Raw genomic sequence first — 72089 nt, forward strand, 5'->3', positions numbered from 1 at the left:
GAGCCAGACTCTATTTTGAAGTTTTCAATGAAATTGTCTTTTTAACGTACCCAAAATTCGGGGCGTTACAACTTGGTATCAGAGCTTTAGGTTCAAAACCTCGGCCATGGGTAGAATGGGTAGAACCATGATATAAGTTTGACTGTTGCATAAACGTGAATTGAGTTTAAGTTTACCGTCCCAAATTAGGTGGAATTCTGTCAAAACAATCTTCGGATTGAAGTAAGGCACGGAAATTGGCAGTACGGCCGAGCTGGGAATTCCCGAACAATTGGATGATGACTTAAATCAAGAATCGAAAGTGGAACATAGATTCAAATCTTCTTAAGTGATTACCCTGTCGTAGGATATTCCTAATTGAGGTTGAAACTTTTTCTTGTAGATGAACCACCTAGTTAACCTATTGGTTGGAGCTCGCCAACTCAAGGACGCCATAGAGGTTATAACAACTCAACTAGGGGAGAATCCCGACTTTATTACCGCTGTACTCACTGAAAAACGAGATTTCATGAGGGTGCAGCAGTATACCCCTATTCCCGTGGAGGAGGACCCTTGGTTTTTGGAAATGTTTCCGATCCTGTCTGCTTTCCATGAGCATTTCGGTATCTTACCCCCGATGGAGAACTTTGAGGTTGGAGTTACAGAGGAAGAAGTCGAAGGTGATAAGGACGCCAATGAGGTGACCGAGGAGGAAAACCTGTTAGGTGAAAAGAATCTCGAAGAGGACGAGACCCCAAAAGCAGAGGACACCAATTAGGCATATCTGAGGCCGAGCAATTGTAATCCTTCGGGATGTAGGATGTTAAGGATTAGGATCGTTTTCAACTTGTGTTAGGAAAAATCTCGTGTCTCTACTTGCCTTATAGTAGAACTCTATGCCTATGATTGTATCTTTCTGCTTATCTATGGAGAATTTTGCTTATGTTGTATGATGTTCTTATCTATGAAAAACCTGCTTTATTTTTAAAAGAGTACCATTACATACTATTTGTCAAACTACTTTTGACCCTTAGTAGGAAGCGCCTTTTACAAAAGGGAAATCGATTCGGTAGACTAAACCTTTCCCTTCCGATTATTACTTGTAGATGGTGAGCCGACGCGGTGGACTAGGACACGATAACGGAGAACCCTCAAACGCAAACCCTGACCTAACCCAAGTCATGCAAGCGTTCATAGCTGCCTTGAACGCCAACCGCCAAAACCAAAACCATGACGATGGACCTATGATCCGAACCCGAGCGATGAACGAGTTCTGCAAACGTCGACCCCCGACTTTCAATGGAGATACCAACCCCACCGTGGCTGAAGCCTGGCTGAAAGAAACCAAGGTGATCCTGGACACCTTGGAGATTACCTGAAACGGAGACCGTGTGGCCTTAGCCACTTACCAGCTGAAGGGAGAAGCCCGTTACTAGTGGGAGTTAATGGAGGCCACCCATACCATAGCCACCATGACATTTGCCGAGTTTGAAACCCTATTCCTCGACAAATACTTCCCTACACCCTTTCGCCTAGCTAAGGAGCAGGAATTTATGAACCTGAAACAAGGAACGATGACCGTGACCCAGTACGCGGCCAAATTTGAAGAGCTATCCCCGTTACGCCCCAACCGCTGTTGCAACCGAAGACAAGAAGGCAAGAAGATTCGAGTGGGGGATGACTACCGCTCGAAGGGCCGTAGTGGCACAAGCCTTTACCACCTATAATGGTGTGGTTCAGTGTGCTCTCCGCCTGGAAAGCGAGGAGGCTGACTTCAAAACTCGATGGAGGAAGGCAACAGGCAATGCCGGTGGACCAATCCGCACCCAAACCCTCAGCGATAACCGTGGACCCTACTCCACCAAATCCTTTACCCCATCTCAGAACAATCGACCCTAGAGAACTGCTAACCCTGAAGGTGGCAAACCAAAGAGAGGTGGTAGAGACATAGCGACAGTTCAGTGTTTCAACTGCCAGGCTATGGGTCACTATAAGTGCGACTGCCCGCAACTTCAAAGGAATGGGAGCTTTGGAAATCAGGAAGCCCAACAACCTGGACAGGCCAGTTTTGTGAAGCAAAACCCTGGAGGCCCGTCGCAGCAGCAGAATGGGCAAAACAAGGGAAATCAGCCCATGGGAATCCAGCAAGGCACTGGAGGGCGTATCTTTGCGCTGCGGACTGAGGAACGAGAGCAGGATTCCTTTGTAATCCAAGGTACGCTAATATTGTATAGTACCTGCGTACAAGCTTTAGCATCACATTCTTTTATCGCTACTGCCTGCGTAACTGCTCTAGCACTAGAAACAGAACCCCTAAGTGCGTGTTTTATAGATAACATCGCCGTTGGGGGGAGTATAGCTGTTAGTCTAGTGTGTAGAGAATGTGAACTAGAAGTAGCTGACTTGCGTCTGATCTGCGATCTTAGAGTGATCAACATGGCGGATTTCGACGTGATCCGGGAGATGGACTGGCGATCAGCACATCAAGCGGTCATAGACTGCCATCAGAAGTTAGTGACAGCTTATACCCTAGGAAGGACTCGTTTCTTTTTAAGAGGGATAGACAAACGACGAGTGTGGTGACGAAAAGATCGAAGTGGCAGGATTAACCTTTCGGATGGCTCGCTAGTCTCCAATTGGAAGAAGCCAATAGAATGGAAGTGGGATTACCACACATCGTTATGAATACGCCGATATTTTCCTGAAGAACTTCCTGGCTTATCGCCTTAAGGAGAAATAGACTTCTCTATAGAACTTTAATCGGGAATCGCACCAATCGCTATGGCGCTGTATCAAATGGCCCCTGCCAAACTAATAGAGCTCAAGACCCAATTGAAGGAACTTTTGGAAACAGGTTTAATATCGTTAGGTGAGGAAGCAAGCTGATTCGACAAGGACGTGCTAAGGAAACATCTGTAGGTTATGAGTCCGCATGATGATTTGGTAGAAGTTTTGCATTTGGCGTTGGTAATTACGGTGGAGACCTTACCAAAGGCATACGACGAGGCAAGCTGTTCGATGGCAGAAGCAACTTCAACCCCATCTCGTTAAGCAAGTGATGAGGCTTAATTCGATTGATGGTGACCTACTCCAATTTTTAAGGGGGATAGTCGATGATTCCGAGACCGGTTTAGCGACCTAGTCTAATCTGTAGTCGAGCGCCAATTTCGGGGACAAAATTGTTTTAAGGGGGATAGATTGTAACGCCCCTGAATTTTGGTCAGTAAAAATTTCGTTAAATATTTGAATTTTATTTGAATTACTTATTTTCTCTTTGAGTGGCTATATGATTTCTTGATTTTCGTTATAGTTAGATTTTGGTCATTTGTTAAACTCTCGACTAGAAACCCTACTTGAACAATTTAGTTAGCTTCTAACCAATTAGTTGGAGGAACCGAGCAACCAACTCACCTAGTTACTAGATGAACCTTTTGGACCTTTTGAACCTTTTGCCTTTACCCATTGGTCCATAATGATTAGGGTAATTTTTGTCCATTGGACAATAAACTTTTTATTATATTTGACTAAAAGTACATGTAGTCTTTTCAAAATCTTATTTTAAGTACAAAAGTACTTGTACTTCTTTTATCCGTTGGTCTTTACATGCTAGGAAAATTATTATCCATTGGGTAATAGCCCAAATCTTCCAACAAAGTACAAAGTTTGTTTAAAATAATCGAGTATGGATTTCTAATGTGATTTTATGCATTAAAATTTTGGGGTATATCTAAACCCTAGTTTTCCAAAGTACTTTATTTATTAAACTAGTATTTGTACTTTATTATTATTTTAATGGGGAGAAACCTAGCCTTTTTATTTAATTGGAGTACTTGGTACCACACCTATATTTAAATATAGGGCTTTTGTCACATGCTTTAAAGGACAACTTTTGATTATTTTAAAAGTTCCCTAGTTACTATTGTCCATTGGACAATAAAAGTTAGGGGATTTATTATCCATTGGGTAAAAAGGTTAGTGTTCCATCTAGTACAAAGATTGAATAATCTAGTCTTTTTCCTAATTGCCCATGTGATAAAGTACATGTTATTATAAAAAGTACTAGTAGCCTTTAAAGCCTAAGATTCTCCTAAGTACTCTTATATTATTTTAGATTGGGGTTTTGTACCCAATTGGATTAAAATATTGGGGAGTTGATCTTTCTAGAGTACATTAGTACACTAGTTTATTTATTTAAAGGGACATGTGCCAAAATGGTTTTTCTTTAATGGGATTTTTGATTTAGAAAATCTTGTACCTTGGTACTTTCTTATTATTTCTTGTTATTATATGTGTATATATATAAGTGTACTTGTGAGAGAGAGAGAGAGGGAGAGAGAGAGAGGAGGAGGAAAGAAAGAAGAAAGATTGGGTTGTACTCACCAAGATCTTCTTCATCCTTCCAATCCTTGACAAATCTAATCTCCATTGACCTTCCATTATTGTTTTAGACCAAATCTTGTACCCCTTGTCTCCTTTCCTTCCAACAAATTTCCCATAGTCCAATCCAAGGACTAACCTAGCCATGCAAGCTACCTTATTAGGCCTAAGTCTATTTTGCCTAATGACAACCTATGATGGGCCATTATCCTAGCCTTTATTAGCCTAAGATTTTGACTACAAGCTAGACCTAGATTATAATTACCTAAAAAGCCTAAGATCTTACTTGATTCTATAGCCTTACACCTAGGATATGATTGGACAGGGCATGGCTTGACATGTGAGGTGATTTGATGACTTAATGGAGCAAATCCATGGAGGATTTGGAGAGAGAGAGGGCCGACCATGAGAGGAAAAGGAGAGCCCAAGATTTTGCCTATAAATAGCAAGCCATTTCAAGCTTTGAATTCACACCTTTCCAATCCTCAACTTCTCTCTCTAGAAATTCCTTTGTTCTTTCTTTGTTCTTCATGTTCTTGAGTTGTTCTTGAGTTCTTCAAGAAACTCAACCTAAGCCGCCACTAAACCGCCACCCGACCACCCTTCGATCCACAAAGTAGAGTAGTGTTAGTCAAGAAGAAGTTTCGAGAGAAACTATTCTCTTTCGAAGCTCCCGAAGGCATACCTTAGGAAGTTATTCCGTCCGACCGCCAACTAACCATCCGTAAGCCGTTACTACCGCCTAGAAGAATGGTAAGGAAATCCTTACTTACTTCCTATTTATTTACTTACTCAAGTATAACGTTGTTATTTTGAACTGCTAAGAAAGAATGGTAGATTCTCCCTATCTACTACTCCGAATTATATGAAGTGTATCTTTACCTATTTACTTTAAGTATTTGTATTTTGATCTTTAAGATGGTTATGAGTATGCGTATATGAGTTGCTTGTATTACTTGTGGTATGTGATAAAGCATAAGTGATTTCACTCCAAAGACGTCTGTATATGTGGTGTTGTGCTTTGAATAAAGCATAAGTGATACACTCCAAGGGCGTCCGTACATGTGGCATTATGCTATAAGTGATGATTGAGCATGATAAGTAATATAGAATTGGATGATCTTGTTATAATGATTCCTGCTTACTTTTGTCCTACCGCGGAGTTGTTAATTGAATGTAACGAGACACGAGAATCGAGAAAGTAGAAACATGACACCTAGGGCGTGATTAATGAAAGGAAATGTTTTCCGAGGAAGAAAATATTTTGAAACTACATAATGACCGATTTTTGGGTGGCATTATGTGAGTTGTGTGCGTGTGTAAAAGTAAGATTTGTGAAAAAACCCAATGAGAACCCGGAGCGGCGGAATCATTGTGGGATACTCGGGAACCCGGAGCGGTGGAACCGAGGGTTTTGAAATGTGTGCGTTCCCATGGGAACCCGGAGCGGCGGAACCATGGTAAGGTATGGCTTGGTTATCCGCGGTACGGAGCCAATGCAATGTGTGCCAATGGGAACCCGGAACGGCGGAACCATTGTAAGGATACTCGGGAACCCGGAACGGCGGAACCGAGGTTGGGTGTGTTAAAAACAAATTTTGGTTTGAAAAAGGTGAAATGTTTTGGAAACCGCAATGTGGACGGACATGGTAGCCCATTGTGTGGTGTGTGTTTGTGTGCCAATGGGAACCCGGAACGGCAGAACCATTGTGAGGATACTCGAGAGACCGAAACGGCGGAACCGAGGTTGGGTGTGTAGCTTGGTTATCCGCGGTACAGAGCCAATGCAAATTGTGTGAGTTAAACAAATGATTTTTGAAAGGTTGGTTTGAAATGTGAAAATGTTGACACAGTCTACGATGAGTCGCGTAGGAGAAACACAGAAAATCTTGGACACCAACGGTAGTTGATTAACGAATGTGGATGTGTCATTGTTAGCTGTGTATACATGTATCATGTGGAAATCGATGATTATATAACCTGTTGTTTGTAAGTTATGGGTTAGTGGGTATGGGATTGTTCTGCTGAGCTTTGTAGCTCACGGTGTTGCCTTTTTGGTGACCTTGACATATTATATTGGTGGCGACGCCGGTATAATGTGTCAGACCTTGTAGATGATCAAGATGAACAGTACACCTTGGAGGCTTTTGGAGCTGAGGAGCTGGTTAGGATGGAGGAACAGGTGGAGCTGTAGTTAGGAACCCTAGAACCCTTTTTATTTGTGTAATTATTGAACTCCTGTGGGAGTTTTGTTGTAATAAGAGTCAGACTCTATTTTGAGGTTTTCAATGAAATTGTCTTTTTAACGTACCCAAAATTCGGGGCGTTATACAACTATAATACAAACTCATTTGGTGGTTCAATGGTAAAGTGTTTGTTCTTTCACATAAGATGCCTAGGTTCAAATCCTAGGAGGGTATTTTTTTGTAGTGTCTTTTTGCTAAAAAAAAAAATTCCTCTTATCACACAAATTGGGGCTGTTGTGATTCAAACTGAGTCCACTGAATATTATTGCAACCGTACAAACCATTAAGGCTGAAAAATTTACGATGTTGAATAGTATGAATGAAAATTATATATAGAAAAGTATTTTTGTTTATTGTTTTTAAATTAGAAAATTTATGTAGGGCACTATTCTACCACTTGGCCTAGGGCATCTAAATACCTTGGGTTGGCCCTGAATTCAAGTTGGGAAAGAGAAAAAAGACAATGAAAACCACCAACGATAGAAAATGATGTCAAGGAAAGAGAGAGGGTAGTCATAATTCCATGGACTCTTTTTACTCTACCACGACATTTTATCTAATATGACAACTTTGCCCTCAACCATCAAAGCAATGGATATTTTCCCTTTCTCAACACCAGCTTCTAGTTGTGGATGCCTCTTTAGAGGGGCATCGCCACACAATGATCATGCTACATGTTTCATTAGTGTACACACTGTGGATACTTTCATGGCTAGAAGCATCACCACATAGTAACAGCTACGTTCGAATGGAATTGTCACTTAGTTTTAAGAAAATAAAGAAAACAAGTAGATATTCTGGAATCAGAAGCCAAAAGTACGGTTAGGGGAAGGTGTTGGCACCCTTCTCCATCTAGCCGCGAGCCTGGCCCATAATCGTTCAACATAGAATTAATGATTGCTTTATTCAATTCCAAAAAATAACTGATTGTTTAGCCTTTAAACAATTAATAGGTGAGTCAGGACAGTAAATAAATCACACGGGATAAGGGGAGGGATATCATGCAGAAAATACAAAAAGCAGCAGAAAACTAATATGTCCCAACAAATGAATTTGCCGGCCGAAGAATAGATCTTTCTGCCAGCAAATCATACTGGTTTAATGTACCGGCCGAGGAATCAAAGTCTCGGCCGATGTTCTTCCTCATGCTAAAAAATGGAATTTAAAGAGGCAGCAGAAAACTTAGATTAAAGTGTAAATATAGATATTGAACTAAACAGTAGGACGATTGGCTTCACCACCTTGATCCCTCAGTAGCTTGATTGCTCAGATTGAGGGTGATTGATTGTGCTTGCTTCACTAACCCTAAGAACTATGTGGGTTCTACGGGGATTGATCGTTCGAATTGTGGCTGCTCATGAGAGTAAGGGCTTTTGTAGTGGAGATATGGGAGATGATTTTTACAGAGTTTGTAGGTAGGAGACAATATATTGAATCTGTATTTTGGAGCCCTAAAGGCCTTGTATTTATAGGCATGGGATAACTCACTCCAGCCAATCAAATGACGTGAATCAATAAGGAAGTTTAAGGCTACAAGAACTCTACATGGAAACCATTTTCATAGACCCGAAGCCTAGCTAAATGGCTGCTAGTGTTTGAGCTCGAACCAAATTGTGACAGAATTTTCTAGAATTCTGGATAAATCGATCTGGCGGCCGTAGAAAAGATCTGGCAGCCGAGGAAACTATCTCATTGGGAGGTTCAACTACAAAGATTCCATGAATGAATGAAAGAAGTAGTGGTCGTGAGAACAATCTAGCGGCCAGCAGATCTATTTTACTGAAAAATTGTATTTTTGTGTAAAAGGACTTTTTGGCTCTGGATCGGGCTCTTTAAGTAACTAAAAGAACTCATAAAATCCCTCGGGCTTACAAGAAGCCAATCACAACAATCACTAACCTGCTCATCATTGGGATGGTCCCCAAGGAGGGACCCGAAATATCTATTGAGCCAAATTAGGAGTCAAAGCCGTAAAGAAATTTGAACTTGGTGAAACAAATATCTCGAGAGTTTTTGAAAACATTTTTATGTATGGCGCGTTGGGAGGCTGCCTACATATTCCTCAGGGGAAAATCAGACCCAATTGTACTTCGGGGTGATCAAACGACATAAAAGTGCTTTAAAGAAAAAATTTTGCCATCAGGCCTTACCAAGCCATCAAGCGGTATACTTGGGATCAAGGATTTGTAAAGCGTAAAGCTTTAGGCGGGAGAATACCTTTGATGGTTCAAGGTAAGTCACTACATGGTAGGTTAATCTTACTTAGGAAGTAGACACAGCCAGTTGCCTTTCTTGACCATCCTTACTTGGACTGAAAGAATTCCAATTGAGTTGATGTAATATAATTAAATGCCTTAGGCCATACCGAGCCGTCGGGTGGGTTACCTCTTTGAGAGATGAGCAGGGAGCTGATGATTGATAATTAGAGGGCGGAGTTGCATAGAGGTTCTTTGAGAAGATGAATTTATAAAATTGGAGCATGGAACTACGTGAATGATCTGAATCACAAAGTTGGAGTGCAGAGCTGTGTAAATGCTTTTTGGAAGCAAGAGTATAGGCTTAGAGCTAAGATTTGGAGCACGGAGCTGCATAAACATCTTTTGGAAGCAAAATGGTGGGTTATGTGAACTGTCTATGAGAACTATCAATGAGAACTGGAAAATACACACTTAACATAGCCTCACCATACACTAAAATACACAGTTCATATAGCCCCAATACGCATAGTTCACATAGCCCATGACATATCACAAAGTTGGAGTTCGGAGCTTTGTAAATGCTTTTTGGAAGCAAGAGTACAGGCATAGAGCTAAGAATTGAAGCCCAGAGCTACATAAATGTCTTTTGGAAGCAGAAGGGCGCGGAGCCAAGAACCACTTTAGGGCCTTCTTTGTATCGAGACTCTTGTACTTGTCCTAATGGGCAAGCTAACCTTAAGTGTTTTCACGGAGAGAACACTTTCTCTGGTTTGACAAAACATCGTTTTCAGAAGTTGGAGTTTGTTTCCACTTACTCTTCACCGAAATATTATGAATTCGACCTTCGATTTTCCTTATTTGGCAAAGAGACCACAGTATGGAGCAATTCATAGCATAATATTTGAAATAAAACGAAGCTTCATTCAACATAAAAGAGAAATAATATGCCCAAAACACATCATGTCTTTAACATTGGGAACAAAAGTTAATGTTTATTGTCACTATTGTACGCCGTGCTATAGTACTGCAACTATTATGTCACCTCAGAGCTCGCATCCTACTTCTCATCATCTTTCATGGTTTCATACTCTTCTTGACCCTCTTCTTTACCAAACAGAATTCCCAGATCAACCTCATCTAGCACCTCAATCCAATCCACGGTCATAGGGGAATTGTATGGTGTTTTGTGGGCTTCTCGCCCCTGAGAGCGTCGTCTATTTCTTTTCTAGCAAAAAATGCAACGGTGCACTTCTATTTAGAGCCACCATCCGGATTTTAGTGGTTTGCCACCCGAGGAACCGAACTTGAATGACGTCTGTGCTTTTTGTTTGGAAAAGGCTTTTCTTTTCTTTTTTTGCTGGCCCATCATAACCAGAGACAACGTTGGATCAGGAATCAGGTTACAAGAGGGGAAGGGTTTTACGGCACCCCTCTCTCCCAACCCGAGGGTCGGTCTTTACTTAGTGCTCAAGGGATTTTGAAATCATTTTGCAACTTAGCTTTAATCAAGAAAGGAGGGGGAATAATAAAAGGGGATAAAAACTGTAAACACGTCGCGTGTATGCATATGAATAGTGTACAGTTATGATAATAGGCATGAGGTCACATAATATGCAACAAAATTGAAGATTGTTGCTGCTAAAACCTATGAGTGCTCAACAATGTACCTTAGCGCTCAAGAACTGGTCCTAAGCACCCACCTTCTGCTTCCTTGCATACTCTAAAATAACTATTCTGGACTCTGGGAGGGACCAATGCACACTTAAAAGCTATAACAAACTCTACTCAAGTATTTACAATGAACAAAATAGAAGTTGGTATTGAAACCACTTTGAGCGCTTTAACAACTCTCCTAAGCACTCAAGAACTGGTCTTGAGTGCTCATATGCGAGCCTCACAATTATCACGAAAAATGATCAGAAGATGCAACTGATGAAATAAACTAGGGATTTGAGTTGAGAAAGCAAATAATTATTGAGATTAGAGGAAATGGGAGGTTTTAGAGTGTTTCCAGAAACTAGATAGAATGTTTTTTTTTTTTGGTAAATCAACTTGAAATAGAGAAAAAGCTAACCGAATATACATCATACAAAGAGCATACCCCAGGAGGAAAACAAAAAAAAAGAGAAAAGAAAGAAAGAAAGAAAGAAAAGTACCCAAGCCAAATGGCTACAATAAGCTAAATATACCGCTACCAATTGTTTCCAACCCATCTAAGAAGAGGAACAGGAAACAACTAGAAAGATAACAAAATTAGCCTATGCTAAACCCCTACTACATTAAGCTAATGTAGGGAGGTATTCCCAAACAGGTACAAATAGGACCCGAACACCTGGTACGTGGGACCATGGTTAGATTAAAACAGGATAAGTCGCCGTGCAATACGATGGTCGGCAATGAGGACCGGCGACATGAGAAGTCATTGGTCCAAGAAGTCTGTATGGGGTCAAGGTCCAGCAAACATGAGAAGTTGTTGGACCAAGAGATTGATATAGGTACAGTGACATGTGAAGTCACTGGTCCAAATAGTCTGTTTGGCAATGAGAAGGCCGAACAGGAGAACTTTGGGGAAAGCAACTCCAAATGCAAGGAATGCTCTAGAAGGTTCCAGAATAGTGTAATTCCATAAAGGAATAGGATCTCGAGAATATAGGATGATACCCAACAGGAATGGGATGTTTGGCCAGCTATGGAAAGGAGTCCTAAAAGGACTCCTTAATGAGTTGATAAGGGAACGAGAATCCAAGATATCCTGTGTTTCCTGTACGAGGTAGGAAACCTAGGGCAACAGGGATGCTTAGGTAGCAAGCATACGTATGCCTATATAAACAAGGTTAACCTAGAGGTAAAAGGTACATAATACTTTGCATTCATATCGTTTTCCTACTAATTAGGGTTTCCAGCTAGTACGTGATACTAACTTAGGCATCGGAGGGCCTTTGCCACGAGAGGCAAAGGTGCACTCACCTGTTGTCTATTTTGCAGATTAGAGTTCAGACGGTGTGCTAGGGTTTCGGTGAAGAGGCACGAGAAGCCGTTACACTCTTGTGCTATTCAAAGCCTCTTTTTGTTTTTCTCCACTTACAATTGGTACCGTCTGTGGGACACGAAGGAGTTCTCTTTGAAAAACAACCATGGTGGAAGAAAATCCAACAACGCCGCTCAACCCAAAGAATCTACTAGGTGGGGGAGATGATAAATCCCCACTAGGGGCTCTAAGAAAGCCCGAAGGCGGACATGGGAGGAAGGTGACAAGCAAGGGTAACCTTCTAACTGTCCTGGATAGCTCCAAGAATAGGGAGGGCAGGACAGCCACGGAGTCCACACGGAGGAGTAGATCCCGTCGTGAAAGGGAATTAATTGCACACTCAAGAAGCATGCACAACAATGAAGATATCCTCGACAAAAAGAGGTAGAAAATCGAGGAGTTTGCTAGTTTGATCAAGAAACGAGAGCACGAGATTCGAGAGTTAGAACGGATCTGAGAACATCCTGAGGACTCTAGACTTTCACGAAGAAATTCCAGGGGAGACAGACATGCTATGGTGGAGTACAAGAAGGCACCTTCACAAAGAAGAAGGAGGAGGAGTCCTACTCCAAGGTGGAATAGGGTTTCTCCACAAAAAAGGAGGAGCAGAAGTAAAAGCCAAACACTAGAGTGGCAGAGGACTACTTCACGAAAAAGGAGCAGGAGCCGAAATCCCTCTCCCAAGGAAGAAGGGACCAGAAAACATCACAGGGATAGGTACAAAAGACCTGATTCCGATTGGGAAAGGAGTACTCGCAATAAAATGAAGGAACGCGAGGAGGGGACCATGTCTGCACGAGAAGCAGCACGAAAGGCCCTTAGCAATATAGTATCCTCCCCTTTTGCAAAGAGGTTGCTAGAGGCGAGACTGCCGAGCAGGGTGAAGCACGGTGTGTTCATCCTCTATGAAACAAACACAGATCCTGTGGCACACATACAGCATTACTAGCGTGCAATGTTTATGCACAATGGGGATGATGCAATCATGTGCAAAATGTTCCCATCGAGTTTGGGAAAGGTAGCCTTATCCTGGTTCCATAAGCTAGGCCCGCACTCCATATGAGGATGGAGGCAACTGGTTGAGGAATTCACTGCTCGGTTCTTGACAAGTAGAAAAGCACCCAAAACTTTTGAGAGCCTCTCCTTTATGAAGCAGAGAGAGAATGAGCCGATCAGAGATTATGCAAAGAAGTACTGGGAGACTTTCAATGAGATTGAAAGTTGCAGGGAGGAGTATGCAATAGCTACGTTCAAGATTGGGTTACCTGTTCGGGGGGAGCTGCGAAAATCATTAAACATGAGTCCAGTAGGAACACTGGCAAAATTAATGGAAAGGATTGAGCAGCATGCCAGGAACGACGATGACATACTCAAGGAAGATGGCAAGGTGGTTGCCGAGCAGGCCAAGGCACCTGTGAAGAAAGTAGATAAGCCAGAACCTAAAACTTGTAGGGAAAGGAAGGACTATGGGTAGGCTAAGAAAGAGCCATACAATGAGAAGCATGCCCCAGAGCCCAAGTCATTCTTTTCAGTTACCACAGTTTGGAAAGAACCAATCTATAGGATTCTTCATCGAATAAAGAACCGCCCATATTTTAAGTGGCCCCCAAGGCTAGAGGGGGATAAAGATGCAAAGAGAGCTACGAGTCAGCATTGCAGTTATCACAAAGATTGGGGTCACATGACAAAAGTTTGTGAGATGTTCAAGCAGCACCTCGATGACTTAGTTTCATGAGGTTATCTGAAAGAGTTCATTTAGGAAGAGCTAAAAGGTGCAGAGAAAGCAATGGAGTTGGATTACGAGCAGAATCCAAGGAGCGTAATCCATATGATACATGGATTAGCCGCACCTTATACGAGATATGAGGTGAGGTTGCTCCAGAGGCAAGTAAAGCACGACCAACACGTGATGCAGTTGGGGAAGAAATGAGGACGTGAAGAAGAAACATGCAACGAGGGCATAGTTTTCACGAATGAGGACCAAGGAGGAGTCCAGGTGCCACATAATGATGCCTTGGTCATAGCCCTACGAATTGGGGAATATGACATAGAGAGGATTTTGGTGGACTCGGGAAGTTGCACCGAGGTCCTATATTATGATGCATTTAAGAAATTAAGTCTGACACAAGCGGACTTGGTGCAGTCAATAACTCCATTGGTTGGATTTAGTGCAGGAGCAGTCTGGCCATTGGGCAAAGTAACTCTGCCTGTTCAGGCAGGAACAGTGGTGCTGCGAATCAATTTCTTGGTGGTAGATGTTCCGTCTTCTTATAACGCGATTATAGGAAGAACATGGTTACACAAGATGAGGGCAGTTTCTTCCACTTACCATCAGATGGTAAAGTTTCCCGGATCAAACGACATTGAAAGGATCAGGGGAAATCAGAAGGTTGCCCAGTAATGCTTGATTTCTATAATCAAGAAGGCACTTAAAGCAAAGTTGGTCCAAGCCATCAAAGCCCCAGACCAGCCGACCATCAAGGATGTCAGAGGGAACCCTATTGAGAAGGTAGTCGAAGGTTTGAAGAAGATTCAGATCAATGAGATTGATCCAGAAAGGTATTTCATGATTGGGGAACACTTGAATAAATAAGAAGAAAAAGAGTTGGTGGGATTCCTCAAGGAGCACGTTGATGTGTTCGCTTGGGTACCCGAAGAAATGCTCGGGATGGATGCAAACGTGATTTGCCACCACTTGAATGTGGATCCACAACATAAGCCTGTAATGCAGAAGAAGAGGAGGCCAGCCATATAGCACGTAGACGCTGTTATTAAGGAGGTTGACTGTTTGCTGGAAGCAAAGGCAATATGAGAAGTTTAGTATCCAGAGTGGTTGTCTAACACTGTGGTAGTAAAGAAGAAGAACAAGAAGTGGCCTGTCTGTGTCGACTTCACTAATTTGAACAACGCCTATCCTAAGGATAGTTTCCCTCTCCCAAGAATAGATCAGTTGGTGGATGCAACAGCTGGGTATGGACGCATGAGTTTCCTTGATGCATATCGAGGATATCACCAAATTGCTATGTACGGGCCCGATCAAGAGAAGACTTCCTTTATTATGCTAAAAGGGCTGTATTGTTATAATGTCATGCCCTTTGGCTTGAGGAATGCCGAGGCAACTTACCAAAGGCTGGCAACAATTATGCTGAAAAAGTTGCTCGGTAAGACTATGGAGGTTTACATAGACGACATGGTGATCAAAAGCAAGGAGAAGCAGGACCACATAGCTGATTTGAAGGAAGCCTTCAAGATTCTGAGAGAGTACAAGCTGAAACTCAACACCTCGAAGTGTGCGTTCGGAGTAAGTTCGGGGAAGTTCTTGGGCCACCTTGTGACCATATGAGGGATAGAGGCAAATCCCGATCAAATAACGGCCTTGTAGAGGCTCCAAAGTCCTAGGACCGTGAAGGAGGTCCAAAGACTGACGGGGATAGCAACAGCCCTAAACAGATTCATCAGCCGGTCTAGCGATAAGTGTAGGCCCTTCTTTCAATTGTTGAAGAAGAGAGAAGGATACGAATGGGGAGCAAAATGCGAACAGACGTTCCAAGACTTGAAGAAGTACTTGGCAGCAGCTCTGCTCTTGCCTACTCCTGAACCGGGTGAGTCTTTAACTTTGTACTTTGTAGTGTCTGAACATGCTGTTAGTGCAGTACTATAAAGGGATAAGGAATCCGAGCAAATCCCTGTCTACTATGTGAGCAAGACATTGCTAGATGCAGAAACGAGATATCTGCCCCTTGAGAAATTGGTCCTGGAACTAAGGACAACGGCAAGAAAGTTGCCTCATTATTTCCAAAGTCATAGAATTGTGGTTTACACAGAGTTTCTGTTGAAATCATTGCTACAAAAAGCAGATTTCTCGAGACAAATATCGACTTGGTCGGTGGAGCTTAGTCAGTACAATATTGACTATCAGCCGCGCAAAACAATTAAAGGACAGGTGTTGGCAAACTTCGTGGTAGAATTCTCACCAACAGTAGCTCTTCGACCTCCTACAAGAAAGGAGCAGGGACCTGGGTCTCTGGCCATGAAAGGAAAGGAGCCAGCCGAGCAAGATCCCTTGGAATAGAAACTGTTCGTTGACGGATCAGCATGCAATACTGGTTCGGGGATTGGAGTTGTGCTCTTTCCTCCTGAGGGAATAATGTTGGAGTTGTCAGTTCGGTTGAGTTTCAGTGCATCAAACAATGTGGTAGAGTACGAGGCACTCCTAGTAGGTTTGAGGAGTGCAAAGACCCTAAAAGTTAAAAGGATAAGGGTGTATAGTGATTCACAACTTGTGGTGAACTAGCTGTCTAGGGAAAATGAGGCCCGGAATGAGAAAATGGCAGCCTCCAAGGATCTGCTCGATACTTTTGAGAAGGTGTACATTGAGCAGATAAGTTCTGGGCAGAACGCACATGTAGATTCACTGGCTTGGTTGGCTGCAGCTGTGCCAACAGAGTTCAAGAGAAGAGTGGCGGTAGATTATCTTGTTGAGCCGAGCATTGGAAGGAGCGTGGAATTGGTCTTGGACGTGACCCTAGGACCAAGTTGGATGGATCCAATAGTGGAGTTCTTACGAGATGGAACACTCCCCATGGATAAAATGGACGCTCGCAAGATAATGACAAAATCTGCACGGTTTTGGCTGTCACTTGAAGGAAAGTTGCACAGAAAGTCCTTCACTGGACCATACTTACTTTGTGTGCATCCCGCGATGGTGCAGAAGTTCCTCCACGAGATTCATGAAGGAACATGTAGAAGTCATGCTAAGGGCAGGTCCATTGCCCACCGAGCAATCACCCAAGGTTATTGGTGGCCACACATGCAAGAAGATGCAAAGGTGTATGTGAAAATCTGTGAGGAGTGTTAGAAATTCTCACCAATGATTCGAACACCAGCTGAAGATTTGGTGCCATTAACAAGTCCTTGGCCATTTGCATAATGGGGGATGGACATCGTGGGTCCACTCCACAAGGTAACTGGAAATAGAAAAATTTTGTTGGTAGCAACATATTACTTTACTAAGTGGATTGAGGCAGAGCCATTGGCCAAAATCACTGAGCCTATGATAGAAAGGTTCGTATGGAAGAGCATTATTACTTGATTTGGGGTCCCTTATTCGTTGATTACGGATAATGGGTCCCAATTTCAAAAGAAGTTTAAGGCTTTCTGTGCCCAATATGGCATAAGAAATTATTACTCAACCCCAGCCTACCCTCAGAGTAATGGGCAGGCAGAGGGATCCAACAAAACCATCCTTGACGGGATCAAGAAGAGGTTGGACAAAGCAAAGGGGAAATGGCCCGACAAATTGCCACTGGTCCTGTGGGCGCACCGAACAACTCCTAAGAGGTCTACGGGAGAGACCCCTACTCATTAGCATATGGAATAGAGGTTGTTATTCCATTAGAAGTTGGCTTGCCGACCAACAGGACCACTTTGGTTGAAAATGGAGGCAATGACAGAGCCCTAAAGATCGAGCTGGATCTGGCCAAGGAACAGAGAAAGAGAGAGCTCTAGCTCATTTGGCCTCATATCAGGAGCAGCTGATGAAAAGCTACAATAAGCATGTCCACCCACGAGAATTTGGTGTTGAAGACCTTGTGCTTCGTAAGGTGCTCGGTAATACCAAGGTGGCCAATGAGGGCAAGCTGGGAGCCAATTGGGAAGGCCCATATCGAGTAACTGAGATAGTGGGCATTGAGGCTTATCATTTGGTGGACCTGGACGGGTACCCGGTGCCAAGGCCTTGGAATGTCCATAATTTGAGGAAGTTCTTTGTGTGAAAGACTTCAGTTTATTTTTTCATTCTGTTTTAGGATGCACATCGTGATTGTGTGGGAATTACGAATAAAATTCCCTTGTCTTTTATTCTTTGTTGGTTGCAAGGGGTACAAATAACGCCCCTTGAGTTATCAGATCATGAATAAGGAATTTGATTATGAGTTTTTTCAAATTTTATGGTCTTTTATGGTTATGGATTTTCACTCCACTCCTTTGTTTGAATACGGAGTTAGAAAGTTGTAACCCGTCTTTCCTTGCTTCGTATTGGGGAGCAGAGGGGTGTAGTGTAGTGCAAAACTACAAGAGCAATTATTCAATACAATTTGCAAGTACGAATATACTTGGATATTTGTACAGGTATGAATAAACCTAGAATGCATACGTCAACATGCACAATTCTGCCAAATATGAATACATTTGGGCTTCTAAGTATGAGAAACTTAAAAACTTTTCCCAGTACGAGTATACTTGGGGTGCATACGAGGACATGCAAATCATCCAAGTACGATTACTTGAGCATATGAGAGTATGCAAATTTATCTAAGTATGAATACACTTAGGAATATTTCCAAGTACGTGAACACTTGGGTTGCATATGCGGACATGCCAAATAGCTAAGTACGAATAGACTTAGTATATTTTTCGAGTATGTGAGACTTGGGATGCATACGATAACATGCATATTATTGCCAAATACAAATACATTTGGGCACCTAACTAAGAATGGGAAACTTAAAAGCAAAACCCCTAAGTACGAAAAACTTAGGGAGCGTACGAACATATGCAAGTACGAATAAACTTAGGACTTGACCAAGTATAAAAATACTTGGGTACATACGAGTATATGAAACATACCTAGCCAAGAATGAGAATAGTTGGGCTTCTGTCTAAAGTATGAGAAACTTAGTGACATATGAGCAATTGTTTCCTAAGTATGAAACACTTAGCTGCAAACAATGAAATCCTAGTACGATTAAACTTAGGAATTATAATTGAAAGGTTATGGCTATGAAGGCCACGAAGGGTCAAGCAAAATCAAGTGTTATGCCACAAAGGGCCGAATACCTATGTTAAGTTTAAATTGAAAAAGTACTAGCACCACGCAGGGCAAAGATTTACGGCCTGCAAACTGTCTTACACAATAGAAAATGTTTGAGGGAGATTGTGTCATACCTATTCATTAGTTGTCAGGTCTTAGACTGGAGTAACTTGAGCCATTGTGTTACACAGCTGTGTTTTCATCAGTTGGACCACCACTGGCTTCCTTCTGGCCAAGGTTGGTCGCTTCTTCAATTTGCTCGGCTTCGACACTATGCTGCTTGGTGATATGGGCATTTTTCAACCTAGAGAGATGATGATTTAGCTATTCTAGCCATTCTGAGGCATGCAGCCCATGCAGCGGCCCGGATTTCATCTTGAATTATAGGCATCTGGGTCTTGTAACTCTCAGTAGCTACGTTGATTCCTTCATTGTAGCCCTGTTGGTATGCAGCCTTGGATTCATTCTTGCTTGTCTCAAGTTCCATGAGGGTTTGGTTTAGACTGTCCTCAGCTCTGTCCAATTTGACCTTCAGCTCATCCACCATGCCACGTGCCTGATCCCTCTCTCTCTAATCTGATAATTGATCTTTGCAACTTGGCAAGTTTTACTGACATGAGAAGTTAGGAAGGGGAGCAAACCTTGACACTATTAACCATGAAGGAACTGAGGAGTTTGTCAGGAGCATTCTCCACTTCCTTCTGCACGTCACCAGGAAGTAAGAAAGCTTGAGAGAGGGCCAGAGCAGTCTCCTTGGATTCTACACTATCCCGTACGCTTACGGGGTGATTTCTATGGGTAAGACGAGGAGCCCAAGCTGGAATTGAGACAGTGGATCTTCGTGTAATAAGGGTCCCTTCGGGTGGAGTGGTCCCAGTTGTTGAAGACTCAATGTGTTGACGCTTGTCTCTGTGAGCCTCAACAACCTCACTGGGTGAAAACCCTGGTGGTGCATCGGTTTGGATAGAGGCCCCATGGTCGTGGCCCTGAAAACCACTGTGGCCATGAGTAGTGCCATGTCCCCGACCAACACCATGAATGGTAAGTAGGCTGTTGAGGTTGATTGGTTGGTTCATCTCTTGAGGTGGAAGAGAAGGGGAATAACCACTGGAGGTAAAAATCGAGGTTTCCTCGGCAAGTTCAATAGGTTCGTTGGGAATGGGAGGAGTTTGAAAACAACTGCTTCTTCCTTGATCGAGATTTGAGGAAGAAGGGGCTGTGAGGTTTGGATTATCTACTACTCGGGTGTGACGGTCGATAAATCTGTCGTATGAAGCTCTATAACTGAGGAGCACCTGTGTAGCTCTTGCTCGGCCTACAAGATGTGTACATTGGTCGTTGAAGGCAAGTGCCCGGTTGATATCTGTCACGTGGACTTGTGAGGTAATGATGTCATGACCTTGGTTGACATTAGTGGCTGCAAAGAGAATGCAACAGAGTGAATTAGCAAAGTACGAGTAAACTTTGAGCAATAAAGGATGCATCAAATGAAAGAAACTATAACATGGTTGCCCAAATCTGTGAGGGGCATGGAAACTTATCACTTGACCATCCTCATCTCTGGGCTCGAAGTTCCTCGTGATGATAAGAAAATCGTCATCATCTCCTCGAGCAGAATCAAGAAGTTCGAGGACAAGTTTCTTTCTAGGATCCCTACACTTCAGATAATAGGTTAGGGCATCCTTGGTTCTAGAAATGCTGTACAGATGATGAATATCATGTAAACCTAGGGATGGTGCCTAGCATTTGATTTATGGCATTTATGCCCATAACGACACGAAAGAAGTTGGCAGAGACTTGCATAGGGGAAAGCCTATAATGGGCTAGAACCTGGCGGTGCAATGGGGCCAAGAGGAACCTGACCCCGCCTTCTACAACGACAGCTATAGGGATGTGGAGGGTGTCGTTATCAGGACTTTGGTCTCAGGGGCCAGTTCAGTGGCGACATTATCTAGAATATTGTATCGAGTCCTAAAATTGGCCATGGCCTGAGGAGTATTACAGTGCCTCCTAAATCTCCCCATTGATGCAAACTAAAGATTGCAAATGAAAATAAGGGAACGAAGAAACCGTAGAAGAAACCAAAACCCTAATCGACGAGAGAAATAGGGCGAGATAGGGAACGATGACTTACGGTCTGACGATCGGATTTCCTAAAATGCAGAAAATAGGGGGCCTTGAGATGATGAGCAGTATTCCAATGGCGGGTGAATGAAAACTTTATGTCTGCAGAGGGAGTCTTAGAAAGAGAGAATGAGTTTCAAAATGGGACGAAAACCCAAATATACCTTGATGAGTGGGGTAGTGTATGTGAAACGTCACCCCAGACGCCGTTTGGGTGTTCCATTCCCTAAAGGCGTCTGTCCGCATTTAATGTGAGCAGTACAATGAACGCCACATGTAAAGGTAAAGGAAAAGGTAGGAAAAGCCTGTCCAGCCCAAATGATGAGATGTTTTTCTTGGACTAGATGATAAGAATTGCACCAATTTTGTGAAACAAAATGTAGAAGCAGAATGAATTTGCTCGGTCTTGGAAGCTTTGCTCGTCATTTGAGTAAAAATAATGAGTAAAGCTGGGGAGCAATTGTAGGGAGGTATTCCTAAACAGGTACAAATAGGACCCAAACACATGGTACGTGGGACCATGGTTAGATTAAGACATGATAAGTCATCGTGCAATACGGTGGTCGGCAATGAGGATCGGCGTCATGAGAAGTCATTGGTCCAGGAAGTCTGTACGGGGTCAAGGTCCAGCAAACATGAGAAGTTGTTGGACCAATAGATTGATATAGGTACAGTGACATGTGAAGTCACTGGTCGAAGTAGTCTGTTCGGCAACGAGAAGTCCGAACAGGAGTAGACTCTGGGGAAAGTAGCCCTAGATGCAAGGAACGCTTTGGAAGGTTCAAGAATAGTGTAATTCCATAAAGGAATAGGATCCCGAGAATATAGGATCTGGGGAAGATACCCAACGGGAATGGGATGTTTGGCTAGCTATGGAAAGGAGTCCTTTTAGGACTCCTTAATGAGTTGATAAGGGAACGAGAATCCAAGATATCCTGGGTTTCCTGTACGAGGTAGGAAACCTAGGGCAACAGGGATGCTTGGGCAGCAAGCATACGTATGCCTATATAAACAAGGTTAACCTAGAGGTAAAAGGTACGCAATACGTTGCATTCATATCATGTTCTTGATAGTTAGGGTTTCCAGCTAGTACATGATACTAACTTAGGCATCGGAGGGCCTTTGCCACGAGAGGCAAAGGTGCACTCACCTCTTGTCTGTTTTGCAGATTAGAGTTCAGACGGTGTGCTAGGGTTCTGGTGAAGAGGCACGAGAAGCCGTTACACTCTTGTGCTGTTCAAAGCCTCTTTCGTTTTTCTCCACTTACAGCTAACATTGGGTTACATGACTTATATAAAGGAAAGTGCCTAATCTTGGACTAAGGGCACGTTTGGATGCAAGAAAAGAATTGGGGATATTAGTTAAGAATGGGGGATAAGATAGTAGGGGGTATTGGTTAATAAGGGATGACCCACATTAATGTGATGTTTATGGAGTGGGTATTAAATAATACTTGATTTGGATGAGGTATTAGAAATGGGGGATAAAATAGTACTTGGTTTGGATGGAGGATAAATTGGGGGTATAAGGAAGGGTGGATGATGTAAAAAGCTGTTAAATGACTCTTTTACCCTTGTGCAGTGTTAGATTAGATTATTCATTAGATTAAATATATAATTACGAAATCAAATTTTAAATAATTTTCTTCACAGTAATTATATAAAATACTAATTATAACAATCAATTTTAGATGTTAATACTAATACTCCAAGTTATACCCGATGAATCAGCTTTGTCGTCAGCTTCGACCTGATCCTGTAAAACAAAGCAAGAGCTCAAGTCACCGGTGTGGTGGCTTGCCAACCACCCTCCGATGCCTAAGTCAGTAGAGTATTTGCTATATGGTGAGAGAATTGAGATTCTCGATTATGGGTTGCGTACCTTTTGTTGGAGTTCTACCATCATATTTATAGGCATTTTGATTTGTAGGACTGTATCTCGTAGATTTCGGATTTACCTCTTTGAGGAATGTTGAGTCTTGCCTTAGCTAAGAATAAATGTGCATCCCGCTTTAGCTAGGGATCCTTATCCGTCTTTGATTATCCATATCACTAGCGCTTTATGCTTATGCTGTCGACGACATTCCTTTATCCCTTAGGATTTCGGTTTATCAGTGTGGTCTTTTTATTGGAATAAGTATATTCCATGGATAATATTACAAATATTATCCTCTCTGCCTTAGCTAGGGGCTAGAGCTGGTCCTTGGACCTTATGACAGCTTCGTTTAAAGAGCGCAGCTGGCACGCCCTAACTTTATTCCAGGTAGATTTCTAAAGAGGTTCAGATGAGGCTGGTTTATACTCCCCAGATCTGTAATTCTCGTAGCGCTAACCTCCTTAGGTCTACCATACTTATCAGGTACTCCCTTGTTTCCAAGATCTAGCTTTTCCCTGGAGGTTGGGAACATAGATTAGACCTAAGTGGCGATTATCGCTCTTTTTCCTTTATTGAAGATTTTAAACGTGTGGGTCACATCATGGGACAGGTGGCAAAATTCTTACTATCCCGGTGTTTTGAGACGGACAACGAAGATTAAGGAGGGTTTCTCGGGATTATTGTTCAGCCCTTAAGCTTCCTTTGGTTCTAATTGCTCCCAACCAGAGAGACGTTCTAATCTACCTAGACGATTCCCTACGTGAGGTCCTTCTTCATCAATCTTCTTCGTCGTTCTCTTAGAGCCCGTTTCCCTTAGGTACGTTCTCCTTTCTTAGCTGTTTGTTTCTATTATTTTTAAGCTGGATTGTCCCCCTAGCGTAGAGATTTTGGGCCCAACGTGGGCCTTTCCAAGGGAGTTCATTTGTGCTAGGTTGGTCGGCTTCGTTTCCGTCAACCTTTACTCTCCTATCATAGAAGATTTTGCCCCTTATTTCATCGTTCTTCAAAATAGGGTCTTTCGGGACCTCTTCTTTCTGTCTGCTAACTTGTACCGTAGGAACCCTAATATCAAAAGGATTTATCAATTTTTCCTCTATTTTGAACGTCGAGGAGTCGTATGAAGAGGAGAGGAGGTGTTGTTGCACCGTAGCAGTAATATTAGGGTTCTATCTGACAAAGGTCAGTCGAGCAATGTCAAACCCTCGTCGCCTCTTACTTCTTCGTTGAGGGGTTCCCGTAGGATTCCTATTTTTTTTGCTTCTAATATCCCTTCTACGATTACTTATGAAGAATTGGCCGTTCTTAGAGTTAGATACTCAATCCCGGTGTTCGCCTCCTTTAGGAAACCTTCTGGGTCTGAATGAGCTTATTCCCTTGTCGAGAATGAGACTTGTCTTAACACCGGTGCCTTAGAAGGAGGTCTGCGCCTGCCATTTCCCACCGTGGTGAGGGATGTCTTGAGTTTTCTTGGTTTCCCCAATTCTTGGCGCCTTCTGATAGGCTGTGCGGTGCTTTAGGGCGCAATGTCGGATGGGCAGACTCTTCTGACGAAGGGACCCTTTCTCAACCAATTTTCTGTTAAGGACGCCCAGGAGGTGTTGGGTGGTATTAGTTTACAAAAAGGCATGGCGAGGGGGAGCTTGTAACGCCCCGAATTTTGGGAACGTTAAATAAACATTTTTATTGAAAACCTAAATGGAGTCTGGCTCATTATTACAGCATAATTCTCACAAAAGTACATTTATTCAACAAGGGAGGGAAACTAGGGTTCCTATCTACTGCTCTGCTTGCTCCTCCATCCCAGCTAGCTCCTCAACTCCGAAAGCCTCCAAGGTGTAGAGTTCACCCTGTTCATCTACATAGTCTGACACATTATACATGCGTTGCACCCAGTATAATATGTCAGGGTTACAATAGTAACACCGTGAGCTACAAAAGCTCAGAAGAATAATCTCATACCCACTAACCCATAATTTTAAACAATAAGGTATACTAGCCCACGTAAATTTAGCGATTTCTAAATAGTACATGCATATTCAATAACTTCCGGACAAGCAATTAACAATAACACATGCACATTCACTACTCAACTGGAGTTAGTGTCTGTATAATCAGAGTTTCTCTGATGCAACGTTTTCGTAGACCGTCTCATCATTTTTACTTTTCATTTTCCAAATTAACATTTCCAAAATCGTTTTTACACACCCAACCTCGGTTCCGCCACTCTAGGTTCCCAAGTACCCTCACAATGGTTACGCCATTCCGGGTTCCCATTGGCACACAATTTGCATTGGCTCCTCTCTGCGGATAACCAAGCTACACACCCAACCTCGGTTCTGCTGTTTCGGGTTCCCGAGTATCCTAACAATGGTTCCGCCGCTCCGGGTTCCCATTGGCGCACACACACCCACCCACCACACAATGGGCTACCACATCCGGCCACATTGCGGTTTCCAAAATATTTTCTTTTCATTAAAACACACCTTTCATTAACAACACCCTAAGTGTCATGTTTCTACTTTCTCGATTTCTGTGTCTCGTTTTCATGCATTGACTCCGCGGTAGGACTTTTCACGTAAGTAATCATAAATCATTCATTGTAATCTTGAAACTAAACTAGCATGATCATCCAACTCTACATTACTTTATCATGCTCATGTTCACGGAATCACATTCAAACAATTACCACATACTTAAAGCATAGTGTCATATGGACGGACACTTTTGGAGTGGAAACCACTTATGCTTTATCACACATCAAAACAAGAAATCCTAGTAAACATGTATACATGCTCATAACCATCCAAAGATTCAAATACGAATACTTTCAATCAATCCGCTATTTCTTACATTTCAAAGTCTGTTTTTTCATTCTTTTTGGGAAGTTCAAAACAACATATGTTTTTTCGGTAATTCAAATCGAGATATTCGACATGGTCATATTTCCTTTCGAGATTTTCTTAAAATAGGTTTGCTAGATATTGTATTTTCAAACATATAAAAAAAATGTAACTATAATTTTTACTAGAGAAAGTGAGTAGAAATATTCTACTGTTCTTCTTGGCTGTAGGGACGGCTATGGAAAAAGTAAGTTGGCTATCGAACGGAGTGACCACCTACGGTAAGCTTACAGTAGTTTCGAAAGAGAAAATATAAGACTTTCTTTCTCTCGAAACTAGTTATTGACTAGACTACTAATTTTTTGGATTGAAAGGGTGGTCGAGTGGTGGTTTAGTGGAGGTCTTGGATGAGTTTCTTGAAGAACTCAAGAAGAACTTTAGAACACCAAGAACAAGAAAGAACAAAGAACAAACACAAGGATTTCTATAAAGAGAAGTTGAAAGATTTGAAGGTGTGAGTTGAATGGCATGAGGGGGGGTCCCATTTATAGCACAATGTTGGCTCTCTCTCTGCCCTCCTTGGCCGACCCTCCTCTCTCTCTCTCTCTCATTTGTTTGCTCCATGGTCTTGTCCAATCAACCCTCTAAGCATGTCAAAATATTGTCATTTCTATATTTAGGCATAAGGCTATATAATCAAGTAGGATCTTAAGGCTTTTTATGGAAAATCCTAGGTAATTATACCCTAGCTAAGCAAGTCTTACAAGTCTAAAGATATGGTTGATTAGGCTAAAGAATCGCCTTCCACGTTTAGTCAATCCTAGGCTAGGTTGCAAGTCAATTTCTAGGGTGATTAAAGGCTAGATTGTAAGTAAATCTAGGATGATTAAGGCTAGGATTTTATGTTTACAGTAGCCTAAGATTAGGTTGGAAAATAGTAATTAGGCTTAAGGCTAAAAGGGTAGCTTGTGGAAGTGTACCAAGACACATGCACACACTGCACTCTCTCTCTCCTCTCGGCCTCTCTCTCTCTCTCTCTCTCTCGTACCATGTATGTGGATATATATATATATGTATGTATATATATATATATATATATATATATATATATATAAGTATTCCTAAGTACTAGGTAGTCCTATTAGGCCTAGGAGGAAAGTGTAATGATTAAAGGTAAGCTTTCAAGTATATTGACCAATGGGTATGTCCTTTCCTAGAAAGTGTATAGCTAAGTATTCTTATAATAGGCTACGATGTCTAAGTATACTTAGGTCTAAGTAGCCTTACTAAGTCTAGGAAAGAAAGGTAATGTTTATGTTAAGGCTTTAAATGACAAAACATTGTCCAATGGTCAACATTTTTCCTAGAAAGCATATATGGTTATATAGGCATGTTTATAATAGGCTATGATGTTTATATACCTATATATATATGTATATATATCTAGGAGAGTAACTTTGGAGGTAATTAGGTTTAGGGCTATTAATCTTAGGTTTGAATGCATGGTAAGGCAAAGTTTTCCACTTTTGGAAGCATCATGATTACTACCTTTGGTCCAATGGTCCTTAAATGTTAGGGAAATGTAACTAAGTTAAAATGATACTTAGGTTTCTCTAACTAATTGGTTGGAAGCTAATTCTACTTGCCAAGTAGGATTTCTAGCCAAGAAATATAATTTAAAGATTTTATTTTATTCACTAGGAAAATATACAAGTGCTTCCATAAGCATACTTTTCTTTGAAAAAGGTCTAGATTGTCTGAGGCTAGAAGATATAATTTTATAAGTTTCAAATCTAATTATGACGGATTATTAAGGTCAAATAGGAATTTTTAAAGTAAATAAGAATCTTCGAATATTAAAACGAGATTTTTATTTACTAAAAATCGGAGTTGTTACAAACTATCCTCCTTAAACAATTTCATCCTCGAAATTTGGTGTACGCTCAGATGTGAATAGGTGTGGATAATTTGCTTTCATGGTTTCCTCTCTCTCCTATGTGGTCTTTTCAGATCCACGGTGTGTCCACAGGACTCGTACGAGTTTGACTGTATTGTTTCGGATTATCTTCTCACTTCGGTCTTGGATCTCTATTGGTTCTTCTTCATATGTCGCGTCTTCATCAATGGTGATGTCCTCCCAGTTGAGAACATGTGTGAGCAATGCGAGATATTTGCGGAGCATTGAAACGTGGAATATGTTATGTACTATATCTAGATGTGGTGGCAGTGCTAGATGGTACGCAACCTTCCCAATTTTCTCTACAATGTTGAAGGATCCAATGTAGCGTGGGGACAACTTTCCCTTTTTCCCAAATCTGATAACTCCTTTCTTTAGTCTGATTTTCAAGAACACATGGTCTTCCACTTCAAAAGATAATGGTCAGCTCCTTTTATCTGCATAGCTTTTCTGTTGGCTTTTAGCGATCTGGATCCTTTGTCTGATGGTCTTGACCTTCTCCATGGTATCTCGTACTATGTCAGGTCTAATCAATCCAATTTCTCCAGCATCTGTCCAGCAGACTGGGGATCGACAGGGTCGATCGTGTAGAGCTTCATACGGTGCCATCTCGATACTTGCTTGGTAGCTGTTGTTGTAGGCGAACTCCACCAATGGCAAGTGTTGCTCCCAGTTTCCAGAAAAATCCAAGGTACAGGCTCTCAGCATGTCTTCTAGTGTTTATATTGTCCTTTTTGTTTGTCCATCTGACTGTGGGTGGAAGGCCGTACTAAGCCTTACATCCGTTCCCAATGCCTTCTGTAATCCTTTCCAAAAATGTGATACGAAACGTAGGTCCCTCTTAGATACTATCGAAACAGGTACTCCATGTAAGTGCACAATCTCTCGAATATACAGTAGGCTCAGATGCTCTACGTTCTCTGTCATCTTAACAGGCAAAAAATGCCCAGATTTGGTGAGTCGATCCACAATCACCCAAATAGCAGTGTTGGACTTTGCGGACCTTGGTAGTCCAGTTACGAAATCCATTGAGATATGTTCCCACTTCCAGGTCGAAATTGATAAGGGTGAAAGATCTCCTCCAGGCCTCTGGTGTTCAGCCTTGACTTGTTGACACACTAGACATGTAGACACAAATTTGGCCACTTCCTTCTTCATTCCTTCCCACCAGTATGTCCTTCGCAGGTCATGATACATCTTTGTACTGCAAGGGTGGACTGCCAAGTTCAAATGGTGAGCTTCTCGGAGTACGACTTCTCGAAGGGTTCCAATATTAGGTACGAACACCTTTCCTTTGAATCTCAGACTGTTATCTTTCTCGATCGTCCATCCAGGTAGTGCCTTTCCCTCTCAGATTCGAGATCGAATGAACTCGCAATCCTGCTCAAAGGTTTGAGCTAGAAGGATCTCTTGGTGGAGTGCTCATTTTGCAACAAGAGCATATAGAAGCGCGTTCCCATCCTCTGATAATGGTCACAAGTTGAACTCGTTGAGAGTGTCCACCATTTCCCACTCCTTAATGATAGTTTTGACTTTCTGTGCCCTGTCCTTTCGACTCAGAGCGTTAGCCACTACGTTGGCCTTGCCGGGGTGGTACTGTAGCGTAAATTTGTAGTCCTCCATGTATTCCATCCATCGACGTTGCCTCAGGTTCAACTCCTTCTGAGTGAAAAGATACTTGAGGCTTTTATGGTCGGTAAAAACCTCAAATTGTTCTCCCCACAGATAGTAACGCCAGGACTTGAGGGTGAATACTACTCCAGCCAATTCCAAGTCATGAGTGGGGTAATTCTTCTCGTGTGATCGAAGTTGTCGAGATCTGTAGGCTACAACTTTTCCATTCTGCATTAGCACGCATCCCAAGCCGTCTCTTGACGCATTGCAATAGACCGTATAATCTACACCCCGCTCGAGAATGATGAGTATCGGCGCACTAGTTAGTCTCTTCTTCAATTCCCTAAAAGATTTCTCACAGGCTTCATCCCAATCCAGCTTCACTCCTTTCTTAGTTAGCCTTGTCATTGGCTTGGCGAGGGTTGAGATATCTTGTATGAATCTACGGTAATACCCAGCCAATTCTAGAAAACTCCTTATTTCAAACACTGAGGTTATTGGTTGTTTCCAATTCAACATTGCTTCGACCTTACTTTCATCCACTGCGATTCCGTCCTTGGATACTACGTGCCCCAAGAACTTTACCACTTTTAGCCAAAACTCACATTTACTTGTTTTGGCATAGAGTTGGCTATCTCAGAGTACTTGTAGTACTATCCGAAGGTGTCCTTTGTGCTCCTCTTTACTGGCGGAGTATATCAAGATGTCATCAATGAAAACCACTACAAATTTGTCTAAGTAGGGCTGAAAGATCTTGTTCATGAGACACATAAATACCGCTGGAGCATTGGTCAGCCCAAATGGCATCACCACAAACTCGTAGTGTTCGTATCTGGTGCAAAAGGCTGTCTTGGCAATATCTTCATCCCGAATCCTTAGCTGATGATAGCCTGATCGAAGATTGATTTTAGAGAAGCAGGTTGCTCCTTTCAATTGATCAAATAGGTCATCGATCCTTGGCAATGGGTACCGATCTTGATTGTGACTTGATTTAGCTTCTTGTAGTCGATGCACAGTCGGAGTGTCCCTTCTTTCTTCTTTATGAACAATGCATGCGCTCCCCATGGTGACGTACTTGGCCTGATAAACCCCTTGTCCAATAGCTCTTGCAATTGGGTCTTGAGCTCCTTCACTTCTACAGGGGCCATTCGGTACAGTGCCATAGAGATTGGTGCCGTTCCCGGTTGAAGTTTTATAGAGAAGTCTATCTCTCTCCGGGGTGGTAAGCCAGGAAGTTCTTTAGGGAAAACATCGGCGTACTCACAAACGATGTGTGGTAATCCCAATCTTGTCGGCTTCTTCCATTTGGAGACTAGCTAGCCATCCAAACAGTTGATTCTGCCACCTTGATCTTCTCGTCATCAAATTCGTCGTCTGTCTATCCCCCTTAAATCGAAAACGAGTTCCGTTAGGGGTATAAGCTGTCACCATCTTCTGATGGCAGTCTATGACTGCTTGATGGGCTGATAGACAGTCCATCCCCAGGATTATGTCAAAATCTGCCATATCGATCACTCTAAGGTCACAAGTTAGGCGCAGGTTGGCTACTTCCAATTCGCACCCTCAACACACTAGGCTAACAGCTATACCCCCTCCCAACGGTGATGTTACCTTTATACTCGTACTTAGGGGTTCTATTTTTAGTGCTAGTGTAATTACACAGGCAGTTGATATAAATGAATGCGGTGCTCCAGAGTCAAACAAAGTTTGTACGCAGGTACTATATATTAGTAGCGTACCTTGGATCACAGAGGGATCTTGCTCTTATCCTTCAGCCTGCAGCACAAAGATATGCCCTCCAGTTTCTTGTTAGGTTCTCATGGGCTATTTTCCCTTATTCTGCCCATTCTGTTGATGCGATGGGCCCCCTGGGTTTTGCTCCACAAAATCGGTCTTTCTAAGTTGTTGAGCTTTTTGATTTCCAAAACCCTCATTCCCCTTTTAGGTTGGGGGCAGTTGCGCTTATAGTGGCCCATAGCGTGACAGTTGTAGCATTGAACTGTTGCTATGTCTCGACCTCCCTTCTGTGGTTCGCCACGTCCTGGTGTAGTAGTCTTCCAGGGTTGGTTGCTCTGAGGTGGGTTAGTGGGTTTGGTAGGGTACGGTCCACGGTTGTTGTTAGGTGGTTGGGTTCGGATTGGTCCATCAGTGCTGCCAGTCACCTTCCTCCATCGGGTTTTGAAGTCCATCTCCTCACTCTCTATCCGGAGAGCACACTTCACCATTTCTGCATAGGTGGTAAAAGCTTGAGCCACAACAGCCCTTCGAGCAGTCGTTAGTCCCCACTCAAATCTCTTTGCCTTCTTATCTTCGGTCGGTATGGAGTTTAGGGCGTAATGGCAGAGTTTTTCATATTTGGCCGCATACTGGGTGACGGTGAGCGTTTCTTGCTTCAGATTCAGGAACTCTTGTTCCTTGGCTAGGCGAAGAGGCGTGGGAAAATACTTGTAGAGAAACAGAGTTTCAAACTTGGCAAAAGTCATGGTGGCTATGGTATGGGTTGCCTCCATCAGGTCCCACCAATAGCGGGCTTCTCCCTTCAACTGGTAAGTGGCTAGTGCCACTCGGTCTCCGTCCAGGTTAATTCCTAAGGTTCCAAGAATCACCTTGACTTCCTTTAGCCATGTCTCAACCACGATGGGGTTGGCGTCTCCATGAAAGGTTGGGGGTCGGCGTTTGCAGAATTCGTTCATGGCTTGGGTTCGGGTTATTAGTCCGTCGTTGCGGTTTTGGTTTTGGCGGTTGGCGTTCAAGGCGGTTATGAATGCTTGCATGATTTGGGTTAGGTTTGGGTTTGTGTTAAAGGGTCCCCCGTTATCATGTCCCAACCCGGTGCACTTGTTCACCATCTACGAGTGGAAATCGAAAGGGGAAGTTTTAGTCTACTTAAAAAAAATTCCTTTTTGCAAATGGTGATTCCTTCTAAGGGTTTAAGTATATCAAGTAGTATGCAACAGTACTCTTTGAAATAAAGCAAGCTTTTTATAGATAAGCAGAAAAATACAATCATAAGCATAGAGTTCCACAACAATGACAAGTAGGAACAATGATAAGATTTTTCCTAGTACAAGTTGAAACGATCCTACATACTACTACTACATGGTCCTACAGGTTGTCAGGCTTTATTCTACGCTGCTGCTACCCCACCCCTAGAGTAGAACAATTCCATAAACCTCTCTCAACCACTTCATGTAGTTCTTTTCGGCAATGGTCTCGGCTTTCTCAAAGAGTTCACGCTCCTGCGAAAGCAGTTCCTCCTTAGTCAGGATGGGCGGCTCTTCCAACGGTTCTGGGTAACATTGGGAAAGGTATAACATGGCAGCTTCTAACTCCGGGTCAGTCTCCATTTCAAACATAGGGAGGTCGAATGGTAGCTCAAAGCCCTCAATAGATGGTGTAAGGACTTCGACAGGTGGTGCAAGGACTTCAGCAGGTGGGAGGTACTCGTGGGTCGCAGCTGGTGGGGGCATCTCATAGGTGATTGGGACTTCGTATAGTCCCACGTCATCATCAGGTGTGGGTGTTGGTCTCGTGTACTCAGGTGCTAGCAATGCCCGGTAGTCGGCTCGGGCTCGTGGGGTGAAGGGTGGGCATCCTCCTTGTCGTACGTTCGACATCCATAACATTAAAGAGAATTATATATTAGACTTAACAATGTAAGGTGTATGAGTGGTAGGCAGGCACAAAGTTAAGTGTGTACAGGAATAGTGATCAAGTACTGAAAGAAACAATAAACATGCAATAACAGAAATAAGTCGATTCCATCATAGATAGTCAAGGCTTCTTAAGTTAGGTTTTCTTCATCCTCTCATCTATTACATTAAAAGGCTAACTACTGCTAAGCCTTCCTACTGCATTCTAACCATCGCTAGGCTTTCTTGAAGATGTCCGAATCTCGGAGCATAAACATGTCTTTGTCAGTCTCGAATGGTGGTGGTGGAACATCGCCGGAGTCAAAGAGTATATCTATGACTTCTGGCTCCTGCTCAGCCATCTCAAGTTCCATTTCCTCCTCTTCTATCTCCTAGTCTTCTAGTCCGATCTGAGGCATATCCTCCCCAGGGTCCTCCTCCTCCATTGGTTCCTCCTCGGGATCCTCTTTGGGATCCTCCTCGAGTTCCTTGTCAGCTCCCTCAAGCAAAAACTCCACGTCGGCTGGGGGTGCTATCTAGACTAGGACGGGTGCTGCTACGTCACCATCCTCCTCCTCATTTTCGGGAAGCGGAATGGCACTATGCTCCTGGTATAAGTCATGAATGTAGGGAAAGGCATAAGGGAAATAGGGATCCTCCACCAGTTGGTTTTTCATTGATCTTATGGTGCTTCTAAGTTGGCGAGCTTCAGCTAACAGGTTGACTTGGTAGGGATTCAGGTGGTTCATCTACAAGGAAATTTTTTAAACATCAATTAGTAACATTTTAAGACAAAGGTTTATTAACTCCTAGAGAAAACTTTTGAGTTTCTAAGTTCCACATTCTATCCTTGATTTAAGTCATCATCTAATTGTTCGGGAATTCCCAGCTTGGTGGTATTGCCAATTTCCACACCTTGCTTCAACCCGGAGATTGTTCCGTCAAAATTCCACCCAATTTGGGACAGTAAACTTAAACTCATTTCACGTTTGTGCAATGGTCGAACTATCTTATGGTCTACCCATACTACCCATGGAGTCTGGCTCATTATTACAACATAATTTTCACAAAAGTACGTTAATTCCACAAGGGAGGGAAACTAGGGTTCCTATCTACTGCTCTGCCTGTTCCTCCATCCCAGCTAACTCCTCGGCTCTGAAAGTCTCCAAGGTGTAGAGTTCACCCTGTTCATCTACATAGTTTGACACATTATAGCGGCGTCGCCCTTAGTATAATATGTCAGGGTTACAATAGTAACACCGTGAGCTACAAAAGCTCAGAAGAATAATCCCATACCCGCTAACCCATAATTTTAAACAACAGGGTATACTTGCCCATGTAAATTCAGCGATTTCTAAATAGTACATGCATATTCAATAACTTCCGGATAAGTAGTTAACAATAACACATGCACATTCACTACTCAACTGGCGTTAGTGTCCTTATAATCAGAGTTTCTCCCACGCAACATTTTCGTAGACCGTGTCATCATTTTTACTTTTCATTTTCCAAATCAACATTTCCAAAATCATTTTTACACACCTAACCTCGGTTCCGCCGCTCCGGGTTCCCGAGTATCCTCACAATGGTTCCGCCGTTCTGGGTTCCCATTGGCTCCTCTCCGCGGTTAACCAAGCTACACACCCAACCTTGGTTCCGCTGTTTGGGTTCCTGAGTATCCTCACAATGGTTCCGCCACTCCGGGTTCCCATTGGCAGACACACACACATACCACACAATGGGCTACCACGTCCAGCCACATTGCGGTTTCCAAAACATTTTCTTTTCATTAAAACACACCTTTCATTAATAACACCCTAAGTGTCATGTTTCTACTTTCTCAATTTCTGTGTCTCATTTTCATGCGTTGACTCCGTGGTAGTACTTTTCACGTTAGTAATCATAAATCATTCATTGTAATCTTGAAACTAAACTAGCAAGATCATCCAACTCTACATTACTTTATCATGCTCATGTTCACGGAATCACATTCAAACAATTACCACATACTTAAAGCATAATGTCACATGGACGCACACCTTTGGAGTGGAAACCACTTATGCTTTATCAAACATCAAAACAAGAAATCCAAGTAAACATGTATACATGCTTATAATGATCCAAAGATCCAAATACGAATACTTTCAATCAAACCGTTATTTCTTACATTTCAAAGTCCGTTTTTTCTTTCGTTTTGGGAAGTTCAAAACAACATATATTTTTTCGGTAATTCAAATCGAGATATTTGACATGGTCATATTTCCTTTTGAGATTTTTGTAAAACAGGTTTGCTAGATATTCTTAGTACTTTAACTTAACATGCATTTTCAAACATACAAAAAAAATATAACTATAATTTTTACTAGAGAAAGTGAGTAGAAATATTCTACCGTTCTTCTTGGCAGTAGGGACGGCTTCAGAAAAGTAAGTCGGCTATCGAACGGAGTGACCACCTACGGTAAGCTTATGGTAGTTTCGAAAGAGAAAAGATAAGACTTTCTTTCTCTCGAAACTAGTTCTTGACTAGACTACTAAACTTTTTGGATCGAAAGGGTGGTCGAGTGGTGGTTTAGTGGCGGCCTTGGATGAGTTTCTTGAAGAACTCAAGAACACCAAGAACAAGAAAGTACAAAGAACAAACACAAGGATTTCTAGAGTGAGAAGTTGGAAGATTTGAAGGTGTGAGTTGAATGGCATGAGGGGGGTCCTATTTATAGCACAATGTTGGCTCTCTCTCTCCCCTCCTTGGCCGGCCCTCCTCTCTCTCTCTCTCTCTCTCTCTCTCTCTATCTCTCCCTCTCTCTCTCTCTCATTTGTTTGCTCCATGGTCTTGTCCAATCAAGCCTCCAAGCATGTCAAAGCATTGTCATTTCTATTTTTAGGCATAAGGCAACATAATCAAGTAGGATCTTAAGGCTTTTTATGGAAAATCCTAGGTAATTATACCCTAGCTAAGCAAGTCTTGCAAGTCTAAAGATATGATTGATTAGGCTAAAGAATAGCCTTCCATGTTTAGTCAATCCTAGGCTAGGTTAGTCAATTTCTAGGGTGATTAAAGGCTAGATTGTAAGTAAATCTAGGATGATTAAGGCTAGGATTTTATGTTTAAAGTAGTTTAAGAATAGGTTGGAAAGTAGTAATTAGGCTTAAGGCTAAAAGGGTAGCTTGTGGAAGTGTACCAAGACACATGCACACATCACACACTCTCTCTCCTCTCTCTCTCTCTCTCTCTCTCTCTCTTGTACTATGTATGTGGTTATATATATATATATATATATATATATAAGTATTCTTAAGTACTAAGTAGTCCTATTAGGCCTAGGAGGAAAGTGTAATGATTAAAGGTAAGCTTTCAAGTGTAATCTATTGACCAATGGGCAAGTCCGTTCCTAGAAAGTGTATAGCTAAGTATAGCTAAGTATGCTTATAATAGGCTATGATGTCTAAGTATACTTAGGTCTAAGTAGCCTTACTAAGTCTAGGAAAGAAAGGTAATGATTATGTTAAGGCTTTAAATGACAAAACATTGTCCAATGGTCAACACTTTTCCTAGAAAGCATATATGGTTATATAGGCATGTTTATAATAGGCTATGATGTTTATATACCTATATATATGTATATATATCTAGGAAAGTAACTTTGGAGGTAATTTGGTTTAGGGCTATTAATCTTAGGTTTGAATGCATGGTAAGACTAAGTTTTCCACTTTTGGAAGCATCATGATTACTACCTTTGGTTCAATGGTCCTTAAATGTTAGGGAAATGTAACTAAGTTAAATGGTACTTAGGTTTCTCTAACTAATTGGTTGGAAGCTAATTCTACTTGCCAAGTAGGATTTCTAGCCAAGAAATATAATTTAAAGATTTTATTTTATTCACTAGGAAAATATACAAGTGCTTCCATTAGCATACTTGTCTTTGTAAAAGGACTAGATTGTCCGAGGCTAGAAGATATAATTTTATAAGTTTCAAATCTAATTATGACAGATTATTAAGGTTAAAAAGGAATTTTTAAAGTAAATAAGAATCTTCAAATATGAAAATGAGATTTTTATTTACTAAAAAATCGGAGTTGTTATAGAGCTGGTCACAGAGCTCCCTACTGTGAATAAGAATTGGAACGACAAATTCTTTTTTGTTTGGCCTTCTTTTTTGTTGGCGGAGATGGTTACGAGCTCCATATTTGGGAGATTGGGACTTATACCCCTCGGATTCCCTATCGGTGGAGGGTTCCCATCACAAATTGTAAGCTATTGCTTTTCTTTAATCTTGCAATTTCATAAATTTATTCCATATCTTCATGAATTCTTCTATATTTCTTTTGCTCGTGCTCCATATCCTTTGAGCCCTGCCTTAGAAGCTGAGCTCCAACAAGCTAGAAGCTAAGGGGTCCACAATTGGGAGTTACTTGTAACTCCAGAGTCACTAGCCACATATTTGTTAGGTTCAGAAACCACTCGTGAGGCCTTAGCTCTTTAGAGGTACTTTCTGTTTGCCTTATTTGGTGTTTTGCTATTAGCTGACCTTTACATTGTTTTCATTTCATTTCTTTTCAGAAGGAGAAAGTGAAGACAAGGATATGGCACCAAAAATGGACAAAGCTCTGCTGGCCCAACTTAAAGCTGAGAGAATAAAGCAAACATCTGGGGCCGTGGCTCCCAAAATGAAGAGCTCTCTTCTCCAGAAAGAGCTCAATGTTGATAGCTTTCTGGATGCCGATCTTTCCACTGACCCTGCTCTTGACATGGTGATTGAGAAAATCATTGAAGAGGAGGTAGAAAAATCAAAAAGAAAAGTAAAGGGACTAGCTGCGGAAAGGACTCCTACTGCTAAAAAAGCTAAGGCTTCTACTGGTCCTTCTGTTTTGGGTAATTATCAAGAGGCTCTCGACCGTGCTTCTAGGCTACTAAGTGCAGCAAATAAAGATTTGATGATTGAGATGTCTCTCCAGGTAGTAGGGGAGCAAATGTTGGTTGAATTGGCCATGGTATGCTCTTGACAATTTCTTGATTGTTGTTCTCTTTATTAATTGTGTTCTTCCGATTTGTAGGCTGCTGCTCATGGCCGTTATCTTACCTCTCAGAGCCATAGCTTGGGGAAGCAGGTGGTCACCCTTACTGAGGCTAATATGAAGCTCACAAAGTAGGGTGCCTCCATGATGGCGGAGCTTAAAAAGGTTACTGATGAAAGGGATGATGCCTTTCAGTCGAAGAGAGGGTTAGAAGAGGAGAGAGATGTCGCCGTGGCGACTGCAAGGAGTCTGGAGCAGAAAATTTTGGAATGGGATGGTAAGCTCGAGAAGTGCAAGACCATAAATCAAGGGATGATGGAGAAAGTGAGGAGTACCCATAAGGATGCTATTTCGCTCTTCTTGCAGTCCCCTGAGTACCGTTAAGACATAACTTAGCAATACTTTGATGGGTTTGAAGCAATGAGGAGCCGCACTGCCTTGGCTTACCCAAATTTAGATTTTTCCAAATTTAAGGTTGATGATGATGATGGCTCTCCAGTTTGGATGGGGGAAGGAATGAGGATGATCAAGCTGATGATGTTGCTTCCTTTGAAAGAGACACAACCATCCCGAGCTCCTCAATTGCTTCCCTTCTCAAAACTTCAGAAAAGGTGACTCTCCCACTTGAAGTTCAAACTCCTACAGCTACCCCTTCTGGCCCTCCTCATGGTGATGGTTAGGCAGTTGATATTTCCACCCCTAGCCTTTGAATGGCCAAAGAAACATTTGATTCAATGGGTCTGTAATTAAATACTTTAAGTACTTTCTTACTTGACTGTTTTGTTCAGGAGTGGTCTTTTGATTTGACCTCCATTCCTGATTGGTTGGCGGATTTGGAACTTATTCTACTTGGTGGTTTGTGGGGATGATCTTGGTAAGATCATGTTATTTGGCCTTCTTAAGGTCATTTATAACAGGTACCTCAAAGGCATATTTCCCATTCTGTGCCATGTTATGACAACTTTGACAATCTTTGTGCACATTGTGGTTGTGCCAAGTTTTGGTTTTCTTCGTAGCTGTGCGAAACGCTTGAGCTTGGTCTTTAATATGTTCTAGTTGTGCTTTGTCTGTGAGCTTGGAAGTTTTCCTAAGCTTCTTTTATTGCATAGCTGTGCTACGTCTGTGAGCTTGGACTTGGAAATTTTCCTAAGCTCCTTTTATTGCATAGCTGTGCTACGTCTGTGAGCTTGGAAATTTTCCTAGGCTCCTTTTATTGCATAGCTATGCTATGTCTATGAGCTTGAAAATTTTATTGCATAACTGTGCTACGTTTGTGAGCTTGGAAGTTTTCCTAAGCTTTTTTTATTGCATAGCTGTGCTACGTCTGTGAGCTTGAAAATTTTCCTGAGCTTGAAAATTTTCCTAAGCTTCTTTTATTTCAGGGTTGTAGTAGTCCTACTCCCCTAATTGTGTAAATTGCTTGCGTTCAAACAATTAAAACACTTACTTATTTTTCCTGTAGGATATCTCTTAATTCTAAGGTGAGCTATGATTCCGTCGAATGTTGCATTTGTGTGAATCATGGGAGGGTCTAAATCTTTTGCATTAAGTAAAAGCAATCGTTTCAACTGCCCAAGGTCGTCGGCTATGTAACCTCTCATTACTTTAAGCTGTTGAGGGGGTGGTTTTAATTTCAGCTTTGAATGTAATCGTGTTGATTGGATTAGTAAGCGGTTAACGAACTGTCTAGAGTTTGTGTTATAAAAGCCAGTAGTTGTGATAGATCACTCCCCATTCCACATTCAGTTTCGAGTTGTAAATGGCTAACAACGATCGAGTTTCGGAGTTGTGCCAAGAATTGCAGAGCCTGAAGGCAGCCATCAACGGGCTATCTGTGAAGATGGACGTCATGGCGGAATCAGTTTCTGTCATGGAGAAGACCGTTCGCATGGTGCTGATAGCCAACTAGGATTAGTTGGAGGCTTTTCGAGGGCAACCGGCGCCTCAAGTTCCCTCTCCTCCAAGGGAGGGAGGTAGTGGTTAGGCTGCAACTTTGTGGGCTTTACCCACAAAGTACTTTTATGAAAAAGGTTTCCACACCCTTTAAGTGTGGATTATAATTAAAAATAATTAAATAATTTTTATATTTGCATGTCATTTCCATTTCAAATTTACAGGAAACATTGAACAATCGGCCCTCTTGGGGAGATTTATTGGCCATTGTGGCTAAAGAGCAAAAAGAACACATAGTCCTAAAAGAGACTACTTTATTGCCGAGTTTTATTGAAAATGAAAGGTTTCCTAAAAACAGAAATAAATTTCTACTGCAAGTACCGAATTGTAATACTTCTTGAGATGCTCTGCATTCCATGAATTGGGTAGCTCTTTTCCCTTTAAGGTTGCAAGTCTGTATGCACCTACCTTGACATGGTGCAAGACTTGGTATGGTCCTTCCCAATTTGGGCCAAGCTTGCCCACTTTCTTTCTAGTTGGATCAACCTTTCTGAGGACTAGATCACTAGCACTAAAATCTCTTGGCTTAACCTGTGCTTCATGGTACTTAACCATTCTTTGCTGGTACGCAGCTGCCATGGCCATTGCTGTTGCCCTTTTCTCTTCCAAGAGATCTAGCTCGGCTCTGAGGTTTTCCTTGTTTTCTTGGTCATCAATACTCGCGGTTCTATAGTTGAGGAGCTCAACTTCGATAGGAACTACTGCTTTAGCCCCGAAAGCTAGAGAGTATGGAGTATCTCCAGTTGTAGTTCAGGGTGTTGTACGATATGCCCATAGCACATTATATAGTTCCTCTGGCCAAGCTCTTTTGGCCTCTCGTAGCCTCTTCTTGATTCCCTTCTTGATAGTCCGATTTGTGACCTCTACTTGCCCATTAGCTTTTGGGTGAGCCTTGGAGGCATAATGTACGTGTATTCCCTTGGAAATACAATATGCTTTAAACTGAGCATTGTCAAACTGCCTTCCCCAATCTATGACTATCACCCGTGGCAAACCAAAATGGCTAACTTCTGCTGTGATCGTAGCTAGTGCCTTAGCTTCGACCCACTTTGTGAAATAATCCACAGCTATAATGGCGTGCTGGACCTGGCCTGCTGCCATAGGGAGTGGGCCAATTAGTCTACGCCCCATTGGGCAAATGGCCAAGGTCCTCTTATTGGAGTTAAGGCTGTGAGAGACCCATGAATGATGTTTGCAAAGCGTTGGCATTTTTCGCATTTTTGGACCATAGAGTTGCAATCCTTTTGCATACTTGGCCAATAGTATCCCAACCTAAGGAGTTTGTAAGCCAACATGCGGCCACCTTGGTGATCTCCACAAACTCCCTGGTGGACCTCTTCCATAGCCTGTGTAGATTCTGCCGTAGTCAGACATCTGAGGTATGGTAATGAAAAGCTCCTTCTGTATAGCACATCTCCCATTATACGGTATTTTGCTACTCTAATCTTGAGCTGCCTTGCTTTGACCTTATTGTTTGTTAAAGTCCCATTTGTTATGTAGTCAACTATGGGGCCTGTCCATGAATTGCTGTAGTCAATTGCTTGAACCAGGACGACAGGGGCAAATATACTTGGTGACTCTAAGTATCGGATTGGTGTATTCCATGGAATGGCATCTTCTTTGGCCATGGCCAGCTTTGCTAAGTAATCGGCTTCCACATTTTCCTCTCTTGGAATCCTGATAATATCAAAGCTTTGAAGCTTTGCAACTTGGGTTTTTACTTTATCCATGTACTTTTGCATTACCTCCTCCTTGACCGTGTACTCCCCTATAACCTGACCCATAACTAATTGTGAGTCACTTTTTGCCAATAAATGTTTAACTCTGACGGCCTTGGCCAATTCCAACCCAACCACAAGAGCTTCATATTCAGCCTCGTTGTTGGTTGCTCTGAATTCAAACCGAAGTGCATAGCTTAGACGTTGTCCTTTAGGGGATGTTAAAATCAACCCAGCTCCACTTGCTTCTCTGGTTGTTCATCTATCTACCTGAAGGACCCAAGGTTTTGGTTCTTCTTTAGGGAGCTCTTCTGGTTCAGGATACGTATATTCTGCAAGGAAATCTGCAAGCACTTGTGCTTCGATGGCAATCCGAGGTTTGTACTCTATATCAAACTCACCCAGCTCTATTGACCACTAAATTAATCAGTCTGATGTCTCTGGGCAATAGAGAATCCTTCGAAGCGGTTGATCTATTAGTACCTTTATAGAGTGAGCCTGAAAGTATGGTCGTAGCCATCTAGCTGCCATCACCATTGCAAAGGCTATCTTTTCAGCTCTGGGACATCTTAGCTCAACTCCTCCAAGAGCTCTACTGGTGTAGTATACTAGGAGTTGTGTTCCCTGCTCCTCCCTAATCAAAACCGTGCTAACTGCATGTGGTGAGACAGCAAGGTATAGAAATAGATCCTCCCCATCCTGGGTCCTGCTAAGGAGTGGTGGGGATGTCAAGTATTTCTTTAGCTGGATGAAAGCTTCCTCCTCTTTGGTAGTCCATTCAAAAGCTTTTTTCAAAACTTTGAAGAATGTTTGGCATTTGTCGGTTGCACGAGAGATAAATCTACTCAATGCTGCAACTTGTCCTCCATGATGCTTTAGGGTGAGCGCATGTTGAGTATAGCCTGAATCTTTTCAGGATTTGCTTTGATACCCCTTTGGGACACCATGAGGCCTAAAAATTTCCCTGAAGATATTCCAAAAGCAGATTTAGTCGAATTGAGTTTCATTCGATATTTCCTGAGTACCTTAAAGGTTTCTTCTAGATCTGCAATATGGTTTCGTGCTTTGAAACTTTTCACCAGCATATCATCTACATACACTTCTACGTTGCATCCAATATGTTGCTTGAACATCTTGTTGACCAACCTTTGGTATGTTGCTCCAGCGTTCTTGAGACCGAAGGGCATTACCTTGTAGCAATATAATCCTTTGTCGGTAATGAATGAGGTTTTTTCTTCATCTCCTTCGTGCATTTGGATTTGGTTATACCCTGAGAAGGCATCCATGAAGCTGAGAAGTTCATGTCCAGCAGTAGAGTCTACCAAAGAGTCAATCCTTGGTAAGGGAAGCTATCCTTTGGACATGCTTTATTGAGATCGGTGAAGTCTACACACATTCTCCATTTGCCATTGGCTTTCTTCACCATAACAATGTTGGCTAACCAATCCAGGTAGAGGACTTCGCGGATGGATTCTGCTTGGACAAGTTTATCTACCTCCTTGGCCGCAGCTTCGTTTCGCTCTGGAGCAAATGTCCCTTTCTTCTGTTTGACAGGGTGCACGACGGGATCCACATTCAATCTATGGGATATAACCCTTGGGTCAATTCCTGGGATGTCCTTGTGGGACCATGCAAAAACATCTTTATTCTTTTTTAGGAATTGTAGTAGCTTCGCTCTTGCCGCTGTGCTCAATCCCATTCCAATCCTTACCATTCTTTCCTGCTGCCCTGGTTCCAGGGGCTCTTCTATGAGCTCTTCCACTGGTTCTCCATGTTAAAGCTTTTCTTCATCACGTGTGTCGAGACTTTCAATATTCATCGTGATGTTGGCTCCTCTTAGTAAGGTGATGTAACATTCTTGTGCTGCTTTCTGATCTCCTCTTATGCAACCAATCCCTTTTGATGTTGGGAACTTTATCATCAAATGATATGTGGAGATTATTGCCCTAATTTTATTCAGGGTTGTTCTCCCCAGTATTGCATTGTATGCTGAAGGACAGTCGACTACTATGAAGTCTATCATACATGTAATTTACCTTCCTTCCTCCCCCATGGTAACCGGTAGGGCTATTTGCCCGGCTGGGTAGATGGGTGTACCTGTAAATCCAACTAGTTGTGACGTCATGGGCCTTAGCCTTTCTCGTCCAACCTTCAGTTGGTCATATGCGTGGAGGTAGAGGATATCGGCGGAGCTTCCGCTATCTATCAATACCCTTCTTGTGATGTAGTTTGCCACGGCAATGGTTATAACCAGAGGGTCATCATGAGGGATCTGAACTCCCTTGATGTCTTCTTTTGAGAAAATAATGGGTATTTCTTCCTTCTTTTGAAGTTTACTTGGACGGCCAACTATGTTGACTTTAGTTCTCAGCTTCCTTAGATGAGCTTTCCTAGTATTGCTAGATTCTCCTCCTCCAGCAAATCCTCCATGGATGATCTTGATCTCTCCAATGGGACCTGACCGGAGTGTCATGCCATCTTTACCCTCCTTGCTTGTATCTTCCCTTCTAGATTGTTTCTAGTACTTCTTCGTAACAAAACGTTGAAGTCTCCCTCTTTGGATCAAATCCTCGATCTGCAGCTTTAGGTCAATACAGTCATCTGTGTTATGACCATGGTCTTTGTGGAATCTGTAGTATTTATCCTTAGCTCTCCTACTAGGATCAGTTCTCAGCTTCCCGGGCCATTTGATGTCCGGGTCGTTTTGTAGATTGCTAAAGATTTGCTCTGCCATAGTTATGAGTGGAGTAAACTGCTTATACCTGCCTTGGGGTGGGCCTCCAGTCCCTCCCCGTTTTGGGGAAGATCTTGAGTCCACCTTTTTGTTCTTTGGTTCGCCTCCCGTTTTGCGGGTGGCTTCTCTTCTTCTTTTGTCTGGTGGAGGAAATTTGCCAACCTGTGATGGCCCTGCTTGGGGATCAAAACTATCATGTGAACATCTTGCGTAGATAGCTTCCTCTACATTCAAGTGTTTTTGAGCTCTAAGCATAAGCTCTGCCAAAGTTTTGGGTGTTTCTTGAGACAAGAGGTATAGGAACTGTCCTGAATATAGTCCAGCTATGTATGACGTTATGCTCACATTATCATCAATGTCATCTATCTGGACCACCTCCTTGTTGAACTTGGTGGTGTAATCCCTTAATGACTCCCATCTTCCTTGCTTCACCATTAGGAGATGTGTTGCTGGTTTGTCTTAGCGTTGCCCATTAATAAAGTAGCTCACAAAGCTTATGCTAAGCTCTTTAAAGCTACATATGCTGCCTGGCGGGAGTTTAATGAACCATACTCGGGCACTTCCTTTGAGGGTAACTGGGAATGTCCGGCACAATACTTCATCTGGTACTGCTTGTAGATGCATCAGGGACTTATATGTTTCCAATTGATCTAATGGGTCCGTGGAGCCATTGAATGTCTCTAATTGCGGCATCTTGAATTTCCTTGAGAAAGGCAGCCCCATGACCTCGGCTATAAAGGGTGAATCCGTATTCTGCACCAACTCTTCTACTGTAGCAGGAGTTTGTGCTTTAATATGTTTTATCAGCCCTTCAATCTGGTCTTGCATTTTAAACAGTACCTTTTGTTCGTGGGGTGGCCTCTCTAGAGGTGGTTTGCTATGCTTCCTCTGGTTTTGCCTTTCCTTCTCACTGGATCAGCCTTCTTCCTTGTCATCCTCTTCTTCACGTCGACTATGGCGTAGATTTAGGATGCTTGGCTCTGAGATTTACATTCTCCTGCATCGCAGTCTGTAACCCTTGGGTTAACGTTTTTATTTACTCCTGCATGAGAGCAAATGCCTCTGGGGTTATTTCAGCTCCTCTAATCTTACTTGCTGCGCCTCTGCTGCCTTAGCAGCTTTTTCGGTGGCGGCCTTGGCAGCCTTGGCCGCAACGACGGCCTTTGTGGCATCGTCGACACCCATTTGTGGTGGTGGGGGGGGGGGGGGTCTTAAGCCATTGTTGTTTTGCTCGATCGAGTTTCTACCATACAAAGCCATTCACCATAAGGAAAAATTCGTTTCCCACAAACGGCGCCAGCTGATGAATCAGCTTTGTCGTCAGCTCCAACCTGATCCTGCAAAACAAAGCAAGAGCTCAAGTCACCGTGTGTGGTGGCTTGCCAACCACCCTCCGATGCCTAAGTCAGTAGAGCATTTGCTATATGGTGAGAGAATTGAGATTCTCGATTATGGGTTGCGTACCTTTTGTTGGAGTTCTACCGTCATATTTATAGGCATTTTGATAGGAGGTTGAGTCCTTGTAGGACTGTATCTCGTAGATTCCGGAATACCTCTTTGAGGAATGTTAAGTCCTGCCTTAGCTAGGAATGAATGTGCATACCGCCTTAGCTAGGGATCCTTATCCGTCTTTGATTATGCATATCATTAGCGCTTTATGCTTATCTTGTCGACGGCATTCCTTTATCCCTTAGGATTTCGGTTTATCAGTGTGGTCCTTTTATTAGAATAAGTATATTCCATGGATAATATTACGAATATTATCCTCTCTGCCATAGCTAGGGGCCAGAGCTGGTCCTTGGACCTTATGACAGCTTCGTCTAAAGAGCGGAGCTGGCACGCTCTGACTTTATTCTAGGTAGATTTCCGGAGAGGTTTAGATGAGGCTAGTTTATACTCCCCAGGTCTGTAATTCTCGTAACGCTGACCTCCTGAGGTCTACCATACTTTTCAATTGTAGGGAGGTATTCCCAAATAGGCAGAAATGAGGCCTGAACACGTGAAACGTGGAACCATGATATAAATACAGTAGGGATAATCGCCAAGCAGGACGTTGGTCGGTGATCTAGGAAAGTTGTACTAACTCTTGGTCTAGTAGACATGAGAAGTTATTGGACCAAGGGACTAATAAAGGACTAGTTACATGTGAAGTAAAATTGGTCCAGGTAGTCTGTTCGGCGATGAGATAGCCAAACAAGGAAAGAACTCCAATTAAGTGCTGAAGCAGAGGAAATACTCTAGGAGGATCCAGAACAATGATATTCCGTAAAGATATAGGATCCCGAGAATGTAGGATCTAGAAAAGATACCTGACGGGAATGGGATGTTCAGCCAGTTATGGAAAAGAGTCCTAAAAGGACTAAGGTAATGAACTGATAAGGGAACAAGAATTCAAGATATCCTGGGTTTCCTATACAAGATAGGAATCCTAAGGCAATAGGGATGCTTGGGCAACAAGCATCTATGATTCTATAAATACGAGGTAAACCTAGAGGAAAAAGATACGAAAAACATTGCATTCATACAATACTTCCTATTGATATTTAGGGTTTTCTCCTAAGTACGTGATACTGACTTAGGCATCGGAGGGCCTTTGCCACGAGAGGCAAAGGTGCACTCACCCCTTGTCTGTTTTGCAGATTAGGGTTCCGACGAGAAGCTAGGCTTTCGGTCAAAAAGCATGTGAAGCTGTTATACCAACATATTGCTATTTACACAGGGCAATTTTTGTCCGCCTGCAATTGGTGCCGTCTGTGGGAAACGAGAGAGTTCCCTTTGAAATACGACCATGGTGGAAGTAGATCCAGCAACACCACACGATCCAAAGAATCTGCTAGATGGAGGAAGGGATAAAACTCCACCCGGGGCTCCAAAAAAGCCCGAAGGCAAACCTAGAAGGACCACGAGTAAGGGTCGCCCCTTACTGATCATGACAACTCTAAAAATAGAGAGGGAAGAACAACCTCAAGATCCACGAGAAGGAGTAAATCCCATCAAAGAGATGAGTCGGTTGCACACTCAAAAAGTGTGCACTACAGCGAGGATGTCCTCGATAAAAAGAGGCAGGAAATCGAGGAATATGCTCATTTAATCAAGAAATGAGAGTACGAGATTCGGGAGTTAGAAAGTATCCGAGAACACCCAGAGGACTCTGGACTCTCATGGAGAAATTCCAGGGGAGATGAGTATACTATGGTGAAATATAGAAAGGCTCCTTCACGAGGGAGAAGGAGCATAAGCAGAAGTCCCACCCCAAGGCGACATAAAGTTTCTCCACAAAAAGAGAGGAGTAGGAGTAAGAGCCAAACACCAGAACGGCGAAGGGCTTCTTCAAGGAGAAGGAGGAGCAGAGGCCGAAGTTCTATCCCTGAAAAGGAAAGGACCATAAAACATCATAGGGATAGGTATATAAGAGACCTGATTCTGATTGGGAAAAGAATAGACCCAACAAGACAAAGGGACTAGAAAATGAGACCATGACTGCACGAGAGGCAGCACGAAAGGCACTCAGTAATATTGCATCCTCCCCCTTTTCAAGAAAGCTACAACAAGCTAGATTGCCAAACAGAGTGAAGCACGGGACCTTCATCCTTTACGAAACAGATGCTGATCTCGTAGCACACATTCAGCACTACCAACAGGCGATGTTTATGCATGAAGGGGATGATACAATTATGTGCAAGATGTTTCCATCAAGTTTAGGGAAGGTAGCTTTGTCTTGGTTCCATAAATTGGATCCGTACTCCATACGAGGATGGGTACAGTTGGCCGAAGAATTTACTGCTCGGTTCTTAACAAGCAGAAGGGCCCCATAGACTTTTGAAAGCCTTTCCGTTATGAAGCAAGGAGAGGATGAGCCGATCAGGAACTGTACAAAGAAGTACTGGGAGACTTTCAATGAGATTGAAGGTTGCTGTGAAGAGTACGCAATAGCAACGTTCAAGACTGGGTTACCTGTTCGGGGGGAGCTGCGTAAATCTCTGAACATGAGTCCAGTACGAACACTGGCAAAATTAATGGAATGGATAGAACAGCATGCTAGAAACGATGATGACATTCTCCGGGAAGACGGTAAGGTGGTTGTCGAGCAAGTCAAGGGGCCTGCAAAGAAAGCAGATAAGCCAAAGCTCAAAACCTACTGAGAGAGGAAAGATTACAGACATGCTAGGAAAGAGCCACATAAAGACAAGCCAGCACTTGATCCCAAGTCTTTCTTTTCCATTACCACAGTCTAGAAGGAACCCATATATAGGATTCTTTATCGAATAAAGAATCAGCCTTACTTCAAGTGGCCCCCAACCCTAGGAGGAGACAAAAATGCAAAGAGGGCTACAAATCAGCATTGCAGCTACCACAAGGATTGGGGCCATATGACTGAGGATTGTGAGATGTTTAAAAAGCACCTTGATGATCTAGTCTCACGAGGTTATCTCAAAGAATTTATCCAGGAAGATCCCAAGGATAAAGAAAAAGCAATGGAGTTGGATTACGAGCAAAATCCAAGGGGCATAATCTAGATGATACATGGATTGGCCGAGCCTTATACGAGGAATGAGGTAAGGTTGCTCCAAGGACGGATTAAACACGACCAACATGTGATGCGGTTGGAAAAGAAAAGAGGATGTGATGAAGGAGCATGCAACGAGAGCATAATTTTCACGGATGAGGATCTGGGAGGAATCCAGGTACCACACAACGACGCTTTGGTCATAACCCTATGAATTAGGGAATATGACATGGAAAGAATCCTGGTGGATTCAGGAAGTTGCACTGAAGTGCTATATTATGACACATTTAAGAAATTGGGGCTGACACAGGCAGATTTGGTACAGTCAGTAACCCCCTTGGTCAGATTTGGGGCAGGTGCAGTTTGGCCATTAGGCAAAGTAACTCTGCTTGTTCGGGTAGGGACGGTAGTACTACGAACTGACTTCCTAGTAGTGGACGTGCCATCTTCCTATAACGTGATTATAGGAAGAACATGGTTACACAAGATGAGGGCAATCTCCTCTACCTACCATCAAATGATAAAATTTTCGGGATCCAATGGGGTTGAAACAATCCAAGGTAATCAAAAAATAGCACAATAGTGTTTGATTTCCACCATTAAAAGACTCCCAAAAGCCCATCAAGTTCATATGGTAGAAATACCGGATCAACCGACTATCGAAGATGTCGGAAGCAACCCAGCAGAAAGAACAATTGAGGGCTTAAAGAAAATACAGATCAACAAGACTGATCCTGATAGGTATTTTTTAGTTGGGAAAGCACTGCCAGTAGAGGAAGAGGCTGAATTGGTGAGTTTCCTAAAACAATACGTTGACATATTTGCCTGGGTACCCGAGGAAATGGCCGGGGTGGATACCGATGTCATCTACCATCACTTGAACATTGATCCATAACATAAGCCAGTCATTCAGAAGAAAAGAAGGGCAGCTGTGCAACACGTGGACGCTGTTATCGAGGAGGTTGACCGCTTGTTAGAAGCTAAGGCCATACGAGAAGTTTACTACCCAGAATGGTTGTCCAACACTATGGTGGTAAAAAAGAAGAATAGAAAATGGCGTGTCTGTGTAGATTTCACAGACTTGAACAAAGCATGCCCAAAAGACAGCTTCCCTCTGCCCAGAATTGACCAGTTAGTAGATGCCACTACTGGATACGAGCGGATGAGTGTTCTCGACACATATCGAGGATATCATCAAATTGCTATGTTTGGACCTGATCAGGAGAAAACCTCTTTCATTACACCACAAGGGTTGTATTGCTATAGTGTCATGCCCTTTGGATTGAGAAACGTAGGGGCAACATATCAAAGACTGGCGACCATCATGTTTAAAAAGCTCCTTGGAAAAACCATGGAGGTTTATATGATGATATGGTGGTAAAAAGTAAGACCGACCAAGGACACATAGCAGATCTAAAAGAGGCCTTTGAAATCCTTAGAAAATACAAACTAAAACTCAACGCCTCGAAATGTGCGTTTGGAGTGGGATTTGGAAAGTTCTTGGGCCACCTCATAACCATGAGAGGGATTGAGGCAAACCCTGATCAAATAATAGCCTTACAAAATCTACAGAGTCCTAAGACAACAAAAGAAATCCAAAGGTTAACTGGGATGGCAGCTGCCCTCAATAGGTTCATCAGCCGGTCAAGCGACAAGTGCAGACCCTTCTTCCAGTTGTTAAAGAAAAGGGAAGGATTTGAATGGGGAGCAGAGTGTGAGCAGGCCTTTCAGGATCTGAAGAAGTATTTGGCTAAGGCCCCACTCCTGTTGACTCCAGAGCCAGGCGAGTCTTTAGTTTTGTATTTGGCCATCTCTGAACATGCTGTAAGTGCAGTCCTGTTAAGGAATAAGGGATCCGAGCAAACCCCAGTTTATTATGTGAGCAAAACATTGCTAGATGCAGAAACGAGATATCTGCCACTCGAGAAGTTAGTTTTGGCATTAAGGACAGTGACTAGAAAATTGCCACATTATCTCCAGAGCCATAAGGTCGTAGTTTATACTGAATTCCCATTGAAATTACTGCTATGAAAAACAGACTTCTCTGGAAGAATCTCAACTTGGTCCGTCGAGTTAAGCCAATATGATATTGATTATCAGCCGCACACGGCAATCAATGGCCAAGTGTTGGCTGATTTTGTGGCAGAATTGTCATCTGCAGTAGCACCTTTGCCACCTACGAGAAAGGAGTAGGTAACTGAACCACTATCAAAGAAGAATCAGGCCCCAGCCGAATAGGATCCCCTAGAATGGAAGCTGTTTGTTGATGGATCAGCATGTAATACCGGATCAGGAATTGGGGTTGTGCTTTTTCCTCCTGAAGGAGTGATGTTGGAACTATCTGTTCAGCTAGGATTCAGTGCGTCAAATAACATGGCAGAATACGAGGCACTTTTAGCTGGCTTGAGAAGTGCAAAAACCCTAAAGGTTAAATGAATAAGAGTTTATTGTGACTCACAACTTGTAGTAAATCAGTTGTCTGGAGAGTATGAAGCCCGGAGTGAAAAGATGGCCGCATATGTCAAGGCAGCCAAAGATCTATTGGACACTTTTGAGAAGGTGTACATTAAGCAAATAGGATCCAGACAGAATTCCCATGCAGATTCCCTCGCTTGGTTGGCAGCAGCTATGCCAACGGAGTTCAAGAGGAAGGTGGCAGTGGATTATCTTGTTGAGCCTAGCATTGGAAGAAGCGTAGAATTGGTCTTGGATGTGAACCAAGGTCCAAGTTGGATGGATCCAATTATGGAGTTCTTACGAAATGAGATACTCCCCACTGATAAAAAGGAGGCTCATAAGATTAGAGTAAAATCTGCACGATTTTGGCTGTCACCTGAAGGAAAGCTCTACAGAAAGTCCTTCACTGGACCCTACTTGCTTTGTGTGCATCCCGAGATGGTGCAGAAGTTTCTCCACGAGATTCATGAGGGAACATGTGGAAGCCATGCTGGGGGAAGATCCATTGCCCATCGAGCAATCACCCAAGGTTACTGGTGGCCACATATGCAAGAAGATGCTAAGGTTTATGTGAAAATCTATGAGAAATGTCAGAAATTCTCACCAATGATTCGAACACAGGCATAAAATTTGGTGCCATTAACGAGTCCTTGGCCGTTTGCCCAATGGGGCATGGACATCATGGGTCCACTCCACAAAGCAACAGGAAACAGAAAATTTCTGTTGGTAGCAGCGGATTATTTCACCAAGTGGATATAAGCATAACCATTGGCCAAGATCACTGAGCCTATGATAGAAAGGTTCGTGTGGAAAAGCAACATTATTCGGTTTGGGGTCCCTTATTCATTAATTACAGATAATGGGTCCCAGTTTCAGAAAAAGTTCAAAGCATTCTATGCCCAGTATGGAATAAGGAACTACTACTCAACTCCAGCCTACCCTCAGAGTAATGGACAGGTAGAGCTTCCAACAAAACCATTCTTGATGGGATCAAGAAAAGGTTGGATAAGGCAAAGGGAAAATGGCCCGATGAGCTGCGCTTGGTCCTGTGGGTGCACCGAACAACGCCTAGGAGGTCTTTAGGAGAGACCCACTATTCACTAGCATATGGTACAGAGGCACTTATACCCCTAGAAGTTGGCCTTCCAACCATTAGAACTGCATTAGTTGAGAGTGGAGGCAATGACAGGGCCCTTGAGATTGAACTTGACCTAGCCGAGGAAATGAAGGAAAGAGCCCTGGTGCACCTAGCTTCTTATCAGGAACAGCTGATGAAAGACTACAACAAGAATGTCCGCCCACGAGAATTTGGTGCTGGAGACCTCGTGCTTTGAAAAGTGCTCGGCAATACCAAAGTGGCCAACGAGGGCAAACTAGGAGCCAACTGGGAAGGCCCATATCGAGTAACTGAGATTGTGGGCATTAGAGCCTAACGTTTGGCAGACCTGAACAGGAACCTGGTGCCAAGGCCTTGGAATATCCATAATTTGAGGAAGTTCTTTGTTTAAAGACTCCAGTTTTGTTTCAGTTTATTTTTTAGGAAACACTACGTGATTGTGTGGGAGTTACGAATAAAGCTCCTTTGTTTTTATTATTAATGGTTACGAATAACGCCCCCTTGAGTTTCAAAGATTTTGAATAAAATCACTTTTTATAGTATATCAAATATTTTGAGTCTTTGTTCTTTTTAAATACGAACTAAGAACTTGTTTTCCTATATTCGTATTGGGGAGCAGGTAACAGGCACGAATGCCACGTATGAATACACGTATCCACTCTCTCGATATGTGGAATTTAAACTACACAAGTACGAGAAACTTGGGTTGCATACGCATATGTGCATAAACACTTGCAGTACATATGACTAAATATGAGAAACTAAGACTTGTGTAAGTACGCGAAACTTAAAATCATCTAAAGTACGTGAAACTTATTATAAGTACAGGATTGCTAAAGTACGAAATACTTACAAGCAAGTATTGTTTCTTCTTCAGGTATGAAACACTTGGCTATGAACATAATGAACATATGTTTACAGGGTCAATAATCTAAGTACGAATATACTTGGTCATAATTTGCGTGTGATTATTTGGGTTTTCTTCCCTAAGTATGAATACACTTAGGGGTAAATCCAAATATGAGATTTTTTGGGAGCATACGAGAACATGCAATATATGTTACACAAGTATGACAAACTTGAGAGTCACACATACATTCAACTAAAGACTAGACTAGTTTGCATCCACAAAGGGCCGAGCAAAACACATTGTTATGCAAAAGGGGCCAAATACCTATGTTACCAACAGTATAGACACTACGCAGGGCTGAAACAACTACGGTCACGCAAGACCTGCAAAACTGACTTAAAAATACTTGAGGGGTGACACCACAAACTTACCATTCAGTCCAAATTTTGGACTTCTGGAGGGGTTTCCGATGGAACCTCTGTGTTGATGTTAGCTGTAGAATCACCTCCAGCAGCACTCTCTTCAAGATTGATAGGTTCATTAGTGGTTTCTCGAACAGGTGATTGAACAGGATGAGCATCTTGAGAGCCAGCTGGGATATCCTCTTCAGCATTAGCAAAGTCATCAATCTATTGCTCCACGTCATCCTTATGATGCCCCATAGAATCTTGAGTACGTGGAAGGTGGCTGCTCGAAAGATCATTGTTCACCCAGAGGGGTGAGTCTTCTGGGACACCAACCTTTGTTAAGCACGCTTCCCAGCAAGCTCCCCAGATTTGATCCTGAATTGCTGGCATTTGGTCCACATAGCTTGCCGTTGCCACATCAAAACCCCTCTGATATCCATCATCATAAGCCGCCTTCTTGGTGCTATCAATTTCAGACAGTGCTTGGTTGAGACTCTCGTCAGCAGTTACAAGCTTTACTTTAGTTTCATCCGCCTCCATCTTTGCTTTATCTCTCTCTCTCTCTCTCTCTCTTTCCAATCTTGTAATTGTTTGAAGCAACCTTGTATTATCCCTTGGAAGCCTGTTCCATTCAGGTTCAATCTCCTGCAGCTTTTGGCCCAGTACAACCATCTTTTGGATAAACTGAGGAAATCCAAGTATGATGGGAAGCATTAGTATAGCAATATGAGAAGTTAGGATTTGACTAAAAAGTATCAAAATACTTTACCATTATACCACTGACGAGACTAGTGAAGACAAGCCAATTAGGTGGAGATTCAGACTCTTTTTGCATGTCTACTGGGAGCAGCAGCCCTTGAGCAAGTGCAAGTGCCATCTCTGACAAACTGGCACTGTCTCCAACATGAACCGGATGATCCCCCCTGATGAGCAGAGGGGCCTATGTTTGGGAAAGTACGTACTTGAATGGATGGTGATTGAGGTTGATGGGTGTCTGTGTAAGCCTGTGTGGCGGAAGTAGTCAGGTCTTCGGTCCTAGGGCGCTTATCTCGATGGGCATCTCCGGCCTCGAAAATGGTATCGGACCCACGAGGAGATGAGGTGGATCGATTAGAACCCCCTCTGCTACGACGAGCTGGTGGGGGGGGGCGTGCCCAGTTGAAGCCCTACGGCCGGAACCACGCCCCCGTGCAGACACTGTAAGGAGAACTAAGATTCACGGGTTGACGAGTCATAGTACCTGAGTTTGGAGGAGATGGTGAATAGCCAGAGGAAGATGATTGACTGGTGTCACGCCCGGGATCTGGCTGTTCGGCTTGTCATGAGGAAACCCTTCTAAGAATTAAATGAGGCAATGGAATGCCCTCAGAATTGGGTACTTCACCAGGTTGCCCGGCTACTGTTACTCCAGCCCTGGATCTAAGGTTTCTTGACTGGGGAGTGGATGAGGTTGAAGCAGCACTAGTGCTAGGGTTGGCAAGTCTTCTGTCAATGACACCTCTGTAAGTGGGATCGTATCCCAGTAGAACGTCTGCGTTACGACCCCGACCAGCTGACGAGGTACCAGGCTCACCTGTATATTTTAAAACCGTGTTGATCTCTTTTGTTCGAACGCAGCTTGGTTCTCGTCTTGGACGTCTGTTGGCGTTATCCGCTACAAGTTGAAGTACAAAATATGGGATAAGTAAAGAACAAAAACACAATGGAAGGAAATTATGAATAGAGCAAAGCAAATTACTACAACAAAATTCAGTTCTGGCGACGGACAATAGTATGTCGGCAAAGGCTTATTCGCATCGGCAAAGGGTTTTGGCGACGAAAGTCCTTGCGTCGGCATGCCGTCGCCGTTGCTATGTCGGCAATAGTATTTGCCGACGCAAACACCTCTGTCGCCAAAAGACAGTAGATTCGGCGACGCGCTTTGTGTCGGCGAAAGTATGGTTGATGTGGGAGACGTATTACACCTTTGCCGACGTGTTTTGCGTCGCCAAAAGGTAGCCTATTGGCGACACCAGTTATTGCGTCGCCGAAAGGTTGCTTGATGAAAAAATTCAATTTTCTTGCACCTCCTGGGTTTCGAACTCGAGACATCCGACTACACAAGCCTTTTCGCGCAAGGCATTGACCAACTGCACTAGACACACTTTTCATTATATTTTTGGAATATCTAATATATATAGTATATATTTAACATTAAAATAGCAATTAAAGTTGAATCGAACGTGATTTTGAACCTTTAAACATTAAAAGAAGCAATTTTGATAAACATGAAAATTGTAGCCCTTTATGTTATTGTTCAAACCCAATTTGAATTACCCCCAATCAGAGTTAATTTATTTAGTATTTCGGGCATAATTTTTAACTCATAATTGTGATTGAGGTAGTTCAAATTGGGTTTGAACAATAACACAAAGGGTTAACAACTTTCATGCTTATCAAAATTCAAATAGGGTGAAACAATTTAAGTATTTTGAACCGAAAAAATTGGGTCTTCTCGAAATGACGTCGTTTTATGTTATAGTATTTTAATAATTTTCTTTTTGTGATTGTTAATTTCTTCTACTCCCTTCGTCCCAATTTAAATCACTACTACGGATTTTCGTTCATTTTCAAACCCAAAAAATATTTTGAAATATTATTATTTTTATTTTCTTACACCAAATTAAAGTGAAAATGCACAAAAATTCGTAGGGGACATTTAAATTGAGATGAAGGGAATATATACTATATCTATGTATTAATTTCACAGGTTCACTAGATTTTTTTTAATTTCTTATCATTACATACTTGATCAGATGTAAATACCATTCTAATAAAGAATCTATGTCCCAATGAAGGGGATTTCAAAATCGAATAGACCAAAAAATTTACAAGAATGATTAGCACAAGACCTTTGTTCAGAAATAAATAAATTCAATGTATACCTTTTAAAGGTAGTGGTCAGCTATTTTTTTAAATGATTGATCTAAACCTTTAGCATTTAACGTCTTATCAATTATATCATTCTCACCAAAATTGGTGATAATCAGATGTCAGCAACTATATGATTGTAACACATTCGGTGGTTCCTGAGGCATTAAAGTCCTACAGTGTACAACTTGAGTGCCGCTTGAACTATTTTTTTAAAATTGGAAACTGTCTATCTTATAAATAAGAAAGATTAAACAATTTCTGCCAAGAATGAAGTAAATCTCTTATCATTACATACTTGATTGGACGTAAAATATCGTTCTAATAATAAATCTGCGTCCCGATGAAGGGGCTTTCAAAACCCGATAGATCTAAAAATTTACGAGAATAAATAAAATACTAACCATAACAAAATGAACGGTATTGATCGTCGTGATTATGTTGCGGTCATCTGGCTACTGTACATTAGACTATATAGCATAAGATATTGGTTTAGAAACAAGTATATATTTTTTTGGGTAAATTTAGAAACAAGTAAATTGAATGTATAGATTCTAATGGTACATAGTTGCTGGCTCATTTTTTTGAATGGTCAATCTAAACCATTAGGATATAACGTCTTATCAATTATATCATTCTCGCCAACATCGATGATAATCTGATCTTGGCAACTACATGATCATAACATATTTGGTAGTTCCAGAGGATGGTACGTAGTTGCTGGCTCATTTTTTTGAATGGTCAATCTAAACCATTAGGATTTAACATCTTATCAATTATATCATTCTCGCCAAAATCGGTGATAATCTGATCTTGGCAACTACATGATCATAACATATTCGGTAGTTCCAAAGGCATTAAAATTCTATAGTGCACAACTCGAGGGCCACTTGAGCTATTTCTTAAAATCGGAACCTTCTATCTTTTACATAAGAGGGATCAAATCATTCTTGCCAAAAATAAAGTAAATCTCATATCGTTACATATTTGGTCGAACGTAATATATCATTCTAATAATGAATTTTCAACCCGATGAAAAACTTCGTACCCAACGGTAACACGCTTCGCGTCGCCAATTGCGAAGATTGTTGGCGCCAAATATCCCGCCAAAAAATCTGCCTTTGGCGACGCGATTTGCGTAGCCGAATGTGAAGACTATTGGCGACATCAAAGTGTGTCGCCAATACATACCCAACGGCGACGCACCTTGCGTCGCCCAATGTGAAGATTTTTGGCGACATCAAAATGTGTCGCCAATACATATCCAACGGCGACGCATTTTTGTTGTGTTGCCAATCCTTGTCGCCGAATGTGAAAATTATTGGCGACATCAAAGTGTGTAGCCAATACATACCCAATGGCAACGTATTTTTGGACGTGTCGCCAATTCATGTCGCCAAAAGTCAGATTTGTTGTTGTAATTAGGGGCATACGTGGGTAGCCCCAAACATGGGGGCAATGGAGGCCCACCACTTGGCCATCTTCCCCCATTGGCTCGAATGCTCCGGTAACGTAGAGGAAGTCAATCTCGTGATCACATGCAGAGTCTGGCAGGTTAAGCACGAAATGCTTTTCTGCCCTCCTAACTTTGAAGTAGTAGGTGTTGTATTCAGGATTCAACACAATGCTATACCACCACTGAATGACCCAAATTCCTAGTTGGGTTCCTAGAATCCTATTCAGAGCTACAACCCCCATTACCAGTCTAAAAGACATTGGTCGAAACTTGCATGGGGGTAAGACGATACCAGTTCAGAACTTGATGGAGTAGTGGGTGAAGGGGGAAACGAACTCTGCCCTTGACAATAGCCACAATGGCGATACCCATTCTATCCCACGAACCACCATCCCTATCCGCACCTAAAGGGGCGAGTTCAAGCCCCACATTATCAGAAACGCTATATTTAGTCCTAAATGCCGCCATGGTAGTAGATGTTTCACAAAGTTTCCTAAACTTGCTGGGTTTTGGAAGGTTTTCATTGTCATCCGCCATGGATACAGGAGAAATGAACAGGACAAAATCTGAAACTAGGTGCGATCGAAACCCTAAAACAAAAGAATAAAATCTGGGAACGAATCTCAGAATAAGACGTAAGAAGAAGCGAGAATGAGAGTCTTACGAAGCTGTTATGGTGATTCCTGAGGGAGCAAAAGAAAAATTGTAGACGGCGGTGATGGAGGTTGAAGCTTTCGCCTGGATTCTTAGAGAGAGAAAGAAAGGATTTGAGTTTTGGGTGGAAAACCCCAAAAGACCCCTTTTTTGGGTTTAAGAGAAAGGACGGAGATGAAACGTCTCCTCTTATGCTATTACTAGAAAAGTAACGTGAAAAAGGGATTGAATGGATGCCGCTCTGATGCCGTTTGAAAAGGCGTCAGAAGAAATTAAATATAAGGCGTACGAAATGTGCCACGTGGATTTACTATCCCGAGATGGAGTAATGACAACGGCGCCAAAACCATCAATAGGTATAAATATTATGTCTGCACGGGGCACTAAGGAGTTCGGCCTAAAATATGTTTTTAGAGCTTCACCCATTGCCCCCAAACAGTGACAACGAGTAAAGCTGGGGAGCAATTGTAGGGAGGTATTCCTGAATAGGCAGAAATGAGGCCTGAACACGTGAAACGTGGAACCATGATATAAATACAACACGGATAATCGCCGAGCAGGACGTTGGTCAGTGATCCAGGAAAGTTGTACTAACTCTTGGTCTAGTAGACATGAGAAGTGATTGGACCAAGGGACTAATAAAGGACTAGTTACATGTGAAGTAAAACTGGTCCAGGCAATTTGTTCGGCGATGAGATAGCCGAATAAGGAAGGAACTCCAATTAAGTGCTGAAGTAGAGGAAATACTCTAGGAGATTCCAGAACAATGATATTCTGTAAAGATATGGGATCCCGAGAATGTAGGATCTAAAAAAGATACCCGACGGGAATGAGATGTTCAGCTAGTTATGGAAAAGAGTCCTAAAAGGACTAAGGTAATGAACTGATAAGGGAACAAGAATCCAAGATATCCTGGGTTTCCTATACGAGATAGGAATCCTAAGGCAACAGGGATGCTTGGGTAGCGAGCATCTATGATTCTATAAATACGAGGTAAACCTAGAGGCAAAAGGTACGAAAAACATTGCATTCATACGATACTTCTTATTGATATTTAGGGTTTTCTCTTAAGTACGTGATACTAACTTAGGCATCGGAGGGCCTTTGCCATGAGAGGCAAATGTGCACTCACCCCTTGTCTATTTTGCAGATTAGGGTTCCGACGAGAAGCTAGGCTTTCGGTCAAGAAGCACGTGAAGCTGTTATACCAACATATTGTTATTTACACAGGGCAGTTTTTGTCCACCTACATCAATACCCCATCAATTTTTTATAATTAAGTAATAAGTATAAAAAAAATTAAAATTCGTTGTTTTAAGGTGTTTTTTTTTTTTTTTTGATAATTTCATTTTTTTAAATGTGAATGAGTGGGGTTGTATATGAAAAACATGGCACACATGCACCATATAATTTTCTTACTCTTTTAACCCTTCTCACTGAGAGAGAGAGAGAGAGAGCGGCAACAGAAACAAGAAGAAGATTAAGAAACACGAACAAAGCTTCACGATCGTCGGCGCCTCCTCGCCGTTGTCATGGTACCTATCTCTCTCTCTCTCTCTCTCTCCCCCCTTTCTCTCTATTTTCCATTTTTCTTGATCTAGGTGTGCATGTGTGTGATGAAGAGGGCTATAGAAATGGGAGGTTGGGGGTGAGGGAAGAGGGATAAAGAGGGGGTAGAATCATCAAATTTTGAGGGGGATTCGGGGGCATAACTTATGGGCACCTTAAACCCTATCTGAAAATAATATCCCTGATTCTCCCCTTCTCCAGTCTTAGCCAAGAAACAGGATAAACCAAAACCCTTTAGTTTGGGCTTGCCAAACGGTGGTAAAGAGTGGGGGCCAGGTCTTATACAGGGTTGTAAACTAAACCCCACCAGCTATGGATGCATCCAAACGAGCCCTAAATATGAACCAAATGAGAATGCATATGGGCTGAGATGCTTGAAATCTTGTGGATCTCATGCACTAATGCCAAACATTGGAATCTTGCACCTGCTATGTGAGTTGGAAAGGCTTAATAGCATTCCTTTGCCAAGATGTTTAAATATCTTTAGGAAATGCACAACACTTGTGAGCATGCGTGCCCTTTTCCTTCTCGGGAAAGGATTCCGTTCCCTTCCCAAAGAGAAAAAAGCCGGTTCGCGAGAGTGCTTTCAGCTGGACGACAAGCGCTCGCAAAAATACAGAGTCACCACTCGGGTTTTGAAGGTCCGACACCCAAGGAACTGTATTTCGAAGCACTTGCCACACTGATTGATTTGAAAAAGTTAAGGAACCAGTCCGTCATAACCATATCTGGGTTCGGGAGCCAGGTTATGAGAGGGGAAGGGTTTTATGGCACCCCTCTCGCCCAATCCAGAGATCGGTCTCTACTTAGGCATTTGCGAAAGATGTTTGTTTTGCGATTCTGTTTGATTAATCAATTCTTTAGCCAATTAGGGCTGGGGAACAGTTTAACGGGAATTAAAACTGTAACATGTTTGCAAGATGTGAATGATAGCATGGATAAGCAGTTAGTATAGGATGGGAACAGACTGCTGTGGGAGTTTAAACAAATTGGGAGGCCCCTGTTTTGGAGTGATGTGCATAGGAAGAAACTAGTATGCACTGAACAAGTTACTGCATGCTGTTCACTCCTGCGCACACAACTCCAAGACACGCGCGCGCCGGTGAGCTCAAACCCACAGCTCTTATTCTCAAACCCTCTGGCTCTGGAAGGACCAGTGCACACCCAGGACAAACCACGCAGTTTATAGCAGCATAATATATAGTTTAAAGGCTGTAAAGCCCTAAAAATTAATAAAACACCCCATAAACAGTGTGGGGACAAAATAATGGCCTAAGGCCGAGCTACCCGTGCAAGGCCATTCACTGGTCAGAGGCAGACAGTCGCGCGATGGAGTCACTCTGGCGCGCGATGGTGCGCCCTGGCACTCTGTCGCACGATGGAGCCAGTCTGGCGCGCGATGGTGCGCCCTGGCGCGGGATGGTCGCGCCCTGGCGCAACCAGACCAGTGCTTGGTTTACACATTTTTGGGTTCTGGGACAGGTCCAGAATGATCCCAGGGGTACTCCAAAAACAGCAGAAACTCATATTGAAATACAAACTAGCAGTTTATACTAAAGAAAGCAGTAAACTGATTTTTATCATACTTAACAGTGATCTACATGAAATAAAAGCATAAAACAGTAGGAAACCAATCCCCACGCGGTCCAACGTGTGCAACAACAGAGTGTCGCGCGCGAGAGTGGGACCATCGCGCGCTGGTCCTACCACGACGGTTTTTGAAACCTTACCAGCTTTACGACCAGGACTGGTATTGATTACCAGCCTTGGCCCTCCAGCCCCCCTTAGGGATCAGAACAAAGAGCAGAACAAGGGTAAGCCATACCTTTGGTCAAGTTTGAAACGAATTTGAGCTTTGATGTGTTTGAGGCTTGATTGAGGTGTTTGAGTATTTTGAGGAATGTGAATTTGGAAGAAAAGCACTTGAGCTTGTGCTTAACCTTTCAATTTTTTTTGGAACCCTTTAATGGAAGAACAAAGGGGGATATATATAGGAGGAGATGGAGGTGAATCTAGTTGGAAACAAAGGAGTTCAGCCAATCCACAAGGCCTGGCTAAAGTTGCATTCGTGGCCAACTGTCCATCCCAAGAAAGGTTGGTGGGAGATTGGTCTGTCGCGCGACAGAGTGAGTCTGGCACGCGATGGTGCGCCCTGGCGCTCTATCGCACGATGAGGTGAGTCTGGCGCGCGACGGTGCGCCCGAGCGCGGGATGGTTGCGCCCTGGCGCATCAGTAGGGTTTTTGGTTTTTGAAGGGGCTTAGGCTAGGTTAGGTTCAAGGGTTTTGCAAACACTCAAAGCTCAAACACGCTATCATTCCCAGAGTGTTCTTGATCTATTTCATCATCGGCGAATCAAAAACCGTAAGTAAACTAATCTGGAAGCCCAGATTGGGGTGTCTACAGTAGACCCTCTTTGACGGCACTTGAAGCACCATCGACTTGGTACAAGTAACGTCAAAGAATTCTAGACACCCCTCAAGGCAATCTAGAGCAAAGCATACTGGCAAAGTAGACAAGTAAACTTAAGGAACCTGATCGGTGGAATGGATTGGCTGTCCATTGTCGGGGATGGAAGTAGAAGTGGATGAGCGAATCGCCGCTTGTTGATCGAATTCGGACAGGACAGGCTGTAGCTGCAGATGTGGACAGGACAGGCCGTCGTTGCTGGGGATCAAGCTATTCTCGGCATAAAGTATTCCAACAAACACGGGTAGGTCGTGTCAGGCAGGTTGAATTCCATCTGTTCAGAATCAGAGCCAATCTCCTTATCAAAGACCATCCGAGACAGAGCAATAAGCCTGCTGGAAGATGTGGTGAAGCTAGACTGATGTGTAGGTAATTTTTTAAAGCAGGCCTAGGCGAACTCTCCAGGGGAACAATTAGTTGTGGATGGGTGAACCATTGAACAAACCATCAGACGATAATTTGATCGTCGTTGTGGATTGTATGGACGATATGGCTAAATACCGTTGATGGGTTTGACAGGACCGACTCTCGTGGATGCGGATGGAGAGATCAATGAGCTGAGTGATCAAACCGTTGAAGAATTTGAGAGGATGGGACGATCATCAGTATAAATGATCGAGCCGTTGAAGTCTGGATGGGAGGATCATCAGTATAAATGATTGAACCGTTGCAGACAGGATGGGAGGATCATCAGTATAAATGATCAAGCCGTTGAAGTCTGGATGGGAGGATCATCAGCATAAATGATTGAGCTGTGGAAGTCTGGATGGGAGGATCATCAGTATAAATGATCGAACCGTTGCAGACAGGATGGGAGGATCATCAGTATAAATGATCAAGCCGTTGAAGTCTGGATGGGAGGATCATCAGTATAAATGATCAAGCCGTTGAAGTCTGGATGGGAGGATCATCAGTATAAATGATCAAGCCGTTGAAGTCTGGATGGGAGGATCATCAGTATAAATGATCGAGCTGTTGAAGACAGGATGGGAGGATCATCAGTATAAATGATCGAGCCGTTAAAGTCTGGATGGGAGGATCATTAGTATAAATGATCGAGCTGTTGAAGACAGGATGGGAGGATCATCAGTATAAATGATCGAGCCGTTGAAGTCTGGATGGGAGGATCATCAGTATAAATGATCAAGCCGTTGAAGTCTGGATGGGAGGATCATCAGTATAAATGATCAAGCCGTTGCAGACAGGATGGGAGGATCATCAGTATAAATGATCGAGCTGTTGAATATTGGACAGGACCGACTGTCGTTGATTTGGATGCGGGAAGATCAGTGTGCAGAATGATCAAGCCGTTGAGATTTGGATAGGACCGGCTGTCGTTGATTTGGATAGGCGGATCACTAGACAAAATGATCGAGCCGTTGAACATTGGACAGGACCGGCTGTCGTTGATTCGAAAAGGGCGGATCACTATACAAAATGATCGAGCCGTTGAACATTGGACAGGATCGGCTATCGTTGATTTGGATGGATAGATCACTATACAAAATGATCGAGCTGTTGAACATTGGATAGGACCGGCTGTCGTTGATTTGGATGGGCAGATCACTATACAAAATGTTCGAGCCGTTGAACATTGGACAGGACCGGCTGTCGTTGATTTGAAAGGGCGGATCACTATACAAAATGATCGAGCCGTTGAACATTGGACAGGACCGGCTGTCGTTGATTTGGATGGACAGATCACTATACAAAATGATCGAGCCGTTGAAGTCTGGATGGGAGGATCATCAGTATAAATGATCGAACCGTTGCAGACAGGTTGGGAGGATCATCAGTATAAATGATCGAATCGTTGAAGTCTGGATGGGAGAATCATCAGTATAAATGATCAAGCCGTTGTAGACAGGATGGGAGGATCATCAGTATAAATGATCGAGCCGTTGAATATTGGACAGGACCGGCTGTCGTTGATTTGGATGCGGGAAGATCAGTGTGCAGAATGATCAAGCCGTTGAGATTTGGACAGGACCGGCTGTCGTTGATTTGGATGTGTGGATCACTATACAAAATGATAGAGCCGTTGAACATTGGACAGGACCGGCTGTCGTTGATTTGGATGGGCAGATCACTATACAAAATGATCGAGCCGTTGAACATTGGACAGGATCGGCTGTCATTGATTTGAAAGGGCAGATCTTGCTTCAGGAAGACCGTGCCGTTGAATTGGATTGAATTCTGATTCCCTAAAGTGCATTCTAAGTGCCAACAGAGCAGGACAGCGAGGTTGTGTGCTTGATGGTTACCATGGCAAATGAGACAAGGAAAGTGGCGTGTGGCATTCCCTCATACTTGGACTAACCCACAGAAGCGATTCCGTCATAGAATTTTCATGCTTTAAACATTTGATATACAATATGCAAAGATGCATACTAAGAAAATGCACAAATTGAAAATGTAGATGCAAGCTAAGGGCGGCTCCTACGAGGACAACGACGCCTAAGGACTACCACTGAGCCTAAGTACTTTACTGCCTTTTGCCCTGGAGATGCGCACCAAGATAGAGAGACATTGAGCGGGCTGGCGTGCCCAATTGACATGTAGCAACAGTAGTGGGCCTGCGTGCCCTTTCTTTGATGCTTGGGTGGACGAGCCCCATGGATGTGCTTTGCTTGGCCTTGGGCTGACGTGCCCTTGCCGTTCACGAGATTTCCACAGCTTATGGATTACAGAAGCCAGAGTAGCAATGTAAAATTTTCATTTTCGAGTTTATGGATAAAAACTGACTGCTAATATCTAATTTGCATTGACAAGTGAATTAAGTCGACACAGGGACATGCGCACATGTACAAACTCGCCTAGCTCGAATGAAGAGGGAGAAAGAGCCCCAGGATACGATGTGGACCCTTAGACACACGGAAAATAAAGAAATTTTGGGCATTAGAGTGCCAAAACTCACAATAGTCCTTAAACAGGTAAAACTGACACTTGTGAGGTCAAAATAGATACAAAGACCTGCATGACAAATGGAACCGAGAAAAGCATCTTGACGACGGACATAAGACCCAAATGATGACACATATAGGCCCGGACTGAAACCGACACCCCGTGCAGTCACATTAGGTCTACACGGTATGACCAAACTTGGCAAAAGCCCCTTGAATAGGACTCAAAGGCAATAGTTGACTGCTGTTGACTGCTGCTCGAATTGAAAAAGCGCGCGTAGAGTTGAGACCAATGCACATAACTATGAACAAGTGCGCGTGAACCTCAAACTAGCACGCGTGACTGCAAATTTGTTGCAGCTGCTTTCACCAGACTTCGCTGAACTTAGAATAAATTGTGAGCCATTAGGCCTCGCCAGCATTTCGTTTTGTTTTTTATGCTTAAATTCTTTTAAGGCTTTATGCTCAGCTTTTGAAATTGAAATAGTAGTTTGAAATAAAATTGAAAGACAAAAGGTTTTCCCCTTCTCATAGATGTAGCTTGATCTTCGATCCTCCTCGACCTTTGATGTGTACCAAACGTCAACCATGGATCCAATTGATAGATTGTGACCGAGTCTCGAAGAGAAACTGCCTACGTATCCCATTTTGGGAATCAGGTCAAAACGTAGTTCAGGCTAAGGTTCACTCGAGTATTTTACCTCACCTTTTACGCTCTAACTTTTGCCTAGAACCGCCCATTCAGGTTTTCGATCTAACGAGCTTTCAAATGTTGCCTTTACTTTTGCCTAGACCTCCTTCATAGGTTCTTGGTCTAGCAGGCTGCTCTAACTTTTGCTTGGAACTGCCCACCTTTGGGGTTTTCAGCCCAACGAGCTTCTCTCAGGGAAAAGGCTTTTGAATTGATTCATGCTGACCAAGGTATTGAATTTATTGTTTTCAAGGTCGATGATCTTTGGTTACAGCCCCAGATAAAATGACTTTGATAGCACAGGGCCCAGAGTGCTTCAATTGACATGCCTTGCTCCAGGCCAATTTTGAACTTTTTAACTTGTGCTTGGTGGAACGTTGTTCCTACAAACTTGAACATGGTATAAGGCGCTGGACCTCCTGAGCTTTGCTTTCTATGATTTGGCTTGGCATCTGGTAGCAGGGGATTTGACACTTCTTTATCTCAGGATCAACACCAGGCGTGTCTATTGAGAGACCATGCCAAGATGTCAATGAACTCTTCGAGCTTGTCTGACCGGGTACAATGCTCCTCTGGGACAGTGTTGAACCAGCTTGAACCATTTGGAGGTCTACTTCATCTTTCAAGTTTATTTGAAAACTTACTATTTCAATTAATAGGCTGAGCATGCCTTTCGTCTTCCCTTTTGGCGAGGGAACACATTTCCTTGGGTATGATCCCATCGAAATCTATCCCTTCGTCGTTAGAGTTGACACAGTTTATTCAAAAACCAGTGAAGTACTTAAAAGCAAGATAATGCATATCATAAAGAAAGCCCATCGGGGTTGCCAAGTACAGCAGACTCAAAACTTGAAACAAAAGCTACGATGTGGAGGGCCAAGAGGCACAACCTCCGACTCTGAGCTAGACTTAGACAACTCAAAAGACTCTGTGTCAGATTTAGTCATAATGCCAATGCAAACTAGACGCGGTTTTGAAAATGCAATATTTGAAAAGCTACCCATAGCTTCAGCAAAAAGAGGGGTAAGGTCTTCAAGGGTATCAGGCCCAACAACAACACTTCGGCTTCCTCAGCTTCTTCAACCAAACCTACTCGGTGCTCCTTTGATCAATGGACCTTAGCCGGTCAGTTTTCCCTTTTGCAAGCCCCTCATCACTGTCAACCCAGGTGTTGGCAAAGAAAGTCTCAATTGCACGAACAACGGTCGGCAGGCTGTCCTCAGGCTCGGACAGGATGGGTACAGTTGGCTTGGGTTGATTTTCTGGGATGATATTGGGGATAGGTTTGGATCTGGTAACTTTTGATGGAGATGGGGCTAGGATGATGCCACAATCGATGAGATCTTGAATGGCATGTCGAAGCCGAAAACAGGCATTGGTTGAATGGACAGGCATTTGATGGTAGGTGCAAAAGAGGTTATATTTGAAGTTGGCAGAGGGATTCTTGGGCAATGAAGTTGGATTGAGGGCATCGAAATATGAGAAAACCCTCGGTGGGTTCCGACGAGTGAATTGAGAGTTCAAAGCAGGACCCGTGTTTGTTTTGCAGTTGCAACACATTGCCTCATCAACAGGATGCATTCTTTTGCCCTCGGGGCTGAATTCATCACTAAGCATGTCCTCCCCTTTGGCAATGGCTTCGACAACAGAATCAACATCCTCCTTCGAGTGAGTCCTAGCCTTATGGAATTCAATCAGGTCATTGAACATGTCTCCCGAGCATAGTTTGATTCCAACCGTTGGAGAGTGGTAGGCTTGAGGAGGTTCTTTGACTAGCCCCATATCTAGCTGCGGGGCTGTAGAGGTAACGAGGCCAACGAGTCCCTGGACCATAATCATCTGTTTGTCCATCTTGTGACCCAATTCCTCCACAGCTTTCCTGAGCTCAGCCAGCTCCATTTGTATTGCCATTCTAAATTGATGAACGAGGTAGGTGATATAACCTTGGAAGCGAAGGTGTAACAACCCCGGCAGACTAATCCAAGTAGGTTTGGCTATTCCCTTCAGTGAGATGGCCTAAAGCTTTGGACAGCAAAGTAAACGAGAACTCAGTGAGGTTCCTGCAGCAATTAAAATGCAATGTACATGTTGACATCGTCGGTGTCCTCTTAGACTCTACAACTACAAACAAGTCTGTCTCATGATGTTCGAACACTGCCAAAATCCTCGGATTTCTTTTCGAGATGTATCCTTTGAATAGATCGACTAACACTAAGAGATGTCAAAACAGACTAAGCCTTTGTCAATTTCGTTCTTGAAGTTTCAACTTGAAATTCGGAACAACTCGGTATTGATGACATGGCCTCTTAACTTTGAATGCTGCGGTGTATAGTGACTTCGCACTTCAACCTGGGTAGTGCCAGTGACACGACATCCATGCTTTGTGGTTCTTTATTTTTAGTTGAAACTTCAATTGGGCATGAGCCAAGGACTTAAAAAGGTTTGATTTCCCAAAGTCTCGTTGATCCAAGGACTTTGAAAATTGACAACGTGCACCATCGAGATGCGCGACTCTTCATCGGGTCATGACAGCGTCCTAGTAAGCATAAGACAGACTCGAAAGAGAGACTACCTAGAAGCCGCCCTAAACATGCTCCTACATAAAACAATATGTATGTACAAAACTAGAGACAAGTTTGCCTCACGAATTTCAGACGTTGCCAGAATCCTCAGAATTCTTTTTGGTGATGTGTCCCTGAGTAGATCGACAGATCCTAAAAGATGTCAAAATAGACTAAATCTTCGACTAGTCCCATTTAAAGGTTCAACTTTGAATTTGGAACAATTCGGTAGTGATGACATGGCACCTTAACCTTGAATGCTGCGGTGTATAGTGACTTCGCACTTCAACCTGAGTAGTACCAGTGACATGGCATCACTACTTTTATTGTTCCATATTTTCGGTTGAATCTTCAATTGGGCATGAGCCAAGGATGTAGTAAATTTTGATTTCTCAAAGTGTCATTGAACTAAGGACTTTGCGATTGATAACGAACATTCAACAGAATGAACAACTCCTCATCGGGTCCAACAATGTCTTAGGTAGCGCAAGCCAAACTCAAAAGACAAAACGACCTTAAGCATGCTCCTATGGATGTACAATACACGCGATAGGGAAAGCAGTAACACGTAGGCAGTATATGGGAGTTAGATGCAAGTAATCTTACCCTGTAGGTACTTGTCCTAGTTTGGAGAGTTCTAATGCTTTATACATGCAAAGGCCGGTTTTGGCTTTGTAACAGGTTCTTCGAACTAGGGCCAAAGATATACCTCCTGTTGCCCGCATAACCACAGAGCAACAGTCGAACGGTAGAATGACCCATCATCGTCGGAGATTGTTAGTCATTCGGGGTCCTCGGGCTCCGGTAAACCGTGCCGGATTGCCAAAACGATCCAACGAGGCTTATCCCACATCGATGCAAATAAGAATGCTAAAGAAATTGATTAAGGAAATAGAATCGCAAATTCGCAGATGCCTTTTCAAATTTGGCTCTCTTTATTGATCAATACTTAGAGAAAACTACACGAGAGAACAATCGGAAAAGTCCCAGATCGGATGGCCGGATGCGAGGTCCTGTTAAATCACCAATCCTTTCTTTAGCAGCGCGAAGCTCACTATTTTGACAGGCTTTTGGGGACTATTCTTAAGCGTATTAAATTCTAAGTATAGACTAATATTGGTTCGGTCCCCAGCAGAGTCGCCACTGTGAGCATGCGTGCCCTTTTCCTTCTCGGGAAAGGATTCTGTTCCCTTCCCAAAGAGAAAAATGCCGGTTCGCGGGAGCCCTTTCAGCTGGACGACAAGCGCTCGCAAAAATACAGAGTCGCCACTCGGGTTTTGAAGGTCTGACACCCAAGGAACCGTATTTCGAAGCACTTGCCGCGCTGATTGATTTGAAAAAGTTAAGGAACCAGTCCGTCATAACCATATCTGGGTTCGGGAGCCAAGTTATGAGAGGGGAAGGGTTTTATGGCACCCCTCTCGCCCAATCCAGAGATCGGTCTCTACTTAGGCATTTGCGAAAGATGTTTGTTTGGCGATTCTATTTGATTAATCAATTCTTTAGCCAATTAGGGCTGGGGAACAGTTTAACGGAAATTAAAACTGTAACTTGTTTGCAGGATGTGAATGATAGCATGGATGAGCAGTTAGTATAGGATGGGAACAGACTGCTGTGGGAGTTTAAACAAACTGGGAGGCCCCTGTTTTGGAGTGATGTGCGTAGGAAGAAACCAGTATGCACTGAACAAGTTACTGCATGCTGTTCACTCCTGCGCGCACAACTCCAAGACACGCGCGCGCCGGTGAGCTCAAACCCATAGCTCTTATTCTCAAACCCTCTGGGCTCTGGAAGGACCAGTGCACACCCAGGACAAACCACGCAGTTTATAGCCGCATAATATACAGTTTAAAGGCTGTAAAGCCCTAAAAATTAATAAAACACCCCATAAACAGTGTGGAGACAAAATAATGGCCTAAGGCCGAGCTACCCGTGCAAGGCCATTCACTGGTCAGAGGCAAACAGTCGCGCGATGGAGTCACTCTGGCGCGCGATGGTGCGCCCTGGCGCTCTGTCGCGCGATGGAGCCAGTCTGGCGCGCGATGGTGCGCCCTGGCGCGCTGTCGCGCGATGGAGCCAGTATGGCGCGCGATGGTGCGCCCTGGCGCGGGATGGTCGCGCCCTGGCGCAACCAGACCAGTGCTTGGTTTACACATTTCTGGGTTCTCGGAAAGGTCCAGAATGATCCCAGGGGTACTCCAAAAACAGCAGAAACTCATATTGAAATACAAACTAGCAGTTTATACTAAAGAAAGCAGTAAACTGATTTTTATCATAATTAACAGTGATCTACATTAAATAAAAGCATAAAACAGTAGGAAACCAATCCCCACGCGGTCCAACGCGTGCAACAACAGAGTGTCGCGCGCGAGAGTGGGATCATCGCGCTCTGGTCCTACCACGACGGTTTTTGAAACCTTACCAGCTTTAGGACCAGGACTGGTATTGATTACCAGCCTTGGCCCTGCCAGCCCCCCTCAGGGATCCGAACAAAGAGCAGAACAAGGGTAAGCCATACCTTTGGTTGAGTTTGAAACGAATTTGAGCTTTGATGTGTTTGAGGCTTGATTGAGGTGTTTGAGTATTTTGAGGAATGTGAATTTGGAAGAAAAGCACTAGAGCTTGTGCTTAACCTTTCAATTTTTTTTGGAACCCTTTAATGGAAGAATAAAGGGGGATATATATAGGAGGAGATGGAGGTGAATCTGGTTGGAAACAAAGGAGTTCAGCCAGTCCACGAGGCCTGGCTAAAGTTGCATTCGTGGCCAACTGTCCATCTCAAGAAAGGTTGGTGGGAGATTGGTCTGTCGCGCGACAGAGTGAGTCTGGCGCGCGATGGTGCGCCCTAGCGCTCTGTCGCGCGATGAAGTGAGTCTGGCGCGCGACGGTGCGCCTGAGCGCGGGATGGTTGCGCCCGGCGCGCATCAGTAGGGTTTTTGGTTTTTGAAGGGGCTTAGGCTAGGTTAGGTTCAAAGGTTTTGCAAACACTCAAAGCTCAAACACGCTATCATTCCCAGAGTGTTCTTGATCCATTTCATCATCGGGGAATCAAAAACCGTAAGTAAACTAATCTGGAAGCCCAGATTGGGGTGTCTACAACACTACCTGAGATCAGTGTGGGGACTCCCAAAACGAAAGAACATACAACCAATGGATAGCCCAAAAAGGTCAGCCTTCTGGTTAGGAAAAAAAAACCTTAGGAAATAATTCCTAAGGGGCTGTACCTTTAATTGCTTTGTAATTTTAATTAAGTATTTTGAAATTGTACAATAAGGTATTTTGGCATTGCACATTTGAATTTGAGATATTGTCATATGACTCAAATTGACGTGGCTTTTGGAACTTTAATGCCTCAAAAAAGAAAATTATATTGGAAAATCTCTTCTCAATGTTTAATTAACATTTTCGTAAGTCTGGACGTTACAACTACACCACTACTC

The 72089-nt window shown here is 42.9% G+C and overlaps 2 protein-coding genes across 2 annotated transcripts; one reads left to right on the forward strand and one right to left on the reverse strand.

The window, feature by feature from the left end:
• The first annotated feature begins 11934 nt into the window (after positions 1-11934).
• Positions 11935-12777, forward strand: LOC131317393 (uncharacterized). The gene is made up of 2 exons (XM_058346948.1): positions 11935-12212; positions 12327-12777. The coding sequence occupies exons 1-2, from the start codon at positions 11935-11937 to the stop codon at positions 12775-12777; spliced, it is 729 nt and encodes a 242-aa protein (XP_058202931.1).
• An 18089-nt stretch (positions 12778-30866) lies between these two features.
• Positions 30867-31532, reverse strand: LOC131317394 (uncharacterized). The gene has a single exon (XM_058346950.1). It carries the CDS (start codon positions 31530-31532, stop codon positions 30867-30869), a length of 666 nt encoding a protein of 221 aa, XP_058202933.1.
• Between the last annotated feature and the right edge of the window lie 40557 nt (positions 31533-72089).

This window comes from Rhododendron vialii, chromosome 2a (genome assembly GCF_030253575.1).
Source record: "Rhododendron vialii isolate Sample 1 chromosome 2a, ASM3025357v1".
Lineage (NCBI taxonomy): Eukaryota > Viridiplantae > Streptophyta > Magnoliopsida > Ericales > Ericaceae > Rhododendron > Rhododendron vialii.

Coding starts and splice junctions, on each gene's coding strand:
- LOC131317393 (XM_058346948.1), top strand. CDS start 11,935: ATGGTGGAAGAAAATCCAACAACGCCGCTCAACCCAAAGAATCTACTA. Junction 12,213..12,326: donor GATATCCTCGACAAAAAGAG/GTAGAAAATCGA, acceptor AAGAAATTCCAG/GGGAGACAGACATGCTATGG.
- LOC131317394 (XM_058346950.1), bottom strand. CDS start 31,532: ATGACTTTTGCCAAGTTTGAAACTCTGTTTCTCTACAAGTATTTTCCC.